The sequence below is a fragment of the Catharus ustulatus genome, chromosome 1, assembly GCF_009819885.2.
Source record: "Catharus ustulatus isolate bCatUst1 chromosome 1, bCatUst1.pri.v2, whole genome shotgun sequence".
In the NCBI taxonomy this organism is placed as follows: Eukaryota; Metazoa; Chordata; class Aves; order Passeriformes; family Turdidae; genus Catharus; species Catharus ustulatus.
In genome coordinates, this window is record NC_046221.1 from 70113897 (window position 1) to 70166191 (window position 52295).

The window sequence follows — 52295 nt, forward strand, 5'->3', positions numbered from 1 at the left end:
TATAGAAGGGACCACAAGAAAGGTTGAAAATAAACCTACATGGCCAACCACCAGCACAGAGGGAGTGCTTTGCAGTGTGGATCCAGTCAGCTTTCCATTTTCCAAACTTGAGGAAATGCCCATTTCCCCTGGCAGCCACAGGTCCGTTCTGCCGCGGTGTTGTGCCAGCGAGCCAGGAATGTATGGCACTCTCTATTTGCACACCCTCCAGCTCCTCCCTGACATTCACTTGCCTTCCAGACTGAAAATCACTGCCCAGGTTAGCAATCACACTGCCAAAAACAAAAAGGAGAGAGGGAGATAGAGGGAGGTGGAAAAACCAAAAAAGCCTGTGGTGGTATAAGACAGACCCTGCAGCAATGGGGCTGGATAGGATCAATGCCTCCACTGCCAGACTGTGGTGCTAGGAGCAGGTGAGATTGCCTGCATTCATCTGTGGCACCTATGGGAATTGAGAAGATATCACTTTCACGGGGCAATATAAAACCCCACATGCTCTGGGCAATCAGGCAAATAGAAAGCAGAGTCTGTGTGTTGTGCATATTCAGACATTACATCGGCTCCAGCAAACATGGGCAGGCAGAAAGGAAAGCCTTGAGGCTTTTGTAGGTGGGAACTGTCGGCAGTGCTAGGGAGAAGAGGGTAAGCTCCAAAGAGGTGAGGGAAAGTCAGCCTGGGAAAACTCTGCTGCTGCATCCTGGCCCCCTGTGTGAGCACTGGCAGGAGACCCAACAGGGAGAAAGTAAAGGAACTGATTCTAGAGGCTCTGAATTTATCCCTGCTCACAGCAGAGGCTGAACACATCCAAACAAAAAGAAACTGGGACAATTTGGCACTTGGGGATCTAATGCTGGCAGCATTGACAAGAAGAGTAGAACATCAGGATAATTCAGGGGTTGTGATCTTTTACTCCACTTTCCATCATCCTTTTAATTCAGAAAAATTAATAATCTGTCATTTTTGTTCCTCCAGGAAAGTGTTCCTCTGTTTAAAAGGAAACTTTTCAGAGATTCCTTAGTGAGTCCCACTTGTTTTCACTAGGTTTTATAGTTACTTAGGCAGCTATTTTAGAAAAGGTTTGCTTGGAAAGCAGGGATATGGATCCAGATGAGAGTTAGGAGCCCAGAAATCTTCAGACAGGCATCTGCCAAAGCCCAGTGGGGTAAAGTGTTGAACTTCCTTTCACTGGGATAAGCTGTTCACCAAAGAAATCTTACTTCTCCCTTCTTTTCTTCATAAAGGAAAGCAGGGGGAGAAATTTACATTATACTGATACAAGCATGTTTAAAAACAGCCAAAAACTTCTGTGAGTTCAACCAACTTCTGCAAGTTCTGTGATTTCACCCAGTCCAAACCAAACTGACTGCTTCTTACTAAGCCCCTTGCAGTACATGAAGTGTGATAAAGAATTAGCATTATCATAGAATGACAGACTCATTTAGGTTGTAAAAGACCTCTTAGATCATGAAGTTCAACCATGAACCTAGCACTGCCAAATCCAGACCTCATTTCCTTTAAAGAAACAGCCACTCTTAGCCAGTTGCCCAGGGATGCTCTTATTATATCACTACTGTACAAAATAATTTCACTCAATCTGAAATGACATAAAGAGTTTATTCCTGCTGTGAGGTTGTGCCTGTATTTAATGCAACATAATTAAAAATCTTTCCACATGTCCTGCATGCCTATTAAAGCACTCTAATTGTACCTGCTAGGAGAGCGCTTTTGCAGAGAACTCATTTGGTACCAGCAAAATTGTGAGAAATCGAAGCTCTTTTCTGGCCATCACTGGGAGTAGCTGCAGTCCCAGTGATTAATGCAGCTATTAAGTTACAAAGAAAACTCTTCATCTGACTGTCCTCTGACTCAGCCAAAAACAAACTTGCTTTATCTCTCCTTCTGCAGTCCAGGCCCCCTCCCTTGCTCCTTTTCCACATCAACAAAGGAAAATGTGGGACGAGATGAAAGAGCGGGACCAGGGCTTTCATTAGCATACCAGGCCAAGGAAAAAAAGGTAAGAAGCTCAGGGAAGGACTCAGTGCTCAATTCGTGCCTTGCAACCAATGCCAAGGAGTTCTAAGTGAAGCAACGTGGCTGGTGTGTAGTGTTTAATGACATTTAATGTTGCTGGCTCCCACCAATACCAAATGTCATCCTGCAACATGGTTCTCAGACAAGCTCTGGTTTTAATCTTGCCTTCCTTCTGACTCAAAAAGCACATGCAATAATCAGAAAGAGAGCTCATAAACCCATCCTGCTGAATACCTCTGTCAAAAGCTTTGTATTTGAAGCCACTTTATCGAGCTGCCTGTCACATGGTTTTAGCTTTATTAATGTCTCTTCCTAAACCTGCTTAAACACATATTTTACTGTGCCATGTAAAAAGGCAGCACTTTATCGAGGTTTCAGTGCATACAGAATAATTTACAGCAGCTGAAGGGTGGGCCAAAATACATTTACAGTTCCACTATTTGTTATTTTTTATTACTGCGTGCTTTTTAATGAATCGCGTATTCAACTTGAAAAGACAATATAATCCAAGCAAACAATACTGATAATGAGCACTGAATAATATTTTTATATCACAGAAGGATCTCAGCCAAGCTAGACACTGTCCCTTGCCTGCAAAGATTACAAGTGACACAACAGATAAAAGAAGGAAGGAGGGAAAATCCACACTGTCACTGCAATGCTCAGTAAGATTTTCCTAGTTAAGCTGGCCAGGTAAGTTTCTGCTACAAAAATATTTTCACTAGAATGTTACATTTTGGGATGGATGAACACATTCTTTTACAACTAGTCCTGACCTCCTGCGCTCTTGGCTGGCCCAAATAAAAGCAGCAGTATCTTCCATTTCAGGAATGGATGGGGAAGAAGTGTCTCCAGGTGATGTCAGGAGAGTCCAGTCCTTTTTGCTACAGTGCCCCAGATGGTGACTCACCCCCATGGCTGTATGTAATACCAATCCTTCAGGATGTTTCTTCTATGAGCCCCATCCTACTCTTACCCCTTACCTCCTTTTTCCCAAGTGGAACAAAAAGGCAAGGGACAGTTTCCAGCATATGCTTATGCCTGCTGGATTTGATTATTTATTTCACCCATTTCCTTATTTGAAAACCTTCTTATCTGGCTGGGGAAGGTGCTGAGCAATCCCTCTCTGTGTGCCCAGCTCCCACCCAGACCCAGATAAACAGCAGTGAGATCTCACATAACAACATGGGATAGTGTTAATATTTCTTTCCCCCACCAAGTTTTGCTTATCACACACCTACTAAGCTTTTGTGTTCCTCTGCAAAGAGGCTCCTACAGCACATTGGGCACCCCAAATTTGCTTAAACCTTTCTACAATGCAGGAACTATATGCAGTACAATGCAGTACTATAGTACTATAAAATTTGTGAATAGAGGAGCAAGCCCTGCAATGTCTTGCCCTTCCTATCTTGTCTTGCTCTTCTCTTGCCATTGATATGGAGCAAAATGTTTTGCTATGGCTACACAGGGCCTCATGAAAGAGCACAGGCAGGAGTGAAGTATGGTGCCTCCCTCTCTCCATAGCCTCACAGGTTTTGGTGGAATCCTCTGGAAGCCATCCATCCATCCATCCATCCATCCATCCATCCATCCATCCATCCATCCATCCATCCATCCATCCATCCATCCATCCATCCGAATTGCCTGCAGATTTTCTCACTCCACTGATGACATGCCTCCATGGCCATGCTTCTGCATTCAGTTTGCCTTCCCCCAGGGATGACATCTTCCCTAGCAATTGGTGAAAGCTGCTTGTTTTTCTGTAACTCTTTAATTACTATGGCAGTACTCTTCCAGTAACTGACTTTGCTTTTCCAGTAATTATACCATACGGGTATTTGTGGGTGTAATGGACACATAGGACAACAGATCCACCAGAGTACCTATAAAAATTAGGATTTATACTCCACCCAAACGCTGATTTCAGTAAGCACATATGTACATCATCTCCCAGATCAGTGAGGCATTCCAAAGACATCCTCATGTTGCTCCTGGAGGCTCCATTTTCCCAGTGGTCTGAGTGCCTGAGACATTTGCTGGTGCTGCATTTGAAGCTGGTGAGCATTGCTTCCCTGTGACTGAAATGAAGTCCAGTCCAATCAATCATCATCATCATCATCATTATTAACTGATTTCCCTGTCCCATCCCTTTCCCAGAGAATGAACAACCAACCAGCCAAGCAGAGGGGTACCAGGCATCCTGCAGCACAGCCTATTCCAGAAGAAAGTTGACTTTCTCTCAGACACAGAACTGCAGATGACATTTGCTTCCACGCTTGCTTGAGGAACACTCATCTTCTCAGCAGCTGCACAATGCCCTTGTGTGGAATACAGGCTCTTCTGATCTCATGAGATTTAGAAAATGTCAGGTACACATTCATACTCAAAAAGTAGGCAGGAGACATGAACTTATTTCATGCACCCCCTCCCTGCTACTCAGAGTTTGCAAACTCTACACATCTCAGCATTAAGTGCAAAGAGTCAGGATCAGATCAGAAATATCATTGTGGGACACTACCCCATGCACTTAGAACGGAAATAACTAAGAAATAAGTCTGTTACTTTCTTTCCAAAATGTTAACACTCTCATGCTAAATGCTACACATTTGCATGTGTTTTTCTCTTTTAGGACACTTCTGTATTTGTGCCAGCACTGCTGGATTTTACAAATATGTTAACACTATTTGTATTTTCTTCACTTCTCAGCCAGAAAAAATATCAAAAGGGATTTTTTTCTTAATGGTCTAACTTCTTAATGATCTAAATAGTCAGAGCTGGATATGTCCTACATAGTAGACTCACGAGGTTTACATTAATGAATTGTGGTTGGAAGAAGGACATTTATGGTACATTTTTGCACAGAACAATTTTCACTGAAAGAGATGAAAAATAGTTGTTGGGGTTTTTTCTTACAGAGACTCAAAAGTTAGAAAAATACCATCTGTTTTCATTAAAATTGAGAAACATTATATTTTTTGACCTTGTTCTGCATTGACATTTTTCTGATGAACCTCTTTGATCATAGTCGTTTTATACTCAATTTCAAATCATCACAGACAAGGTCTGTACCTCTCTGCATAACAAAAATTTGCATTAATCCCTTTATTAATACCCACATTCGTACTTGACAGGCCATACATTTTTTGTGACATTGGTTGTGGACTGTATCTAGTATTGTTATCCAAGCACTAGTTAGGTAACACTTCAGGGAATATTGGTAATATTCATGTCAGATGCTTTCACATGTACCTACTTGACATGCACTGCTGCCAACAAACATGATAACTAAACCTTTCTGAGGGGTAGTCAGTGCATCTCAGAAAACTGTGAGAAAATAAGAGAAAAGGGAGATGGAATTCCTGCTGTTTCTCAGTTTGTCCCCGTGGGGTTTCCCCATTTGCAAGGCCTTGAAGAATTACTGCCTTGAAATCATCAAGATCAAATGCATCCTAATGAGTTTGCCCTGCTAATTCAGGCCTGAGTACTCAATTTTGATTGTTGGGGGGTTTTTTATTCCTATTTTGAAATCACTTGCACAGGCTTGAGAAGAGGCAGCCCTCTGCATTTCTTCCTGCCATCTCCCAATAATTCACTACCAAAAGGAAAGCACCAGAAAAAAAAATGGTGCTTAGATGTTTCAGAGAATCAGAGTTTTACATCTTTCATGAAAAGAATTAGTGGAAAAACACTATCCAGAACAACCATAAAAATAATCCCTTTTTTCTTCATCTGGCTTTAATCTCTCCCTCACTTTTAGCGAGGACGACTCCCAGTGGTGGTCCCAGATCAGATGCTGTAAGTGAAGCTGCTGCATTTCAGAGCACAGTAAATCTCTTGCAGATATCCAAATTGGCCACAGATGCAGAACCAACTCACCCAGCAATGTACAGGACAGTAATGCTCAGGAAGCAACTTTAGTTTCATCAACTAAGGTAGCTTGGGTGACGCCTTTGCCTGAAGCACTGCCCCAGCTTTCTGTTGCAGCCAAAAAAAAGCTGCTGAGTGTGGACAAATCATGGAACAGATTAAAAAGTAGCTGAGCTGACGCATGTTCTTTGTATATCATCTTCTTTCAATCTACCATTCAATCCAAACTCCTCAGGCATCAGATGGTAGACTGGGGATGTGACTTATTTTTTCCTCATTATTGAAGAAAAATCCATAATATGGTTTTTTAAAGGATCAACTTGAAGTGATGCATGCCCACCTCCAAAAGCACAGAAAGCACCTCACTCCAAATTGCATAAACATTCAAGATAACATATATCTTTTTAAAATGTGCTTTTTGATATTGCTTCACAAATTGCAAATGCAGAAAATGGCTCCATGTTCTCTTACAGCAGATAACCACAGTTTTGCCAATACACCTACACAGAGCTAACGGGAAAGGTGCTTAGGTCTCCCTGGTATTATAGTATCCTGTGTGCCTCTTGCATTTCCCTAGACGTGATAAAAGTACACGTGCAGCACCTCAGAAATTAAAAAGTTTCATTAATAATAAAAGTAGGGAATGGAGATATTTCACATCTTTCAGAAGCTCCTGCTCTGGCTGATCACAGTCATGCTACAACCTCCAAACTATTGAGAGGAAACACTAATGGTTTTCAAAGACCCTGGAGTCTGCAACTAGTTTTAAAGTATATAAATCAGAGGGGGGGGAAGAATTGGACAATTGTTTTAACTTGTGGTGTTTTGCAAGCATGGTGAACTATTGCAAATACCACTGTAGTTCAGGGGCACGGGAGCTGCTGGAAAGACAAGCAGTACCTTTTTGAACAGTCTGAGGTATCTATTAGGGCAGAGTACAGAGATTTATGTTAAAAGGGGCTCACTGTGCGATCAGCACAGGGTTTGATCCAATCCCTCCCTCGAGCCTGCTGCAAGCTGCAGGAGGAGCCCCTTGACTCCCATGGCCAGTGGGTCAGTACCCCAGACAAAACAAGTCAAAATAACTTGCAGAGAACAAAGGAAAAGCCAAAGCACATTGTCAGGAGATAAAGAGCTGCAACAGGGGTTGGTGCATCCCCCTTCTGGAGGAGCAGCCACAGCTGGCAGCAAATGACAAGAGCAGTACTGGCTGAGGCATTTGCCATTCAAAGGGGTGATGGTGCCAGAGGCAGAGATGGAATCTCAGCAAAGCCTCTGCTCTCCCGCCCTGAGCAGAGGAAGGAGTTAACACCACGCAGGTTTCGCTTTACTAAAAAGATTTTTGTTTTGTTTTGGTTTTAAATCAGCGTGCCTGCACCTGTCAGGGAGGAACCATCCACTCAGTACAATCACAGAGATCTGGAGGGCAGATCCATAAGGATCATCCATCACGCCCTGCTCTGGAGGAGTTGAAAAAGTTGTAACAAACACAATGCAAGCAAGCAAAGGCTGGAAGGAGAGATCAAAGGGTTTACCCGGCGTGCCTCGCTGTGGGAATGGGGAGTGCAGCTGCGTACATGAAAGGGTTACACCCAAAAAATGAAGATGATTGCCAAGCAGGGTGGAAAGAAAATCTGTTTACAATTGCAAAGCCTCATGCTTCCATCATCAGGTGCTACAGAGCAGGAATAGTTTCCTGCTAAATTTTCCAATTAGCTTCCTTGACTTTTTTAAGCGCGTAGTTTCCTTTCTCATTATTTATTTGGAAAATTCTTTTCTAGAGTTCTGTTCCCATGCAAACCAAGAATTAAAAAAAACATCCAAAAAACTCTGATGTCATTAGGATGAGCCATATGCCAGTTCAGACAAGATCATAATGGAAAAAAACCCTAAAACTCTCAACTCTTTTCTCTGATTCAGGTTCAACTCTTCAGCTTCAGCTGTAACAAAAATAGTGATAGCTTCCTGTGTCCTAATAGAGTGTCCAATTCATGGAATAATTTGAGGTTTTATCACCCTCTGCCTCCAAAAAAAAGTAATTTAAAAAGTAAAGCAAGTTACTGTTGTTTGCTCTCTCCCGGAGCAAGTCCAAGTTCTGAATATTCTTTTATGTTTCCAAAGAAGTGGTCAATTTGAAAATAAAACTTTAAAAAATGGAAAGACAGAACACAGAAATGTTTTGAAAAACGAGAATTGAGACATCTACTGACTTAGTGATGGACAATATTTTGAGGTCTGAGAAGCTTAAGATAGGGTCTTCAAGAAGAATGTGTTCAGTACTGTGAAGATGAGTTAAAAAAAAGAAAAAGAAAGGAGCTGACAGGGAGCCCTTTCAGGCCAGTACGTCACTGAGGATGAGGCAGGGCCTTTGCTGACCCTTCAGGCTGTTTGGGTGGGAACTCAAACTCTTCCTGTTAAGAGATAAGGTTAAGAAAATCATCATCAAACAGCTGCATTGAAATGCTGCTAATAATACAGCATTCTGCTTTCCTGGGATGGTTTAAAAGCTTGCCATATTTTTATTGGACTTTCCAATGATGTCAGTTTGAGGCAGGGCTTAGACAAGTAATTGCTAAAGGGTGAGCCTAAAAAGGGTATAATTACTGAAGGGAGTGTCTGATGTGGGAAAGTGGCATTCCAGCTGGGAAGAAAGATGGGTCTTTCCTGGGTCCCAGAGAACTCCCAGTTGCCACATGAGTATTCCTAGCCCCATGCAGTCAGGTACATCCATGCAAGGCTACTGACCCCAGTTATTCTTTAGCAATTACTTGGGCAGCAGCAATTTCATGTCCAGTGCTGTTCCCTGCCACCGTGCTGGGAATGCAAGCACATCTTGAACCCCGAAGATACGTAACCCTCAAGTTATTGCATCAGGCCAGGGTTGCAAAACAGACAATTGCTGACTTCAGTAAGGCTGCATGGGTGTAACTGAGAATAAAATTTGGCCCGTAGCACTGGGGAGGGTTTCACTGTAACATGCAAGAGGGATGGGGAGGAATCCTCCTTTTGAAATGGAAACACTACATCCCCTGCTGTCCATCTCCTGCCCACAAAAGTTGCTCATCCTCCTCTTACAAATGAGAGGAATTCCAGGTGTCACTCCATACATTCATCCTCCTTTAAACCACTCCTTCACACTCACCTCTCCCACAAATGCTGACAGCTACCAAATTGGCCTGTAAATAGTCTGTACTAAACTCCCTCCTAGCCCTGAACTGTGAAGCTGCTCCTACACCCATGCTCATCGAGCCATTCCCTTCATTCAGCTTGTGGGTCTTGCCACTGACAAAGCCTGGAAGAGCTCTGTGGCTTTTCCTCTCAGACAAGTTATTGCAGACAAACTGCCCCAAAACGTACAACCACAAGACAGCGGGCATCACAGCCTCATCCAAGGCTCAAGCAGTTCAGTCTCCTTGTGTGGTGCAGCCTGATGAATCCTGCCAGATCCAATTGCCTGGGAGCCACTCAGTGATGTGAGGGTACGGCTGCCCTGGAAGAAAAACCACTCCTAACAGGCTACAGTTTTGACATGCCTGCTCTTAGCTGCCTTCCCACATTGTGTCTTCTGCCTGCACCACCCTTCAAACACGAAGCAAATTCCCAGAACTGGAGGCTTTTGTAAGAGCTGCTGTGTTGGTGTAGGAGCTCACATCATTTCATGGCCCTGGCTAACATAACTGTGAGGTAGCAAACAGCACCAGTGAAGAGCTGGTCCTAGTCTGAAGGTGCTGTTATGGTGCACTGGCACACTAAAGGCAGGCATGGCTGACAGCATAGCACACACTGATCAATGACTCTACACACTTTGCACCTTCACATTTAAGGATTTCAATTGTGTTATTTTATTTTTCTCCCTCACATGTTCCCATTTCCTTAATTTCTCTCAGCTCCCATCTCTAACACTTCACCATCCCAGCCAGTACAAAAGAAGAGAACATCACATCACCCAGCCTCACCAATTGTCAAAAAATTGTAATCATTAAACATCTCCCAGAGAAATACAGAGAGCAATGGAAATAGCACCAACATTGTTGAAATAGTCAATTTATTTCCAGGTCACAAAATTCTGAGTTGGAAGGGACCCATAAGGATCATTGAGTTGAACTCTGAATGGTCTGTACAGGGATTGATCCCACAGTCTTGGTGTCATTAGCACCCTGCTCTGACCAGCTGAGATAATCTCAGGTTGTTAATCCCATACAAACTGTAATCCTTTAATTCTGCACAGCACAATGCACAGGCAGCCACAGGGCACTTAATGTAATTGATGGGCTTCCTATAAAAGGGCTTGGCTAGTCACAGAAAGCCAACATCTCATTTCTGTTTATTGAAGTTGAAATCACTTTGCAGTAACATCTGTGGGCATAGCTACTCATTTCCCCACACAAAAACGAGTGTTGCTAGTTAACCTGCAGGAAAGGAAATAGTTCATAAAATAAGTGTGACAGGGATTTGCCAGGATCTTGGGAAAGTTTTATATTGAAATATTTGGAAAGCCAACAGTGAATCAAGTTCAAATTGTTTTTTGATTCCTTTACGCAATAACAAATTTTGTTTGTCTTTTCTTCACTCTCAAATAAATAAATAGCTCCATTACAGGCTGGAGCCTGTTCAACTTTGAGAGAAGACCAGGACTGGCTTTTCTCTCCACCATGTGTATAATGTTGAATGACATCTTAATGCAATCACTTTGGATGGCTGAAAAGAGATCTTCACAAATAGGGTATTTGCTAATTATTCAGGGCTATAAACAGTAATCCTTAGAAGCTCAGGGAAAAGGAAAAAAAAACAAAAAACAACGCACAATGGATTCTTCTGAACTCTTCTTTTAAATGCTTTTAAAACAGCTTTGAAGGAACCATTCACTTTCTTCTACTCCACCAATACCAAAGTGCCAGAAAACCAGAAATGTGACATGGTCAAGAAACCCCTTCTTCAGCTGCAAGCTCTTCAGCCCCATTTTAAGTCAGTCTCAAAGTTCCATTTCCTTCAGCTGCACCAGGAGTTGAGCCTTCAGCAGGACTGAGCCCTTGGTCTGGTCCCTTCCCATCCCCAGTAATGACTCGCACCCTGTGCTGCACTGATGCACCTGATGTCACGGAGTCAAGTCACTGCAAATCTGCCTCCTCAGCCACATACTCCCACAGGGAGTGGCTTCTCAAACTAGTCAAAACCGCCCTGAGAAGAGCCTCCAACTCTCCCTGCTGTTCCTTTGTTCTTCCCCATCTGGAGCTGGTGTAGCCTGTAGCGAAGGTGAGATGAGACAAGGTTGGACCATTAAGGCAGGGGGACTTGAAAGTCAATTGGTCACAGCATTGAGAACAAGCAGTGGCACAAAAGAGGCTGAAGAACCACAAAGTGACAACCTCTTCTCCTCTTCAATTGCTCTTTCCCCTTTACTTTTGTCTCTCCAGACCACTGCTCCATCACTTGAGTTACCACCGAAAGAACAAGCATTCCCCATATTCACCACTGTTAGAGCACAGCAAGTTGTATGAACAGTGTGTTTCACACAGGATGGTACCACCTCCTTACACTTCCTCAAGGGCCCAGGTATCTGTCACACCTGAGGTCGACAGTGCACAGTGGTAGCTCTCAAGTCACATAAAGTCCTCTTCATAGCCCAGAGAGACACAGCGTTCTGCAACACATGTCCACTTTAACACTCCACAAGCTTGTGCCTGACTGAGGACCACAGAATGAGAAACCTGACAAAGAGAGAGAACAAACAATTCCTTAAGTTTCTTTTCTATCAAGAAGGAAAAGCATTAGAAGCACATCTTATGTCATGCACATAAATTTGATGTTTTCTTTCAAACAGCAACAAGCAGCAACCCCTCTGCTCTCCATTCCAGTCAGTATCAGCCTTCATCTCATCCTGCCAACTCACAGCTCTCTGGGCTCTGTGCATCCCCAATGCAAACCCTGGCACACAGACCAAAACTGGTCTTCTTACCACCTCAGGGCAAACCTTACCCCAAACAGCTCTACACACCAAATCTCACCCGAGCTCTCAATCCTTACTAGATCCAGTGAGAAGCCTGCTTGCCCAGCCCTCCCTGTCCAAACCTTGACTCCAATCTCCTTCGACTATTTATAGGTCAACAGCAACCTTATCAATATGGCAACTTTAACCTACATACCATACAAACACCAGTCTGCACAGTGAAGAATCGAAAACATACTACACCTTTTCAGACTTGCTGTCCACATCCCTAACCAAAGCATGGATGGCAAACCTGCAATATTTCCTTGCTCAGAATTCAGCCTCAAACATCCACTCAGACTTTACAAAGCTGCCCATTCTGAGTCTCATCCATCTTTCAGGCAACACACAGCCAGGGCTAAAGACAGAGTGAATTTAATTTCTGGATCCTGGAAGTACCACCAAACTAGGCTGATTCTGGACATTTCCAGTTAGGCAAGCTGCTGGCTCCATCTGATCATGGGTGTAGATTATGGAGTGAAGGGACTGCAGAACCAGCTTTGTTTCTTGCTTGTTTAGGTGCCAGCTGGTGCCAATCATACATCCCAGAATGATGTCTGGGAAACACGGGACTTTCCTGTTTCAGGGCAAGGCTAGAGTTGGAACTGGGGTTAACACTCAGCGCTGGAGGCACTGAAGGGCCAGATCTGCCCCCAGACCCTGATGGGTAGGGGGCTGCAGTCACCTGGCTGAGTCTGAGAGGGAAGTGACAACACAGAGCACAGGGCTCATTTTTGGCTTCAAGGGTTGAGGCTCAGATTAGGCAAAGGGATGAAAACAATGCTCAAGAGCTGAAATGCCAAGTAAATGCTCTGAATCTCCAGAAGATAACTATGAATCAGGCTTTCTGTCCTCATGTTCCCATCACTGGCCTTCATGCCAGCCCTTAACCCAGTCCTAATGCCAGGAGAAGGGTCACTGGCCACCCTTCATCCTGTTCTGCCACAGCCTGCTGCAACCATAGCCTGCTGTATTTGGGAGGGAAAAAAAAGAAAAGAGAAAAATAAGTAACAAGAAAAACCCCCAAGCAGTACCTGCCAAATGCAAGCCCCTGCCTTGTGGCCTTTGCTGCAGACATGGATCTCTGGGCTAGATTAGAGAGACAGCCTTAAACCTACTGCTGCAGGCTAGGTCTAGCATTCACACTGTTGCTTAGGAGAGTTTACAGTTCCAGGCAGGCTGCAGAGGTTGGAGGCAGGCTGCTGCATGTCAGGAAGAAAGGCCAAGTTTGTTCTTATGTCAGTCCTTTGAAAATAAACAACCATAGAGGGGAGGTGGGGAAGGGGAAGAAAACCCCAGCATCTGTCAACAACTCAAACTGTGTTTAGGGCTAGTGATTGTGCCAAAATGATTGCTACCTATTGCATTACATAGAAGATGAGTATTTATGCCTGTGAATTTGGAGAGCTGAAGAATGATATCCTTAATATTCTTTAGATTCTTACCATGAGCCTTCATCAGGGAAAGAATTGTCCTTGGTGTTTGTCATGTGTCATCTAGAATCTCTTCCAAAACCCAGCACTGCAGGCCTGCCCTGGCCCAGAACAAATCATGGCCCCATGTCCTCAAGGTATAAAACTTTGTCCAAGAACTACAAAATCAGGAGGAAAAAGAAATAACATCTAGGTGCATGTACAACTCCATCAAAATTTACAGAAAGTGAGGTAGATGATTGAAACACAGTTAGCACTTTCCACATATTAAAGGAGCCTTGGCACGTTCCAACACTGTTTGAGCATGAACTTACTTCTCCCTCTAGAGGACACGAAGATTATCACAAGGAACATAAGGTTATGTCAAGACCAGAAAAATAACGAGATACTAAGGCAAAGGGTCAGCATTTTTGCTTTGAAAGTCTACTAGCAGTTTAGAAGGACCAAAATTACAACTGTAAAAACAATGAGTCATTAAGTTATGTGTTTATTTTTACAGAGATGTCCTAGAAGGTTCGAAATAAATTCTGAGTTAACTTTCTGAGTTAACCTGGTATTCTGGAATCCAGCTGTCACAGTTCTTCATCATCAGCTCCTCCACTACCTGTGACCATCTGCAGGATGCATTGGTCTTCAGAAAATGTCAGCCTCACTTCTTTAGTGTCTTGAAGCACCACGAAGGTGTGACCCTTGCCTGAGCACACAGGCCAAAAGCAGCCTGCCACAGCTGGTTGTGCATTGTTGCATTGTTTAATCAAAATATTTCAGCATGGAAATCAAATCCTTCTGAGCAGACGTATCCTTACAAAGCTGGTTTTACTGGCTTCGTCATGGGGAAACCAAATCCACAAAACACCACCTTCCAATGCTTCTGCTGCTACATATACTAAAATATATTGTGTGGAAAAAACAACAAATTAATACCATCCTGGCACTGACCTCAGACCTGAGAGGAAAACTAGCATCAATGCTCAGAATGCAAATCAACCACATGGCATTGCAGAACTTCAGGAGGGTGGGGGGCTGAAATTCCCAAAAAATTCCACCACCTCACTAATGAACTTTTTTGGAACTTAACATATATTATCTAGCAGTATCTCCTTCCAGTCCTCTCCCATTGAATCCCAGTGAATGACTGCAAAGATGGGACTACTTGGAAAGGCCCTGGAAGATAAGATTGGTTTTTTTTTACATTTTCATCTCTGATAAGAGAGTTGTAAATATTCCCACTCTACATACTTATAAGCTTTATAATGCCACTAAATCTTCTGGCCACAAAATCCCAGAAATGCATTTTTCCACGCATCTGACCTGTGCCTGAGAATTTTATGTCTTTCACATGCTCAGTCCATTCTAAAAAAAACTATATTTATATATATAAAATTAACAGCATCTCAGATTAGACAGCTAATTTCAAGCCCATTTTTACCCACACCAGTGCAAACACCAGAGGCAACATTCTGCCACAACCCACTCACAGCCTGCCCTCTGCATAAAGCACCTTATCCTGCCATCTTTAAGCCAATCCTCCTCCAGCACTTTAAGACAGAAAGGAGTATCAAAGCAGTTGTAAGTTTTGCTTTTACAGCTGTAAAAATTCCTTCTGATTGCCCGACAGAACTGGACTCTAATCCATTTTCAGTGAAGACAGAAAACAAAACAGTTGTGCTTTGAAAAACACACCAGACAATTATCAAAAGTGCTGCTTGCAGAAACATTCCCAAAGCCTGAGAGACAAAGCAAGAGAGTTTATGGCATGACCTCAGCAAAGATGTTCTCATTCAAAAAGGGGAAAAACAGTAATGTGAGTGCTCCACTTTGACACTGGAACACCCAGTGAGCAGTGGGGTAGAGGAGGAATGTGTTTGTAGTCAACAGAAGGGAATTCTCAGTCTTAGGGGTAGGTATCACACCGGCACAGTTCAGTCTCACTGCTGCTGTGACATCTCAGGGTCATCTGGCTCCACAGCCCACCAGCACCCCACAGCCCACCTCTCCAGGGTCTGTCTGCCTGTGCTGTGACACGAGGTGAGCTCCATGATGGAGATTTTTGCAATGGTCCACAAGAGACCCAAGAGCCCTACCAGCAAATTCAGTCTTGGGGAGTGGAGGAAGAGAGGGTAGGAAGAAAATTATGGAAGATAAAGGGGAAGCATTAGCTTTGAGCTGTTTCCTCATTGTTTTTATACCTAGAACTGGTATATATGGTAATACTACTCTGTCTGCACAGGTGCCATGGAAAAAAGAGCAGGCCTTGTAGGATTCTAATCTCTGGGGGAAAAGTGGGGATAAACTGGGTATCTGTGCTACTTGGAAGCTTTTCCTTTAGCACAGGATACAAAGCCATGCCATCCCATCCTCATCCTCCTCACACCCAATCAGACCGGTGCCTTTTGTAGTTACACATAGCATTCTTCATCCCTTCTCTTGCTTTCAGGGATCACCCCAAAGATGCTTCATCTCATGGCTCTGATCCAAAAAGCTCCCCACCCACCCTATTCCTGTGTTCTGCCTCACTTTAGTATATTTAGTCAGGTTTACAGCGGCCAGGACACATGAATTGCACTCACAGCCTACCTCGACAAGCACATACCCCACTGCAACAGCCATGCCCAGGCCATCTCCACTTGCACATGGGCTTTTCTGGCTGTGCTTCACCTCAGGTCCCCTGCCAACACCCCGACTGTGCACACCTGTCCCAGAGCAAACACCTGAGGCAGGCAGCTCTTGCTTTGAACAGCCTGCACAGACAGTCCTGCTGCAAGGTTCCAATCCAAAATGACAGATTCAGGATCACCTTCCTGCTACAGGACAGTTAGAGCTGGGCAAACTTGATAAGGCTGTGGTGCACAGCCTGGAGGGAAGACAAGGTTATGTGGGCTGAGACATTTCCTCTTCCCTCAAGCACAGATGAGAGCAGCCTCCTTTCTCTGAAGTGTCTCCTCAGGTAAAGGAGGTAAACACTGCCCTGTGGGACATGCTCTGTCTCTGGAGTTTCCAGGCTCTTTGCCAAGAACCAGCACCTATCCCCACCTGCAGAGCAGCCAGATCCAAGGAGAAGGTGACTGTCTCTTGTGTCTGACAACCCCCACCTCACACTGATCAGCCATGGACCAGTTTCCTGGTGGAGTCATCCATTGCTGAGCCACACAAAGTAAAGCACACACAGCTTCACAGTCACTTATGCTTACCCCACTTCACCAAAACCACAGAGGTCTGCCCAGTGCACAACTTGTTCCCGGGGAAAGGCAACAACTTGGACACAATTCCCCACTCCATCCACAACCCTTAGCCCTACACACACTTCCTGGTGCACTGTCTTCATGAATCCCAGCTGTCGTGAATATCTCTGTACACAAGCAGGAAATAAAAGTGTTCATGCTTCTGGCAGCATCTAAGCCCTTGGTGTTATGAGAAAGAGCCATCACCAGTACTCCCTCATCTCTGGATAGAGGTCCTGCAACTCCTCCTTCCTTCACTACCAAGTTAGAGGCTGGCCTCTCTCTTGCCCCTGATGTAATGCCAATTTCAAAATGCACGTATTTCATCTCAGTGTTCCAAAAAAAAACCCCTTTTGCTGAGAAAATACCAGTCTTGCTTGCTCCAGTAATACTGGCTACAGTTACATGAGTACTTATGTGAGAGTGCTATCAATTCCTGTGTGGATTAAGAAGGAGAGCAGAGAGAGAGACATCTGGAAGCCCTGATTGGTTCCTCTGTTACGAGATTTGTAGCCAAAGGCATCAAAGAAGCTGTGAAGGTCAAATGGGGATTGCAGCCACGTGTGCACTTGGACATCAATGGCGATGCAAGCACAGGGAGACAGCAAAGGCAAAATGCCTGCAGGGTTATCCAGGGGGACTGTGAGAACGTGCAGAGCTGAATTTGATTTCATACTGTGAAGAAGGCATGATGAGTAAGACCACAGGAACAAACCAATGTGAGTTTACCAAAAAAGTCAAACCTGCACAGGTAAAGAATTTTAGCAGGCACAAATGTTCGACTCATTCTTTTCCCATTGAGAAACCTCTGTCTTACACTCTGTTCAAACAATTACACCATGTTATTAATGAAACCACCCTCACAGTTCATCCTGTACGTATATAAATAAAGGATATTTAATTTTTTAATAAAGAAAAAAAGATGGTGACTGACTAGTCCATAACACATCATCCCTTTCTCTGAGCCAAAGCTGACTTTATTTGCCTTTCTTCATTTTTGCAGTCTTTTCTTTCCTCTTCTTCACATGCTTTGGGATTTTGGTTTTTCTCTTTTCTCTTTGGGCTTCTTTAACCATCTTTTTCCTTTCCTATAAGGAATCAAACATCATTCATTTAAAGCCAGAAGGGAATTAACAATTTTAAGCAAGTCAATAAATTTTTACATTAACAAGTTAATTAACACATGACATAAAAATAAGGTTATCAAGATAAAGAAATTTTTAAAATCAATAGGAATTGTGAGGGGAAAGGAGAAAGAAAACACAGGGAGTGGAGCCCAGACCTGCACACTGGTAATGACAAGGCAAAATTCAAAGTAGTTAGAACCTGAGTTTCACGCAACCTTTGAAGAAAGTGAAAAAGAGGCTCTCAACTCATGCTGTTTACACCTAAGATTACAACAGGTTGTCTGGTCTACATTTTCTGTCACCCACAGGGCTACTAGAGTATGCGTTTCTATGTGTCATGCAAAAATATTGATCCAGTAAGTGTTGATAACTCAGAGCAAGCTGATCATCAGCAGGACTGGCATGCTACTGCAACACACTGCAAATCTGTGCCAGACAAGGGATGAGACTCAACTAGAAAACCAAAAGTCAGCAATGTGGAAGGGGCAGATAGAAGTAATTGCTGCTAACCAGTTGTTCAACCTACAGCTAAACACACAGGTTACAAAAAACCCCTCATCTCACACAAAAAGAAGTGTAAATGAAAACCTATAAATTAGGATGAGAAGTGGCCAAGACTTCCCTGATTCACCTCTAAAAGGCAGCAGCTCTAGACTGGTAGTGTGTAGTAGAGCACTGTATTTTTATTTGACAGACATGAAATGTATGATCTTACCTTTTCTAGGAAGAAAAACCTAAAATGCAATGTCCCAAATCTTGAACCCCTTAAACTCGTAAGATTAACCCTGATTTTTTTTTTTTTGCACAGCACCTAAAAGGCTGCCAAAACGTTCTCACTCATGAGTGATACTCTGCAGGAAAGCTTCACCAAAACTGAGCATACTGTTACAGTTTAGAAAATAAAACCTCAAAAAACCCAAACCTCAGACCCTAACCATAACCCCTTTGCTGGACTGCACTACATCTCCTGCCCACAGCAAAGCTAGCCAGCCTGCACTAATGGTACTGCAAAAGCCACTGTGGTACAAACACTGTCACCAAATCTCCAGTTCCACAGATCAAGTGATCTCAGTCTGGGCACAAAGAGTTTGATAATGAACACCAAAGCCTGAAGAGTAGCCAGAGGGACTGAAAAGCTGCCCAGGTTTCATTGAACTGTACTTTGTGTAGCCCTGTAATTCCCTGTAGAGATCTCTCTTCTAGCTCTGCCTAAGCTACAGAGAGTTGTGTTCCACACTGCTCTACATAAAACCACCTTTAATAAAGCATCCCCAATGAAATTTCATTGCCTCTGCTCTTGTTCTACACAACAGGAAAAGTTCACAGCTTATTTCAAACAAGAAGTAAGAGCCACTAAATTTGGATTTTTTGTGTGTGTGTCACATAGGCAAAGGTGGGAAAAACAAGCAATTCCCGGCCAGCTGACCTTTTTGTCCATGCTAACTTCAGCAGGTTTATCTTTGGGATGTACAGATTCTTTACAGCCCGAATCAGAGTCCTCTGAGCTGTCACCATCATCATCAGAGTCTGTTTCTGAATTGTCTGCCTCTTCAAGAAGTGCAGGAATCTGCAAGATATATCAAGATTTATATCAAATCAAAATCAAGAAACCTAATGACAGCATACAGACACATATATGCACAATGTGTGTATATATATATATATATATATATATATGTACATATATTCACAAAATAGAAAACAGAACCTGCTGCAAAGAAACCCTTGAGCAATCTGATGCTATCTCCCTTACCACAGCCCTCACAGAGTCTTAAGATAAAGAATGAAAAGTAGGTTAAGCCAAACTAAGAACAAGGAATCTAGAATGTACAACACAGATTCTTTTAGGTCAGGGCTCAAAGCACAGCTGCTATTTGCACTCCCAAACTAATTTCCCTAAGTTAAACAGCAATTTGCTAACATATGTGGAAGCCTATTTTTAATTATCCTTGGATCATGCCCAAATCTACCTTGGGGGCACTGTATGTATTCTATATTGCAAACACAAATATCTGCACTGGAACACTCACTTATTCTTAAACAAGCCTGGAGACTGTGCTACAGCCTGATCTCACCCATATTTATATTTCCATTTAAAATCAAGAGTCTACACCACTGCTAGAGAATATTCACAAAGTAAGGAGGGGGAATCCACACAGGGCTTCTGCCTTGAATGACATGGCTCCAAGTGATCTGTATCCAACTTCTCATCCAATCTACTTTACAGAAGTGTCAATGTCAAGTACTTCAAATATAGTAAGACTATTATATGCCTTGTACTGGAGGACTGTTCTTTACGCAGTATTACAACAGATACCCTGAACATACTAAAACTTGCAGTCATGCAATAGGTTAAATCAATTACATTTTCCATAATCAGGAAACACTTGCCCTCATTTTCACCTTAACTTTAGACATCATGGCCACAGCAAGGATTATAATTTCATTCTCAAGCAACCCAGCACCAGCCACAGTGCAGGGAAGCAAATTCTGTGCTGTGCAGACACACTGCCATGCCAGTGACACAAATAGTCACTCTGCACACAAGGGGTTTCTTTCATGGAGCCAGCTGCAGGACCAGGCATTCTCTGAACTACCTGTAAGCACTTTTCTGAAAATGGCTAAAATGAAGGATTTTAAAAAGACCCTCTCACCTTCTGAACACCGGACAAATCTTTCTTCAGTCCTGTTACCGTCTGGTAGAGAATCTGCTCCAAGGGAGAGAGGAAGAAATTACATTACCAAATTATGTCTTACTTCTTTGTGCCCAGAGAAAGTTACTATTTAAAAATAAATTTCAGGAAATAAAGACCAGGATAAAATCCACTATGTTAGCATTAAGCACTAACCAGACAGTTTTAAAGTATGATATAGATTTAGTACTCCACACCTTGGCAGCAAAGCTTCTGTTTTTGTTTGTTGCTAATAGTTTCCAGTAAGAATTCATATTCCCTCCTTTTGTAGGGCCTCAACAAGTCTACTCACATTATCTTGCTGAACATTCAATGCCATATCCTCTTCTTTCAATTTCATCATTATGTCCACATCCCTCTCATAGTTTTTAACTTCAGTCAAAGTTCGAGGTATGTAGGCCTTCTTAAATACCTAACACAGTGAAAGGAAACACAAGCTTACTAATTTACATATAGTGCAATGATGCTTTTTTCTCCTAATTATGCATCCTTATAAGAATAATCACAATCAGAGAAACAACAAGTGACCACAGCAGTCATCCACTAACAATTGAATGACAGAGTTATTTTTATATGGTTATTTTTTGCAGGGACTGGTTTAATGTGCAACCTAAACATTACTGATAGATCACAATTAATAAGGCTCCTTCCTCAGCATGACTCACATAGCACTTACAAAATTCTCCGACCATCTCTTAGCCCTCTTGAGTCCTAAGGTTTTGTGTCCTAAGAATTTTTCTAATGTTCCTATTGTAATGTTTATAATGCCTTCAGGAGGCAACTCCATTGAAATGCACTGCTAGAACTTAATCTCTTTATGCAACAATACTCACTTCAACCTACAGATCAACTCCAAAAAGGTTCTTGCAGCAGTACAGTACAATATAAACTAACTGCAATGTCAACAACATACATAAAATTTGTCACATTTGGAACAGTCTTTCAGCAAGCTTATGACCCTACCAGATCAGAAAGATGTGTTTCGCTTCTCTGTTTCATGGTCTATCAGTTCACTCCCAGCACAGATTTAGTACTTCATGATCATCACTGCTCATTTGACAGATGTGCACAAAGCACACGTCCCCACTTCCACAGAGCTGCCCTTACTCAGCTCTATGCTTTTGCAAGGAAACCACCTCTCTTACAGAGAGTACCTCATATAAACAAAGGAGTAACCTGCTACCAAACACTAGATCCTGACTCTACAGCTGAGTAGTTTTATGCTGAGGCCACACGAAAAACATTTCCTTGGCAAAGCCTGAAGTGGTTAGTGAAACCTGCTGAGCTCCAAGACAAAAAAAGTCTTGAATAAATTAAGTAGTATTGACCCCAAATATAAGAGGTTTCTGTTGGTTGTTGGTTTTGGTTTGTTTTAAACTCTTCTGGAACAGATAGTTAAGACTAAGAGAAATGGTTCTATCTTTACATCAAGCATTTCCAGAACCTTAACAGCTTTCTGGAACAGACTTGAGATGGCTTCACCTAATGTAAAAGCAGTGAAAGAACTGATTTAGACTGGCAGTGGAACTAGACAGGCAATTTGGCCAATGCACGTGTCCAAATAGCCTGCTTCTGTATCACTGGTCCAAAACCACTGGCATAATCAGATCTCTCTACTCAGGTTTTTTGTGAACTAAAGCTGAACTGGAAGATACATCAAGGAACCTAGATGTGAGCAAAGAAAAAATGGTTTAGGAAATGGAATATTTGCATTCTAACAGCTTATTGCTGTCAGCTTTCACACATGGCATCCCTTAATACTTCACATCTCAACTAGGTGAAGACATTTCAGTATCACAAACAACGTTTTGCTTATCATCAACTGTACATTTTTCCAAAGAAAACAGAACATTTTTCAGCGTTTAGAAGAGGTAAGGTTAATATTAATTTCTTAGCAAGAACAGAAATCCTCACTTCCTCATCCACTTTATCTTGACTGGATCTTTCCTCCTCTGTTCTTTTCGATGCTATTTCCATTGCCTAAAGAAATACAAAACATTACAAAAAAGTTATCATTCTTTAGAATCGCACCACTAAGCCTTTAAAATCACATCCAAGTATTCCCATCTGCGTTTCTCTCTGTGCTCCACCGCGCTCACACGCACGCCAGCTTTCCCTATGGGAATGCCTTCAGCGACACCTAATGGTGACCAGCACTGCTGCAAGGCACAGTGACAGCTGCAGATCAGGGCAGATGAAACAGAGGTAAAAACACACTCACTGCTCCCCCAGACCAAACTGTGGCTACAGGACATACAACACCACTCTACATACAAGCACAATTGTATTTCTGCAGAGTTCCTCCTTGCCAGAAAGGAAGAGTTAACTTAAAGCATCCTGGTTCTTATAGCACCTCAGACAGACATTTGAGCCTTCATAATCAGACTTTCTAAGAAAGCATGCAATGCAAATAGTGTCACCCTACAATGGTATCAATGGAAAAGATCTATATGCATTTTTGAAGCACTAGCATTTGTCATCTGCTGGCTTCCTTATAGTGGAATGTAGAATAAATGAGATGATGGAGCCTGAACTAGATCTGATTTTATTGTCCTCTTCTCAGTAACAAGGCCATGAGGTCTTACCTTAGACAGGTAGTCATCAATGTTCTCACTTGTGATAGAAGGATCAGTAATAAATTCAAACAGCTCCCTCACAGTCATCACTGCAACATTGTGCTTCTGGAAAAAGTCTGCCACGAAACAAGGGAGAGACAAAACCCATAAGTAATTACATCTAACATACGCAGCTCAGATGTTTAAGTGACAATTCCAGCAAGCCAACAACACCGATAACTTGGGAAAATCTCAGCCGCACATTCTACATCCTACTGAGTTTAGTTACCAGATGGTTCTTGACTATCTAAAATAAAACTGTTCATCTCCCAGATGCAACAAATACTGAATGGAGAAAAACTGCAAAAATATAAAAGCCAGATCAATTTCAGCAAGATCCCGACTTAATGGAGTAGAGGCTAAGAAGTAAAGAATTCAAGACAGGTGTATATATGCAATGACTAAGATTTAAAAAAAAGTATTTCAAATAAGGAGTGGAGACCTCAAACAGAGAGAAACAAATAGCAACTGAAACACAGAACAGCCTCATTATGATCCACCCAAAAGGGAAGACACACTGATGTCCTAGAATCTTCCTCACTACTACTACACTCAGAATTGGTTGCTTAAATCAGTTATGAACAAATTCATAGGCTGCATTTCTGTTCTGAAAAACAGCAGTAAGTAACACTGAGGACTGTTTAATAAGTATTTCCCACTAAAATTCCCAGAAGATCTCTCACTGTAAGAAATTAATCATAGAAAGATTAGAAAAGGACTTCTTTCGGAGGCAGCTCTCTGTGCCCATGGAATCACAAGCCTCTGCAAAGATCACATTTAGGACAGAACCAGGTATTCCTTAGAGTCTCTGCAACAGGTTTAGACAGAGAAAGTTGCAGTGAAAAAAACAAACAAAACAACACCAAAATCACTGCAATTCACTGAGACACTAGAATATCTAGGGAAAGTAAGCCAAAAGACACAAATAAAGAGCAAGGATGAGACCAGTTGAGTCAGAAGGGAGTTACTAGAAATGCATGAACTGAAAAGGAATAAGGAAAAAGAAGCATACTGGATATCAACAAACACACAGTTCTTTTCTAATTATGTGTCAGATTTCCAAGAGTCTCTCTAAAATAAGAGAAAAGTCAATCTGAAAAGTAAGGGGGTGAAATGTAGCCTATAATGAGAGATTTTTTTTGTCCTCAGGGACACACCCTACCAGGAGGTGAGTATCTGTTACACAATACGTACATTCACACATGAAGACCAAATTCTCAAAATAAAAACACCATTAAACTTATCAAAACGCTATGACAAGTGATAACATCTCTAATTAATTACTCTGTGCCTTGATCCTCTCAGCTGCCCTGAACAAGTAAGTGCAGGGAACCTTATAACATTTTATAACACTTCTTGCCAGCTGAGGAATTCCAGACAGGGATTCAGCTCACAGAAGGCAACACATCAGTTTGTCTGCACAGTATTTTAAGGGAAGTTAAGAGTAGGGTGAGCACTGCTGCAGACTGGGAGTGATCTTAGATCTATCCTGGGATTCAGCAATGTGACTCATTTCAGACAGATGATTTCTAGCAAAATAGGCTGCACTACTCTGAACTTAGCACAGTACACTGCTCACTGAGGAAGTCATGAGGAAGTATTTTAATGGAATTTTGACAGCTTCTACAGTCAGTTACTCCTGAAAGAACATAAGGTGAACCGAGTCCATTGTGTTGAATACACCATCTGTCAGAACAAGGGTTGAAGTGCAGCCCCCTCACCGTTAACGTTGGCACAGTCCTTGCGCAGGAACTCCAGCGCGTGTGGGTGGTCGTGCTCCACGGACTGAGACACATCAATGATGTACACATCCCCTCCGTGGTACCTGCAAGGAAACCCCACACAGAGCTGCAACAACCCCACCAGATTACTGAGGGGCAGGGAACAAAGCATGCTTCAAACTTCAGAACCAGCAAAAAAAAAATCTAAACTTCAGAATACGCCTTGCATATTAGGGCCAGGGTGGCTTTCATCAGTCAATCCTTTCCCTCCTCTACACAAGCTGTGTAATTAAACTTTTTTTTTAAATAGTCTGCTCATAAGCAAAAAAAGCAGAGGCACATGAAAAAGAAAACCCAAGAAACAAGTATTAAAAATATAGCAGTCAAATGATACCTTACTTACATAAAATACCTTATATAAAAATGATACCTTACTAATTACTGCCTGAGTTGACAGGGTTTCTTTCTGGTTGCAAGGGGGTTTTGTGAGGTGATTTTGTTATGGTTTTAAATGTTTTTTTCTTTTTTTTGATTGTTTGCCTGTTGGGTTTTTTAACTGAGAAAGCCCAGATCTGGGTAAAAGGCTACATAATTAATTAGCTAAGTTACAAAACCCAGTAATGACAAGGACCCCGCCCTTGCTGAAAGGTACATCAGTATTCTCACACAGAGGTTGCCAATGCATACATTTTAGATGTCACAATTCAGAGCACGGATTACAAACATACAGCATATTAAATTCACTGAGATCTGCATGAACAAGTCTGGCATCTTGGTACATTCTTCTCATGTACTGGATGATCTGCAGGTATAGCTCCCGGACTTTGGAGTCAGATAACTGAGCATTCTTCAGCAGAGGTGCAGGCCTTGAAATTACAAAAAAAAAACCAAACAAAAAACAGAAACTAAATACTTTTTTTTTCTTCATACCAGCTGCAAATGCTTTAATTGCTGTGCCTGATCCTTTCACTCCCTGAGTATGACAAGCAAGTCAGGATGAGCAACCCTCGGAGCCAGCAGGAAGGGCAGCAAAACTTTGCTACATGCTTGCCAAAGATTCTGGATCTCCATTTCCAACAGGAGCTATTTTGAACCATGCTACATTTACGTAGGTAACTACAAAATAAACTATAATAATGTATGATTAGAAACCTTTCCAGCATTAATCTCTGGTAAAGCCACTTTAAAAATTAATTTTGCACACAACTGAGGCTTCAGATTGCCTGCAGTAGTAGCTCACAAATGTCTGGGACCATTTCACAGATCACATGCACATGTTAACTTTACAGGCCTAGAGTAACTGTAGGTGAATTCAGAGGGTTGGTTTGTTTGGTTTTAATAAACCTTTGGGAAAAGCTATTACTAAACTAAAAAAAAGCCCAAAGAAAGAAAGAAATAAATTTTCTAAGCATACTTACCTATCACCTTTACCAATAAAGCCCATGACAAGCACATGACTCCTTAGCATGATTGGCTCTGGGCAAGGTATCTGGGCTGTGTTCAACCTGAAACACAGGAACAAAGCCACAAAAAAAACCCCACCAAACTCTATTTGCTTTGCACTAGTGCATAAAGCAGCTCTGCAGTTTTGAACCTAACACACAATGAGAGCTCAGGAAACTCTCTCTTCTGAAGAACAACTAGGAAATGCACACAAAAAGCCACAACCATTCTGACTCTTTTCTAAGCACTCCTGTGTCAAAGAATCTTTAGACAGTTCAGGTTAATCCTAGATTAACCTATATCACACAGCGTGCTGCTGCTCAGCAGCAGTTATTCCTAGCTTTTCCTTGCTGTTCAGTCATGTCAGACAGAGTTCAGACACTGAAGAGCTTAGAGCATTAGCAGGAAAACAAAAGAAGATCTTTATTCTTCCCTCCCCTTTTGTTTCTTTCCCACAACGAAGCTTAAGACACTTTCCTGAACGCTCCAGACACCCGACAGGGTAGTGGTAGCCACAGTCCAGCAGAAACAGAGCACCTCCTATAAACTTAAAAGTTTTGCTAGCCTCTTCATGATGAAATAAAAACTGGAAAAATCACCTTATTAAATTCCGCATTTCTTTTTCGGCCCATGTCTTCACCATTTTTCTTGGGTTGCCTTTGCAGTATCCATGCCGAAATCTTTAAATAAAGAAGTAAAAGACAGCAGGGACTCTTAGTCTATCAACATAGCATGAGCACCAGTGATTTTAACACCTTTCAAAACAATCCCTCTTCCCCAGTAAAACGAGACAGAAGTCAAACTCACCTGAATTCACCACTCACGTACTTATCCCGATCTTTAAACATCAGAATAGAGGTTTTGTAAATCTTTATTGCTCTGTTCTCTCCATTTGCAGTACTGGCATGATATACATTGGCCTATCAGATTAAAAAGGGAAGAAATAACATTAAAGGAAAGCCCTTTAAAGCAACATAATTTTCTCTCTTCTCATTCTGATACCTGGAAAAGAGCGGCTCTAACTCCAGCCCTTACGTGGCACCCAGCTGAAGGAGGCTGCACACAAGGGCAATCCTTTTTCCATGGAAGGCAGCTTACAGGAAGTGCATAAGATAGGACAGGGGTGCAGCAATGCCTTCAGAATAAAATCAACACTGCACAAGAAAACTCTGCCTCATCCACACTTGGGGGACTGAAACAAGCCCTTGTGTGAAGGGTTAACTTGAGCCTGTGCACTGTTCAGGCCCTACAGCACGGTCCAAATGTCTCATGTTCCCACCTCCACACAGGGCAGAAGTATATCTTTAATTGGAATTATCTTGCTTTGTATGTTTTTTCAGGCACTACTTAATACTGTGGGCATACATAACTTTGCCAAAACTTTTTGTTGAAAGATGTAATTAACAACATCCACATATTTAAGATAATATTAAAGCATTCTTAGAAATCTTTCATACTTGGGAAAATTGGTTTCCTTTGACATAAATAATTTTTTTCTCAAGATAACTTCTTATCAACCAAGCAACATAGAAAATGTACAATTAAGCCCAAGTATTTCACTACATTTTCTGAGCATCATAAACTTCCACCCAGATTGCTGAAAAGAAAAAAGCCTACCACATTATTAGCAATAAAACTTACTTCTTTCCCTGTGCTGATGCAGCCATTGATTTCTGATATGATACCTCTAGAGAGCATCTTGAACAGAATGATTCGAGTCCTTGGGTCCAACACCTCAAATTTAATATAGAAAAGTCAGCAGAGGAAAAAAACCAAACAATAGTGTCCAGTCTTACTACCATATTAAAGGACCCTTAGCATCAGACTGTTCTCAAGGATCAAATAATAATCTGAACAGCAACCATTCAGAATTTTGCCATGAATCCTGGATATTTCACTTTTTTTTTTTTTTTCTTTTTTTTTAAACTAAGCATATGACTTCGAGTCAACCCTAGAAGAGACAAAAAAATAATCTCCCATAGCTGCATTAAATGCTTTAAAGTAAGATTTTTCTTTGGATACAGATACCATAACTGAAATAGAACAGCCATGTGGGCTCAGGCTAGTAATAATTCAGTCTTGCTAAAGAAGACAAAAAGAAAAAAGGCAAACTCAGCTTTTTTTCTTGTACTTTGGAATTTAATAAAAGCTTAAGATGGAATTCTGCATTACACATATGAACAAATCACAAGGTTAAACACAAAAATGAGCTCTAAAATGTTTATGGAACCAAAGTTAACCTTCATATAAGAAGAGACAGAAAGAGAGAGAGAGAAAGAGAGAGAGAAAGAGAGAGAGAAAGAGAGAGAGAAAGAGAGAGAGAAAGAGAGAGAGAAAGAGAGAGAGAAAGAGAGAGAGAAAGAGAGAGAGAAAGAGAGAGAGAAAGAGAGAGAGAAAGAGAGAGAGAAAGAGAGAGAGAAAGAGAGAGAGAAAGAGAGAGAGAAAGAGAGAGAGAAAGAGAGAGAGAAAGAGAGAGAGAAAGAGAGAGAAAGAGAGAAAGAGAGAGAGAAAGAGAGAGAGAGAGAAAGAGAGAGAGAAAGAGAGAGAGAAAGAGAGAGAGAAAGAGAGAGAGAAAGAGAGAGAGAAAGAGAGAGAGAAAGAGAGAGAGAAAGAGAGAGAGAAAGAGAGAGAGAAGTCTTTTCAGTGTAACAAGGGAAACAGAATTCCAAAACTCTGTTCCTGCTCTGTTTTGTCATTGCTTCCAAAATTCTACACTATTTGCTCTGGTCAAAAGGGAAATTTGATGAACAAATAACTTACCTGTTCTACTGTTGCTCTGTCTGACTTGTCTTTGACTCGGTACCTAGCAGAAGAGAAAATGTTACTATCCCACATATGGGCTTGGTACTTTCACAGAGCAAACTGTGACATTCTGTGTCAAAGATAAGATGACAGCCTTAAGAAGTAAGGCTTTCAGTTCATACAAAACCAAAGGTTTCTCCTGCAGACAGAGGGAGGGAAAGAAAAAAAAAATCAACAAACCCCTACCATTAACATCAGAGTCCTTCACTTTTTATTGATTATCTTCCTGCTTTTTCTGAATTATGCTCATTCAGAAGAAAACTATCGGTCTTTAAAACTTAGGGCTATAAGCTGCAGGCAAAAATAAAATTATTAAGAAATACTCTTCCCTTACCAAATCATCAGGAGGAACTTTCAAAAGGCCTCCAATACCTTTTTAGCTCAGTGGCTTAAGGATTTCTGTTTAGCAAAGAGTATCAAAGGGTCTTTTCCAGGGGAATGACACCCATCACTTTTGCCTTACTATATTACACCAACACAATCAGATGTGCTACCAGTGACAAAAGAATAAAAACTTCGGGATGATTCAGACAATTGATTCGGAAACCAAAAAATTGAAGACCAAAGGGCAAACTGCATGTAGACTACTTCTAAACTTCATTTTTCTTGACAAACTTATTCAAACAAGGAAATAAGCACTAGACTTCTAGGTTCAAAGCATTTAAGTGAAAATAGAAGCATAAGTAATACTCACATCTCTGCTTCCTTCTGTCTAGACTTTTCTGTGACTCTGTTTATAACAGAGTCATCAAAATTTAGCTTATCTGAAAAACATGCAAAAAAAGATAAAAAAAACCCAAAATCCAAAGAAGTTTCCTACTGTGATGCCAGTAATGCCTTTTGGATAACATCTCACCATTAAGTTTGTCTGTTCTTCTCTTATAACAATCAAATGTCATTTTTCTTAACACAATAAGCAATAACCTCCCAGATTCTCTCAACAATACATTTAAATAGTGTTTGATTAAATGCTAAATGTATAAAAGCTGCTGCATTTGGCTACAAATACCAGCAGCCTTCATCCTGGCACCACTATGTTATAAAGGAAAACCCAGCCTCTGATGTCTACCCTGTCAGAAGGTGCCAACCACAGCTACCCCTAGCCTTGACAGGCTGTGCTGAGCTGCCATCTCCATCTCAGGGTAAAATTCAAACCACACCAGCTGGGATGGCAGCCTCTTTGCTTAGCACAGGAACTGTGTCCCTGGGAGAGAAATGATGAATAATGTACTCCCCACTAATACCTCAGGGGACTGCATTTGTCTAGAAAATGCAGCTGTGGGAATGACCAACATCCCTCCACCCAAAGAGCTTGTTCCTACAGAGAATGGAGGGAAGAAAGACTTCACGTCGCCTGGAGAAGTCGAAGGGAAAGAAAAAAATACCCCAAAAACCAGCCATGTGGTTCTTAAGGTGGAGAAAGGAGGGTATGACAGCCAGTTCATGGAGACTAAAGGCAACTTCAAGTACTCAAAAGGCATTTTTCATCTCTCTGGCAATGGTTAATTCACCCATTCCAGTGAGATCTGGCTTAACATATGCAGAATTAGTCTGAGAATGCCACAGTGTGGTAAGTGTTTAAATAACGGACAACAGTGCAATTATACTCACCTAAATTAATTTTGTGCTCAAATTTTCTTAAAACCTTGCCTGCAGGGGTTGACAGTTTTGCTGAAGAGCAATTAGGGGTCTGTCTATTTGCCTGAAATAAAGGATTTGTTAACATAAGTAATGTTCTGTACACAGCCCTTTGAAATTCAAACCATATCACTGGAAAAGTCATCTCAAGTGCCTATGCCCAAAGCTATGAGAAGAAAACCACAAGGGGTGAGGAAACAGATATGGATTAACACCAGATCTTACTTTAATCAAGAAAAGAAAATACAGGTAACACATCAGTCAGTATTCTAAAAGTGCTCCAAGCCAGAGTTATTTTTAGTCTAGGAAGCTACAAGTCTCTCACACAACACTTTTTCTGTCTGTAAAAGAAAGAGAATAGAAGATAGAAATAAGGAATAAAAAATGCAGAGGGAATGAACTGAGAAAATGTTCCAAGATTCTGTCTTTTCTTACATGTAGTCCTCCCCAAACACAAATAACACCTGAACATGATTTCACCATGACTGAACACCATACACCTCTAAATAAAGGCAAGAAAATACCACCCAGGACAAGCACTGCCAGACATGCTACGCTGTGATCAGCACAACTCTGATTTACCTCAGCTGTTCTGCTAAGCTGGTACCAATAAGAAAAATGAGGTTTTCAGCCTCTAGTGTCCAAGCTGATGTGAGAACTAGCACCCTTCTTACCTTCACGAGTGCTTTTCATTCTGAACAAAGCCAGACTTTCTATGCCAATGCCACACATTCTAAATTAATTAACTTCAAGCATCCCCCTCCATTTCTTATGCTTGTATTTTTCTTTGCCTTCTTCACTATTAAGTCGAAAATAGAACCAGTTTCACCCTGGATAGGCAGGGTGGCCTAAAAATAAACAGGAAGGCTGGGAAGATGCTCAGAAACACAGAGGACAAATACCAAAAAGTAAGGAACATCTGCGGAGATCACGGTGAGCAAAAAAAGAAAAGTTGAGAAAGGTAAGGAACAGAAGGAAACTGCAGCAACAAAGAAAATCCAGCAACAGGGTTTGAGAGAAGAAAATCAAATGGAGCTCTGGCTACAATGTACATACACATACTTGTACGTGGAACAGATGCAAAGGAAGGGGATTCTCTCAAGGCAAAATTTCTGCTTGCATTTGTCCTGAACATAACACTAACAACAAACAAAGCCTCCAGGTTGGCCCCCTTAGCTCTTGGGCATCCTCCAGGCTCACAGAATAGCCTTCAACGTACCTGTGGATTGCATCCACCAGCAGTATTGTGGCGCTTGGTGAGTCTTCCCACCTCATCATCCCAGTCCCAGTCTTCATCTTCCTCCTCATCATCGTTGTCATCATCACCGTCTGGTTCCTCAGCGTTAACTTCTTCACACGTGGACAACTGGCAGTTCTCAGGGACCTCACCCTCTTTACATGCTTCTGTGTCTTCTGCAGATTCACTTAAAAGAAACACAAATGTCTCTATAACTAAAAGTGATTGTTACAGTAACCAAAAATTCAATACACTTATCCCTACAAACCATTTTACATTTCCACTCGTGTTTTAATTTATCGAGTCCAGTTCTGAGGCCCTCTACTCAGGAAGGATACTGAGGTGCTGCATCAGGTCTAGAAAAGATAAATTAGGCTGGTGAAGGGTCAGGAGCACAAGCCCTATGATGGGCAACTGAGGGAGCTGGGATTTTTTATCCTGGAGGAAAGGAGGCTCGGGGGGAGCTTATCGCCCTCTACAACTCCCTGAAAGGAGGGGTAGCCACGTGGGGGTCTCCTTTCCCAGGCAACGAGTGGCAGGAAAAGAAGACATGGCCCAAAGTTGCACGGGGAGAATTTGGAAGAATTTCTTCACAGAAAAGGAGGTTAGACATCGGAATGGATTGCCCAGGGAGGTGGTGGAGTCACCGTTCTTACACGTGTTTAAGGAAAGACAAGACTTGTTACTCAGTGCCGTGGTCCAGTTGGCGCAGTGGTGTTGGGGCACAGCTTGGACTCGGTGATCTCAGAAGTCTTTTCCAACCTAAACGGTGCTATGACTCCGTAATGTCAGTAACGCGTCACGACTTTCTGCCAGGACAAGTACGTCCCAAAGCAGCACACAAAATGGAAAAGGGAAATCGAGAGACACACGCAGCCTGTCCTCTCACCTCCTCCAGCAATGCAGCAGCACCACCCGCTCTCCCTTCCCCGCGGCCGGGCAAATCCCAGGGATGCTCCCGGTCCCGCTCCGCGTGTTCGCCCGGCCGCGCCCGAGGCCCGGCCCCTCCCGCGCCCTCACCTGTCCGAGCAGTCCGCATCGTCGAACTGCCCGGGGACGACCTGGCTCATCACCAGCGCTCGGTAATCCATGGCGGCGGCGGGCAGGAGGCAGGAACCGGGAGCCGGGATGCCTGTGGGACGCAGGCGCCGGCCCGGCCGCTACGGCGGCTCCAGAGGGACCAAAAGCATCGCTGGCGAGCGCGGCTGGGACGGGCCTGCCCCAGCTCCGGTCCCCGCCGCTTCCCGAGCGGGGAGAGCCTGTGCCGGCACAGAGGGGCTTCTACAAGGGCTTCTAGTGGGGATTGGCTTTACGCTGAAAGAGAGCAGGGGTAGATTAGACATTAGTAAGAAATTCTTTACTAACAGGGAGGTGAGGCACTGGAACGAGAGCCCCAGAGAAGCTGTGGATGCCGCATCCCTGGAAGTGTTCAAGGCCAGGCTGGATGGGGCTCGGAGCAACCTGGTCTAGTGGAAGGTGTCCCTGCCCATGGCAGGAGGGATGGAACTGGATGATCTTTAATGTCCCTTCCAACCCAAACCATTCTGTGATTCCATGAATCCCCAGTAGACACGTCAATGCTGAACTGAGGCATATCTGTATATTAAATAATATAGCCTTAAAAACACGGCATTTTCAATCGCTGATCTCTTGGCCATTCCTGCCACAAAATCATGGTTATTTTCCCTAAAACACAAGTGATGATCTGTGTCCTCTGTAGTAGATACTGAGAAATTTTATTTGGTATACTCTGAAATAGTAAATTCCAATCTTTATTAAAACAAAGCTCTAACTGAAGCCAAAGGAATTCCAAATTTGCAAGCCTAGCTAGAAGCATCTTAGCTCCTAAAACCCCTAGCATTGAATAGCATTATAATCTGTTTATATACTGATATAATGCAGGATTAAGAAAATAAAAGTGGGTGCTGGGCTTTTGCTATCTGGTACACAAGGATAAAATTTTAAAACACAGTTTCCTTTTTTTTGTAGATGTTTTCCCATTATCCAAGTGGTATGTATAAAAGCTATGAAAAACTTCTGATTGTGCAGAAAACATGGACACTTGTGCAGAGATACCTTTAAAAAAGATTTAATACAATAGGTGTCATTTACATCTGCAACACTCCCATAAAGTCAGCTCTTTGAGAGTCTCTGTGCTCATTTTCCCTAATGCACAGCCACCTACAACAGAAATCAGATTAAGATCACCTGTTTACTGATCTTTTTCCTAGAACCAGGTGTTGGAGGACTCTTAATCCGTGTGAGTTAATCCATGTGCGTAAAGAAGGCGCTGTTCTACAGGATTATTTCACTCTCTAATAAATTATTCAGTGCTCTTAAGTAAACATACCCATTTATTGTAATTACAAGGGACTCTTTGAAACATAACACTGCCGAGGATTTCCACATTTGTTTTTATTCCTTCTATGCTTCAGGCTTCCACATAACTTTTTCTACAGCCTTGGAGAGGAGCACCCTTTTTTTTGTCCCAGGTTCTGCTTTGGAAGCAGGCGCCAACTGTGCTACAAACAATTATCTGCAACAAGGTTAAGGGAAAACAGTCCAGTAGGCAATGGCGATACTTTCCAAAGGAGAATGGGAAAAAAGGTGTCAGAGATCTACCAGTTATCACCCCAATCCATGGGAGGACAGACATCTATCAGACTGTGTATTTAGCTTGGACCACTGTAGCTCCATGTTCCCTGCCACACAAGACTCCTCAGAAAACTACTCTTACTCTTCCTATGGCTACATTATTATATTTCCTGAAGATTAAGAGTCAAAATGTTTGTTCACACTCAAAGATGCCCTAATTCTGTGCTTAACATGACATATTATGTAGGACAGGTTTATATTCTGGTTCACACTGAAGCTGGGAAACTGGGTACAGAGACTGTACTCAGAATCCCTGGGAGAACTGCAGTGCTGCTCCTTCCTGGAAGAAGTGACTTGACAGGACCACCACCTTTCATATTTGCAGGATGAAGTGTACAACTCAGTACAAGAAAAGACACTGCCTGCCGGCTCTGTGAAGCAACCTGTGCTTCTGAGCCCATCTTGGAAAATCTGACAAGAGTATGTTCTTGTTGGTGAGGCTAAATGTGAGAAGGATTTCAAGTGTCATGGGCTAGGATGAGCATATTAGAATGACATTTATCTATCACACTCCCCTCCCCTGCCAAAGTATGCCAGGCAGTAATTGGTAGTTCACAGTGCTGTCTAACAGATCTTTAGCTGGTGCAGAGCCTGTTTATAGCCACAGATACTGTTAGATTTTGAGGTCAGCTCTTACTGCCATGACATGAGTGAAGTACATGAACAATACGGGCTCTATAGAGCACGGGGAGACAAGAGAGGGGGGAAGAAAGGATATGTTCAAGGGGCTTATTAGATGATTGACATAAAAACCTATCTGAAAATGAAAAATGGCATCTGCATCCTGAGCAGTTATTACAGCAACTCAGCAAGTGACCAGGATCTTCTCTATCTCATGCAGTGTGATTGATATTCTAATATTCTAGGCTGTATTTCCACTTCATACAAGACATTGCTTTAAATGGAATAGACAGACATATACATGAAAGAGAAATTAGCTAATATGATACTTGAATACTGCTGTGAACATTCATGTAGTTCCATCATGTTTTTGATAGAGGAATCCTGATGGAAAAGGGTACACATGGAGGAGGCCAAGTGATACATTCGTTAAGTTCCAAGCAAAATACCTATTTTCCTCAGCTACATTATTCTCCATTAATATTCTCTGAAGATACTCTATAAAACTTAATTCTTCTTTTGAGTCCATATAGATTTTGGGATACCTCTCAGAAAACAACAGAGCCCCTAAGCCATAGAAATGCTTGCTGCAGAACCAACATACCTTTCTGCATAGTCGATTGGAAGGAGTCTTTAGGTGTGGTTACATTTTTCCCAGAGGAGGATTCCCTAGGCAAGGAAGAACAACCACATCAAAGGAGATTGTTGGGCTGGCAAAAAGAAAACAATACTAAAAAAGAATGCAGGAGCCTGGGAGATGTTTCATTGCCAGAATAATTATCAGTTAAACCCATTGTAGGTCTTCATGAAGAGCCATTTGCAGAAGTGTGGAGTCACTGCTGGATTGCTTTATTAAAGTATCCTTCACATAACAGACATGTCTTATTTTCTCACTCAACCCTGTCGCTCTATTCAAGACATGCTCAGGTTTTGACACTGAGAAACAGTTTCCTGGAAAAGATAATTTGAACTCAGCTAGCAAAATTTCCCTTCCCAGAAGGAGCCATGTTAAGAGTCCATGGAGGCTTGAATGATGAAAATACCCTTCTCTGATAAAATTATTAGTAGTGTTGTTTGCACTTATATTGCAGTATTTTATATGTAAGTGCTAGGCCTCACAGATGTATAACACAAAAGAGAAGTGCTAAGAAAATCAAATGCAGGGGCTAGAGTTGTGCCTTGAATTAACTGAGTAATGAATGCAGGGAGTAATGCATTTGCATTGCAGTTCCCATTCTGATTACAAATTATTTTAAATTTTAATTAATATTTAAATTAAATTATGTTTAATTACAGTTATTACAAATTTAAAACATTAAATTAGAATTAAAAATTAAAGAAGTTACAAATTACATGCTTTTGGTAGGCAGCCACTGGACAACAAATAAAGCCTCCAAGCAACTGGAGAGAGAATAACATGAGTATATCATCTGATTCCTTCCATGAGAACACAGTGCACATACCAGGCCTGATACAGTCAAACAGAGAAGTGAAAATAGGTATAAAGAACAGCATCATGCACTACAACAAAAGAGGAAGTACTCTCAGAGGGTTTCCACCAGAGTCCAAGATGTTTTTTTCTTTTTTATACTTTTTTTTTTTTTTTCAGTTACAGGTGGTGCAAGAAAAAAAGTAAACCATATAATTTAAGAATGGTGGATCAAACTATACTCCTGTTCATTACTAAATTTTATTATATACCTAGAAAATTCAGTAAAAAATGTATAGCCTTCTTCCAACAGAGTAACTCAGTAGCATTTCAAACATGGTTTTTGCCTTCTTTCTTTGTCTTCAGTGAGTAAAATCTCTCTTTTATCAGCCTTTTCAAAATTCAGTAAATACAGCAATTCATAGAGCATGGAAGACTTTTTCATTTCTTACTTCTTTAATGTAAACATTTCTTTTTCTTCATTTTCTACAATCAAATGGGTTAACCAATAGTACTAATAGTTGAATTTTGATTTCTTGGTGGTTTTTGCTTCTTCTCCTTTTTATTTATTTAATTAATTAATTATTGATTTAAAATCAGAGTTTATAGTAAGTTAGGCCAAAATCTGACAATTACCCTCTTTAGACTTGTCACTCCACTGGAGCTTGGTGCAGGTGCAAGGACTGTAGGCACTGTAGAAGGGTGAACTTCTTTATTTTCATCATTTTGTAATTTTGCCCACATTGACTTATCTTCACAGATGCAAAATTTCCACTGAAGTTGGTGAAAAAATAGTTTGCATAAACAAGACAGAGGGTGTCACCTCTTGTTTTGCAATAGCAGAATGGCACAACTCCACCAGTACAGTAACAGTATGGGTGAAGTTTACTCAAATTTATCCTCATTTCCCTTTCCACCTTCTCTGAATAGAATGCTGTCAAGCCATGTGACCTCTCCTTCTGATTAGCTGATGATAGGAAGTGTTGTTCCCCCCAGGAAATGCTGGAAGTTGGTAGGTAAGGACTCTACTCCAGCATTTTGGGACATCACTTGGTGCCAAGGAAGAGTAAAAACAGGGAGATTAAATGAAGGGATAAAGAGGATCCCAGTAAAGGGATTCTCTCCACTCACAGAACAGGGAACTCCTTACAGCTCCCTGTACACAGCCCAACCTTATCATCCTTCTTTACATACAGCATGATTTAGGTGGAGAGTTGAGTGAGAGTCATACCCATAGCATCATGTTCTTCATTAAGCTTGTTTGCACATTCAGTGATGCGTGCTCTAATCTTCAAACCACCCTTAATTCGACAAAAGTTACTTTTTGACCATTGTGTCCTTCGAAGTTTCAGTAAGACAGCTTTGTTTCACTCCTCAGTGCTGGAACAAGACCATCCAATCTCCTTGGGCCAGCTCAGCCTTTCTCAGTTCCAACTACACAAATCTCCATCCACAAGGACAACGTGGAATGCACACAGATAGTAAACCTTAGCCCGTGCCTTAACTCCTTGGTCATCAATCCTACAGCACTGAGGGAGGAAAAGGAGGATACACAGAGAAATGGCTCCTGTCCTTGCAAACAAAATTCCAGGGAGAGAGGGATGACAAGTTGGCAGAAAGACAACAGCCACTATCTAAATGTAACAAGCTGGCTCCTTGGCTTAAAATCCTGCAAACAGCACTTGAAAATGAGCAAGCTGAGATGAAGAAAACACAACAACAGATTTGGGAGCTCAGAAGGGAGAAATCTGCAGCAACAGAGGGTGAAAGACCAAGGACAAAACCACATCCTGCTGCTTGACACAGATGGAAAGAGATATGATATAGTCAAAGAACCACAGACACCTACAGCATAATTCTCTCTGATATTGTAAGCACTGAAAGAATCTATAATGCTCAAGCCTAGTTGCCATGTGCAGCAGTTCCCAGTTGCCAGGTGCAACAGTTCCCCAACCCTTCTAGGGACAAACTTCCACAGATTCCAGCTGAGGGTTCTGTCCAAAAAACTACTTTAAGAACTTTAAAGGTAAGATAATGCTCCTGAAGTCCTTTACTGGATTTGAGTCCAAGTGTAGAATTCTATCTTACAGATACTTAGGCAATGATCTAATTTCAAGCACTGATGAAACACTTAGCAATTTATTATTTCAAGTAAATGAGGGAATAAAAAGTTAAGATAATGAACTTTTTTTTTACTTCTTCAAGGGAAAAAGGAATGAAAGGATCAGAATGTAAACATTGCATAGTTTGTTACCTTCTCTCTTTCTTCAGCTTTGCAGAAACTTGCAGACAGTTTTGTCTGTGTCTTGCATGGGTTGGGAAACATTCAAAACTGGATGCAATATTCTAGATGCACTCCAATAATGATTAGAGATGTAAAAGTCACTCATAAAGAAAACAGATTGGCTTTGTTAATTTCCCATAGCATGAAGTAACATCTAGAAATTAATAATAAATTTTCTTGTTTACTTTTCTTTAACATTGACAACTATGCAGCTTTCTCACTTATTGATTACTCCATATGCAATTACATGTACACGTTCTCTTACTGGCTATATTTTATTTCCCTATTGTACTTTAGGCTTCAAATAGAATTTTGCTTTCACCATATGTGACAATACTCACAATGGTAAAACCAAGAGATTGGAGGTTGTTAGGATATACTCAGTGCTGCTAACAAATACTGCTGCACTATATGGAGTTCACTCCCTGGGTAAGAAAGACTGGACTTATGAAATCCATGTGCACAATGACATGAATCCACCAAACAGCCGACCAATCACTGAATTAGTAGCAATAATTAACTTGCATTGTAGAATAAAAATAGCTTTTTATCTTTTCATGTCAACAACTTTGTTCCTACTCTTCATGCAGAGGGAAGAGAAAAAATCTGGTGGCTAAAAATACTCTGTACGCTTTAAGCTGCATATATTGCAAAACCATCACCCCAACCCAAGCGTTGCATAAAGTCTTAAGCTGGGCAACCTTGGAAAAGGCCAAAGGGAGCTCTGAAGTTCCTTTCCTGTTACCACCATATGGAGCACATGGAATCCATAAATCTGATTAAGCAATCATGGTTAGCAATGACAAATTTATCTACATAATTGAAGTTTTCATTTGATTTTTTCCATTTCTCAAAAACCCCCTAATTATTTAGTCAAGTTTGTGGAACACAATTTTCCATATATTTCTGGGAGAGAGATCACCAGGGAGATATCCCTTTCCTTTTTTTTTTTTTTCTTAGATAAAACACAGAATCTGTGTGTGGTTGAGACAATTTTCTGCAACAGGGTAGCTAAAATTCCTTCCAGCAAAAAAACTTGGGAAAGCACCAACCTTCAAAGAACCACCACAATTCAGGCAAAAATTTAGCAGATCTTATTAAGAGCTCCTGTGAACACAGGTTTGTCTCCTGTACTACCACCAGTCAGAAGCAGCTGACACAACTTCCAGGGATGGGGGGCTGCTGTATGACCCCTTTCTGCCTGCATCAATTTCGAATAAGTTGATTCCCCACAGTTATAATGAGTAGTGAGAAAAAATAATGTCAGCTTGACAGGTCTAAGTGGGAGATTCTCACTGGAATTAAAAATAACTACCACATATAGTAATTGTTTGTAATTTTGTAAAGTACTATAGAAAGTAAAAGGAAAAACAAACCCTCAGAAATCAATATCCATAGAATTGTTTCTTTGGACTGCAAAAAATAATGAAGAGATATTGACGAGATAAATCTTGGTACCTTTATTTTTTTAAGTAAATTATTTCTTCTGATTTCAGCAGGCATGATAAAATATGGAAGGGTATAAAATCACCAACTATTAGAAGAAAATTTTAGAGCTTTTGACAGTTTGACAGGCAAAAATATTGACCTTATCTATGAGCCCCAGAAAAGTTTCAGAGAAAAATTGCAAGCAAAAATAACAAGTTGCCTTTTTAGGGTGCACTGGAATAGGGATTACTTATCAAAACTATTGCATTGAGCTGAACCTGAAGAGAACTGAGAAGGATGCAGTTCTTGACACGTGGTAGCAACTGCGAGGTACTAACACCTAGAGCAATGTCCACAGAAAAACAATGTAGAAAAAAAACCCCTCCAAATATTTTGCTAACATTAAATTCCACAAAAACTCAGGGAGCAAGTGAGAAAGCGATCCTCCTGATTGTCCCAACAAAATTTCCTTCTACAACACAAGCAAGCTCTCTATCCTCATCAGATCATATTGCAGCCAGCTTTTTCCCAACACATCTTGGTATGCCATCCAAAAGTGAGAAACAGGAAGCAACAAACAGGTTAGGACTGTATGTGTGACACTGCTCCTAAAAGTGCTTTGCTGAATTCATCTCTCATAGAAGGCACCAAGGAAATAACAAAGAGGCAATCCAGCTGATTCTTGAACCCTTGGCCACGCCAAAAGCAAGTACTGATAGCCAAAATACTAAGTCTCTACATACACAGTTATTTGCCTTTTGCTGGTATCTTGAAAGAGGAAACAACACAGCTGAGAGATTAATTTAAGAAGTTCAAAATGGAAATGTGAGGTTGTAGCAGAGGTGCAGGAGTTTTGCGCCACTTAATTAGTAGCTTGTCTCAATTTGTTCTGCCTTCAGTCAGAGCTAGGATTAACAAATACACGATGGAAATGTTTTTTCTCGTGTTCAGGCTTGGTTATTTATTAAATCTTATCAGAAAGTACAGAGCGTTCGACAGCACTTCTAGCTACCTGCTAGAAGTGAGGAAAATGGAGCAAGATGCAGCTGCTACAAGGTCTCTTAAAGCTAAACAGTCCAATAGAGAATTAACATCCATGTTATTTGTACTTTTAACCCAGTAACTAAATTCCCATGACCCTTAGTGTGACACTGACTGACCAACCAGAAACTACTACCTGAAACCCATGAAGAAGAAGGAAGAAGGAGGAAGATGAACAGCAAAAAAGACAACAACAAAAATCCTCCATATTGTCTCATACCTATTGCTATACTATAAAGACCTCAAATTTAAAATCCATCACCAAGTGAAAGCACCCACTTCTAATTCAATTTAGAAACTCTCTCCAAGGCCTTGGCTCAAAAGCAGTGTTCTCCAGGGGGTCAGTGCCTGACAGCACAGAAAGCTCAAAAACCCCAGGTTTCTGGGGTCCAACATAAGGTAAATATTACTTACAGATTAGGAATGCTCACCCTTTTTGTCATACACCTTATGAAACTGAAGGCATTATTTCCTCGTAACAATTTTACGTGTAATTTCTAACTAAAACCCCTCTTTTAAATACAAGGATACAATGCTTGTACATGACTGCAATCACATTCCCAGGGCAACAAAAACTCCAAGTGAACACCAGTCTTCTCAGAATTACCATCCAACACAACAGATGTCAAAGCTCAATGTCACAATAGTGGCAAATACTCTCAACACTTACTTTGTTATGCCTGTGAACGAACACATGGAGCAGTCCATGTGAAAAGAAAAAAAATCTCTGCAGCTAGTTTCAGGTTTTCATAGAGACTTTTCTTTCAAATTTTAACTTGTTTAATATAGGTAGAATACTTGGCATAAAAGAATGCAGCCTAATAGGCTTTTAGGTACAGCTGTAACATTGGAGTCAGTCTTGGCTTGGTGTGTTGCTGAAACAAGTCAAGATACTGCAATTATTTTCAGATACACTTTTAATGAATACCTTTCTGTCCTCCCACAACACACAAACCCAGTAAGAGCACCATACATGTTAATTAATTACTAACATCAAGAACAGCTAACTCAGATGGAAAAGCAGCACTTAAAATACATAATCACTGTGTAGAAGACACAAAATGTTTCAGATGCTGCAGTGCTATATAGGAAACCTCCTACAGCTTGCTCTGGCACATTCTTTTACTTTCCTGAAGAAAAAGTAATTAGCTGCTTTTCCCCCTTTAAAAAACTACTCCAAAACAACCAAACCACGACTAGGATAAAGTAACATTTTCAGCATGTTAAAATAAGATTTAGCTTAGCTAGAATGGTTACCTCTGATAATTTTTTAGTGTACTTTGCAGGTTCAAAATCAAATGAGTGAAAATGAAAAATGAAAGCCTCAAGACTGCATTTACCATTGCAATAACAGCAAGCTGCATGTGCCCAAATGACAAAGTTACCTCAAAATATAGAACATCTCTTAACACTACTCTTGCTTCATTTTACCCTATGTATGCAAATTGCTGAACAAACTATGGGAGAAATGAAAAAGCGTGGAGGCTGATTTGGACCTTGGTATTTTTATTTTCACTGAATGTTTTGATTGTAAGGCTTGGGCAAGCTCTCCATTTTAACATCCTTTGCATCGTATTTAACAAAAGGTCTACTGAGATAAAGACAATGGATCGGTATCATATTCACTGCCTATCATGCTTTGGGAAACTTTCAATTAAACCATCAAATATATGATTCAAAACCAGCTATTCCAGAGCAACATGGAATTACGAGATTTCAACAGCACCTTTGTTTCAGTAACACACTTTATCCCTGGTCTTTCCGGAGGTATGTTAGTTTACTTTCCACAGAATCACCGAATATTCTGAGTTGGAAGGGATCCCCAGTTATCCAGAAAGAACATTACGTGGTGTGCAATAAGTCAATAATTACACTTGAGAGAGACATTTTTTTCCAGAGTTGCACCAGCCTGGGTGCTCAGTGGTATTCCACAAATCAAGCATGCCAACTATCCAAACTCTTCACTATTTACATATTTTAGCAATGACATTAATGTCCATTATCTGCAAGGTACATATTTCTCTTATTAAGTAGTATTCCATCTTTTATTGATTAACGAGTCTCTCACTTCTCATGCTAATTAATCCTCATGCTCAGTCCTTCTCTGCTTTGGAGTCAGGGGTCCGTGGGTCGGTGGCAGTGATCTCCACCTGCCGGAATTTCCTTTTATCCACCAGAGCTGATTCAGCACAATTGCTGGGTTTATTAAGTTCTATCCTTATCTTGGGAGTTCTGCCAAATGTCCCTTGTGCCCCGTAAATTCCGCATTCTTTGAGTCCACTATTACTGCTACACCTTTCTTCCCCTGCTCTGCCTAGCCTGAGGTCATTGTAGCATATCAAGGCCTAAACCTCATCCAGGCACTTCTACACACATGTAATTTGTCTTTCTAACACCTGGACATCACGCAGAGCTTGCCCGTTAGCTGCTGTTCCGCAGATTACACCTCCGAACTCCACATTTTGCAACGCCACGAGGACCGCCGAGGTCCAACCGCTGGCGGCGCGCAGGGCCCAGGGCTGAGGGCCGCCCGACGCGCCTCGAGCGCTGCCCGAAGGCTCTCCGCACGGGGGGATCAGCACTGCCGGCTCTTCCCGGGAGCGGGGCCCGGCACTTCCCGGGAGCGCAGGAAGCGCCGCCCCGCCGGGTGCTCACGTGGCCGCCGCGCCTCCTGCCCGGCCGAGCCACGTCCGCGGGGGTGGAGCGGGGCGGGCGCGGCCCCGGATGGAGCAGCGGGGGGAGGCGGCTCCAGCTGCCGCTCCAGCCGCAGCGCCCGCCGCCATTTAGACATCCCGCCGCGGCAGGCAGCGCCGGGACAGGGTGCGCGGGAGGGTTCGGGGTCACCGCGGCTGTCGCCACCACCACCACCACCACCATCATCATCGCCATGAGCCGCCTGTCGCAGTTGTTGCTGTTCGCCCTGCTCGTCTTCCCCGCCGCGCTGCTGCTCGGGGGCGCCCGCGGCGGCCCAGGTGAGGGCGGGCGGCCGTCACTGCCCGGGAGCGGGGCTGGTGGGTGTGTGTGTGGGTGTGGGTGTGTGTGATCGGGGGATCTCCGTGGCGCAGCGGGGAGGGGGAGCCGCTCCGGCCGGGCCTGCGGAAGCTCTGCCGAGAGGCGGCGGCGCCGCTCATTCATCGCCCCGGCCGCCCGCGCACGTGGCCACCGCCGCCGGGGCTCCGGCGCCCGGCACAGAGCCTGCGGGGCCCCGGCCCCGTCCGGGGGTGCCTGGCGGCGGTAGGGCCGCGCTCCGACCCTCCCGGCGCTCGGACCCGCGGGGTCGGGCAGGGCCCTGCGGGCACCGGCCGCGGGCCCGGCGGTGACAGCGGCCCGGGAGAGCCGGAGAGCCCCACCTGAGGTGGTGGCAGCGCGTTTGTCCTGCCCGCGGTGCTGGTTCCCACATTCCCTAGCAGATGCGCTGGCTGCCACCCTGCCTTCCCACCTCGTCTGCCGCCACCCCCCGAGTGTCCTTGGCGACACCGAGGAGCGCTAATCTCTGTTTACGCTGTGGCGTTATCTGATTCACGATCTGGAAATTGCCTCCCTTCTTCTAAGTTTGGGCAGGCGGGAGAGGTGGGCAAGGCTTCTCGGGCGGCTCCGCAGTGGGCTGCAGCGAGCGCTGTGTGCGAGTCCCTTCCCAGAGCTCTCCGTTCCCGCTAATGCCACATCATCAGCCCCTCTGACATCCATCGGAAAGACCGTAAGGGGTCTGGGGGTGTGCTGGGCTGCAGATGGCAAAGGGTTCCTACAGCCCATCTGTACGCTGTTAATTTTTAATTTAAGACCGCCCCGCACACCTTTATTTGTAAGAGTTTTTGTAGAAGTTATATTTTTTACACAAAAGTTTAAAACGGCTAATAAAATCACGATTGTTAAGGCTTAGGTTACGTATTGCACACGGTCGAGCAAAAGGCTTTGAGTGTGCCTGCTAAAGACGCTTGAGAGGAGAGGTTGTGTTTGCTCTTTCTAGCACTGACTGGCAATTCTTAAGTCCTTGAATGTACTTGTCCTGCTCAAGAATTCCTATTTCCCGTGAAAAGTTTTAAATACTTATTTTGAATTTTGTATTTATAGCAGCTAGGTCTTTTTTCAGACCTATGTAAATTGGTTATCCATTCATTTCTACTCTTTCATATTCAGGAAATGTTGCCTTTATTAAAAAAACCCCAAACCTGTAGTTTTGTACACGTGTTTTAGATCTCAGCCATGCTTGCATGTGCTCTGAACTGCAAACATGCAGAACCTTGTCCTGTGGCCAATATTTTTATTAATCGTATTTGCCCAGTGTTTGAATGTTTGAGGCTTGGCTCCATGAAAGCAAAGAGGCAATGGACTCTCAGATTGCACTTGTCTTGGAGCCTTGCTCTAGGTCACTTTTTTTTTCCGACTGATGTTGTGGTTCTGTTGGATATATGGCTATGCATGATATTGAGGAGATCATAGTAAAAAAGGCATTCTTCAGGTTTCAAAACCTGAATGGAAGTAAGTACAGAAAAAGTAACTTTTTAGGTACCTTTCAAAGTGTTCTGTTATCAGGGTGCTAATAACTTGTTTGACTTGCTAGTCTTAGAAGAAACAGTACTTACTAAATTATTTTCCTGGAAATAGCAATGCCTTATTTTCACTTTTGTAATTGTAATATTAAATTACTTTTATACGTTACTGTGTTCAAAAATTGAACAATAGCTTTTAAGGTAAATTGGTTGCCTTCTGCAAATCTAAGTGTTGCTGTGTGAATGTTGAACTTTTTGTCGTGCAACAATATATTTTTGGTTTTGTACTTAGTGGCATGTAAATGAGTAAGTGAGAAAGTTTTTAGTGAAGGAATAAGGCTGAAAGATCAACACAGGCATCATTTGAATGGGAGGTTTTTGCAATTGAGGCTTCAAAACACTGTATTGGACAGATTTTTAAGAAGTTCCTCAAACATTAGTTTGAGAATTGTACTTAAACATCATTTTTTGTTGATTAACTAGACATTTAAAAGACTTTCTTGTATTTGCATTTTGTTTTGGTAGGCTCAGGTTTATTAGTTGCAGCTCAAGATGCTACAGAAGATGAGGAAGCTGTGGAAGATACTATAGTTGAAGATGAAGATGATGAAGCTGAAGTTGAAGAAGATGAGCCAACAGACTTGGTAATTGTACATGAGTGTTACTTCAAAAGCATGAATTAGACCAGAAGTGCTTGAAGCTGGATAACTTAAATAATTGAGTTTACTTACATTGCTTTTTTCAGGTAGCTATTTCCATGTATCTGATTAAGCTTGTGTTCATTTTGAAGAGTCAGAAGGATTTATCTTTTCTTTCTGAATTACCAGTTGAAAAACCATGTGGGGGCATCATGATTTCTGACTATGAAACTGTAGGCCACAAAAAAAAAAGCCCCGCCACATGAGAGAACCACATTTTCATAGGAGCCCTCTGTAGTTGTTTTCTATCTGAAGCTGCACCTCAGTAAACTGAAAAGAGCATTGGGGGATAGAACTACTTCATTCTGCCTTTTTTGATATTGATTTCTGAGGGACAGCAGTCTTGGTTCTTAGTTAAGCTCAGAACGAATTCTGAAACCCTTGTTAAAAAAACACAGCTAACTACATTTACAACACAAATTCAAAAAATTTCCCAAAAAAACACAAGCAGAAGAGTGAAATGTTTTACATAGTTTTGTGATCTGCTTATAGCAGTTGAGTGTTAGGCTCGTTAGACACTTAGTGTACTTAGAGTGGTGCAAAATTTTCTCAGATCTCTGATGTGCATTAAGGAAGTTAGGGACATTAGTAGGAGAAGACACATGTAATAAAAATGCAGATTTGTTAAAGTGTTACTTGATTCTATGAGATTTTACTGCTGTTGTTAAATCAGTGAGCTTATGGTTTGCTAAGTTGTAGAGGGTATGCTATGTCAGTACTGACAGAATATTGTTAAATAACCTTTTTGGATGTAGTTCCTTTTAATAAATAGTCTATTACTCAGGTACAAACATGGTGCTTTTTAGGCAATTTCTTTTATTTGTCACTGAAATAAAAGATAGGGTTTTTCACAGTGTCTTGGAATTGAGATGCTACATGCTCAGCTCTGGTTCCCTAGTTCGTGGTACGTGTACGACTGATCCAGTAGAATTTCCACTGCTTCAGGAGGTTGTTTAAACACTGAAATGAAATGATCCAACTGACTTGCCAGCAGTTATCTGAGACTGTTCAATACTGGGTCAGCCTTGTTTTTGTTTGGTGGGGTCAGTGATGATCCCATGATCCTCAAGAGGAAAATAAGCCCTTAATGCTTGCATTTGTCAAATTAAAAAGTGAATCATCGCAAGGTGAACTTGAGCAAGTGAGTCCACAGACTTGTAGCCTAACCATTTCCAGACATACATAACACTTTAATAATTAAAACTGAGTAGAAAGCTGCCATAAATACTCCCTGTAGTGAAAGTAACTCATTTGTTTTATGGCTGTCTTTATTTTGGAAATGCTTGTTTTCTAACTAGAAATAGCTTAGATGTGAATACTTCACATTTAGATTCTATTCTTTCCCTTCCACCCCCAAACAGAAACCTTACTGATGCCTTTTGATTCCAAACCCTTCAATAGAGCTAAATGTAGTTCAGATTAGTCACTGTGTCAGATATAACAAGTGGAAAGATAAATGCTGACAGGGGTGCTCATCAAATCTGGAGGGAGAACAGACTGCGTTCTGCAAGAGCAGAATTTGGTACAAATACTTGCCACTGTTGCATGCTTTGACACATGGGATTCTCATGAACCAAGCATGGTTTTTGCTTCACTGTTCATTATAGGATTTTTCAAAAAAGTCTCTTGTCTTAGACAGAAGAAAAAGAGGAAGAAGACTTGTCAGGAGAACCTAAAGCCTCACCTAGTGCTGATACGACCATCTTATTTGTGAAAGGGGAAGGTAAGAGTCCTCTGCTAATCTACCATTCTCTTTACTGTTGCTTAGACTACATCAGTGTTTGCCTAAGACAGTGAAGCTCTAAAAACACAGAGTCTGTTTTAGATGCTCTCTGTTTAGAGTTGGCTGTGTGTGGTGCATGAGGTTTCTAATGGTTGATTTTTTATTTTTCTTTTTCTGTGTTTCAGACTTTCCAGCGAACAACATTGTAAAATTTCTGGTGGGGTTCACCAATAAGGGTACAGAGGATTTCATTGTTGAGTCTCTCGATGCTTCTTTCCGGTACCCTCAAGACTACCAGTTTTACATCCAGAACTTCACAGCTCTCTCTCTGAACACAGTAGTTCCACCCCAGAGACAAGCCACGTTTGAGTACTCCTTCATCCCTGCTGAGCCGATGGGGGGCCGTCCTTTTGGTCTGGTTATCAATCTCAACTACAGAGATGCAAATGTAAGCCTGATGCTCTAATTCATTTGAATAGTTCATCTGCAGGTGTCAGCAAGGAACTGCTTGGTCAAGTACCTCTCCAGAAGGTGAATGCTTCTGTAGTATTTAAGCAAATCAGTAATTTGTGTTGGCAGTGGAAACTGGAGTGCCTTAGAACTATAGTGGGCAACAAAACATTTCTGCTTTTATGTGTTGAGTGTGGCTAGCACAACTTAAAATTTTTAGAAAGTCTTGTGGAGGAGTTGCTGCTTTCTAGAATTTCTCCAAGAACACAGGGAAAGGTAAATGTTTCTGTATGTGTGGAAGAAATTAATTTAAAATGTTATGTGCAAACTTTGTTCTAGGGCAACATTTTTCAAGATGCTGTCTTCAATCAAACTGTTACAATAATTGAAAAAGAAGATGGGCTGGATGGAGAAACGTAAGGAGACTGGAGATCCAGGTTTAACTGTTGCACTGGTAGAACAGGTTATTGGTGGTGCCAGTGAAAATGGTTCTTGTGTTGTCGTTTTATTGAATGTTAGGTCTGCTGTGTTTTGTTTATGATGTAGCAGCATTTTACTGACTGAAAATAGGAACTTTTCCCAAAATTAAGATCTCTCTTATTAGTGGATGATCTTCAGGACTTGTATTGTGTCAGTGAGAAGCTTACAGAGGGCTTAAGCCTGGAATGGGACCCAATGTTGTACAGCTGCGTAGAATTCAAAGCTGTTAAACTTCTCTTGTGCTACTGTGATTTTCCCTAAGAGCTGAAAGATGCAGAGAATCCATGGTATTAGGCTGTGAGTCCTGCTGTCAGGACTAGAATAGCTTTCTTCTGGAATACTGCACTGTAATCTAAGATTACATAAACTGAAAGATGTATTTGGAGTCCCAAATAGTGCAGCACAGAATGACTGAGTTGGTCTAACCCCTGTCCGCAGTAGATATCTTTCAGGAGTGATTCAGTGAGAGATCTGACAAACTGCATATCTTTCAAGCATGCGGTGTTCTAAAATGCTTTTAAATATTGTAGCACTGGAATTTTGAGTGAAGCTGTGCATTAAAAAGGTTAATCTTCAGAAATACTTGTAGACAATGCTGAGTCTATGAATTGTCCTGCCACAGGTAGAAATTGCCTGTTGAGCAAGCTTCCTTTTAAAAAAGGTCATCCAGAAGAAATAACTGTTGGATTTATTTGTATTTCTCAAATACAATGGTATAGATGAAAGAACAGTTGGTCACATGAAAGTCTGATACTCTGAAAAAGGAGCTCTCAAAACAATTCAAATACTAAAATCGGTTTGTGTGAATGTCTTGTGAACAGATAATTGCCCTATGGTATTTCAATTAAGTATCTTCTTTAGTTTGACTCCATAATTTCCTTTATCAGAAATGAGAGTTCAAATGTACAGCTTGGAATAAATTCTTTACCTATAAATTCTCAATCCCCAAATCAATTTTAGCTGTAACTTAGGTTTACCTCCTCTGTGATCTGAAGTATCAACAGACATTTCAGATAAAATTCTTCAGAACAAGCTAGAACACACAGATTAAGAAAATTGGCTTTGTAGGTAGAATTCTAACTATGGAACACAGAGCAAGATAAGCAAGGTCTTTTGAAGCTCTGTTGCAAATTAAGTGTCCTAGCAGTACTTCTTTTGCAATAGCATGCTAAAAGTATATAAGAGACTTTAAAGGGTTTTACAAGTGATTAAAGCTGTCACAGACCTAAATATTGCCTGTGACCCAATATCCTGAAACTTCATGATAGTGCAAAGAATCCTTGAAGTTATTAAATTTCAATATTTATTAATGATAACATTTTTCTAATTTATACAGCATTTTCAAATGTTCTGTTGTTCAGAACTAAACTTACGATTACAGTTTCTATAATCAAGTCAGAATAATTACATGATAGTTGTTAAAACTTGAGTTTCAGATTGCTTGGGTACTTTCCCCACTTGCCTCCTACAGAAGTTCTTGGGAAAGATTGAGTGGATGTGTGGCCAAAGTTAGGCTTAATTTCTATGCCTCTTCATAAACTGTCTTCAAAACTTGATATTTTCGGTTAATGCATTGTTTCTTAAACTGTTTTCTAAAGGATCTTCATGTACATGTTCCTCGCTGGACTTGGTCTGCTGGTCATTGTTGGCTTACATCAGTTACTAGAGTCTAGGAAGGTGGGTAGTGTGTCTGCGTACTTGTGAATACAAAACCTGTGAAAAGAAAGCAATTCACTGATTGCTTCTGGCATGTGATGGTGAAGGTAAAAGATTTCTTTTTAGAACCTTAGAGATTACTGGAGAAACTACTAGAGCGTTCTTAAAATATGTTCTTAATGGAAGGTACTCTGATTGCAGAGCTCATGCCCTTTTGCTCCCCACTAAAGTGGTTGGATTGGAATACCCTCTAATCACTGGTTGTCTGTGTCTGCTTACTGATTCAGTACTTAGTGGACAGATTTTCCCCATGCTCTCAATTTCTGCCTATTAGTTTAATCCTGGTCAGACTTCAGGGGAAAACAGCTGTCAGTCCTTTATTTAGTTCTTAGCAAAGCTTTGCCACAATGTTGGTTATTTTACTAGGTCAGGTCACATGTGAGAATGTTGTGCTAATCTGAGAAAGTAAAATGAAATTTGTTATCACAAAGTTTGACTAATCATCAGCAAAAGGTGTAATGAATTTGCCCAGGTGTGCATGAAATCTTGATGCCTTTATGTGTGTGGTGTTAGAAGTGATAATACAAAGCTATGGGGAATAAATTGCTAATGGGAAAGACAGCTCTGTACACTGACTAGCCTTAAGTTCTTACCTTAGTGAAATAATTGTAATTCACTAAATGTGGCATTTTTTTGTAATTTCTAATACTTATGCTATCCAAGTCTTACTTAAAAGAAAAATCTTCCTTCTCTCTTGAATTTTCAGAGGAAAAGACCGGTACAGAAAGTAGAGATGGGAACATCAAATCAGAATGATGTCGATATGAGCTGGATTCCCCAAGAAACTTTAAATCAAATAAGTAAGTAATCTGCCTTTTACAAACTAGACCATAACAAACTTAACTTGACCAGTTAATTGTAATTAAGTAGCTGATAGAAATTTCTTAGAACAGCATATATCTTCTAGGGAATGACAAATTGTCTCAAGCACTATGCTTAAGGATTAGATCATTACTTTAGCAGCCTATTCCTTGTAGAACAAACTTTATTGGTTGATGAAATAATGACTGTTGGTGACCTTTACAATTTGTTCTGTAGAATATTTTTCAACAGTGTAAGATCTCTAGCCAAAATGTGGATTGCAAAGATGGTTTAAAAAGGAGAAAGTAGCTGTCATCTCAGAGTTTCTGTAAGTTGTTTGGAAGTTTGCCTATAGACCAAAGTTTTAAATAAGCATTAGAAGTGTGTTTTAACTAAAGCAACATTAATACTTGGTATTGATGTCCTTCACAAATCTGAAAGTTCTACTTGATACCTGAGATGCCAATACTATACCAAGTATCTAATTTCTTTAGACTGTGCATATATCTAACTTCTTACTCTTTCTTCTCTTTTGCTTTCCCATGGCTTCAGTGCAGAGTAGAAGAGGTGAGGCAGACTCTTGTGAGCTGCAGAGTGAAAAGTGCTTAATGTGTCTTCCATGTAATAATTAGGCATGGGTAGAAGTACAGCTTCTTGCATGCTGT

The 52295-nt window shown here is 41.6% G+C and overlaps 2 protein-coding genes across 5 annotated transcripts in view; one reads left to right on the top strand and one right to left on the bottom strand.

Annotated features, from left to right (window-relative positions):
- Positions 1-9926: 9926 nt before the first annotated feature.
- On the bottom strand, positions 9927-35800 carry RIOK1 (RIO kinase 1). 3 transcript variants are annotated; one of them, XM_042779225.1, is made up of 20 exons: positions 35695-35800; positions 32835-33128; positions 31797-32001; positions 30551-30641; positions 29634-29703; positions 28898-28940; positions 27779-27871; positions 26945-27057; positions 26737-26817; positions 26113-26199; positions 25423-25560; positions 24695-24798; positions 22944-23050; positions 22273-22338; positions 20651-20770; positions 20320-20373; positions 19092-19232; positions 17473-17626; positions 13330-13475; positions 9927-11606 (listed from the first exon to the last, which is right to left on the bottom strand). In XM_042779225.1, the coding sequence occupies exons 2-18, from the start codon at positions 32903-32905 to the stop codon at positions 17516-17518; spliced, it is 1695 nt and encodes a 564-aa protein (XP_042635159.1). In that variant the 5' UTR covers positions 32906-33128; positions 35695-35800; the 3' UTR covers positions 9927-11606; positions 13330-13475; positions 17473-17515. The 3 variants fall into 3 exon arrangements, with proteins under 3 accessions (XP_042635159.1, XP_042635160.1, XP_042635158.1); XM_042779226.1 differs by lacking the exon at positions 17473-17626; XM_042779224.1 differs by having other exon boundaries at positions 13330-17626.
- Positions 35801-43985: 8185 nt separating this feature from the next.
- Positions 43986-52295, top strand: part of SSR1 (signal sequence receptor subunit 1) — an 11605-nt gene continuing 3295 nt past the window's right edge. Inside the window, exons 1-8 of one of the 2 annotated variants that reach the window (XM_033051109.2) lie at positions 43986-44244; positions 46288-46406; positions 48096-48183; positions 48369-48631; positions 48973-49049; positions 50712-50790; positions 51536-51629; positions 52183-52197. In XM_033051109.2, coding sequence (XP_032907000.1) covers positions 44160-44244; positions 46288-46406; positions 48096-48183; positions 48369-48631; positions 48973-49049; positions 50712-50790; positions 51536-51629; positions 52183-52197 — 820 coding nt within the window. In that variant the 5' untranslated portion in view covers positions 43986-44159. The remainder of the gene's footprint in view (positions 44245-46287; positions 46407-48095; positions 48184-48368; positions 48632-48972; positions 49050-50711; positions 50791-51535; positions 51630-52182; positions 52198-52295) is intronic. The other variant, XM_033051118.2, reaches the window with a different exon arrangement.

Excerpts from the sequence above, each read along its gene's own strand:
- RIOK1 (XM_042779225.1), bottom strand. The coding sequence starts at position 32,905 with ATGGATTACCGAGCGCTGGTGATGAGCCAGGTCGTCCCCGGGCAGTTC. Across the intron at positions 27,872-28,897 it reads ACAGAGCAACAGTAGAACAG|GTGTTGGACCCAAGGACTCG; the intron begins GTAAGTTATTTG and ends ATTAAATTTGAG. Across the intron at positions 22,339-22,943 it reads TTGATGACTACCTGTCTAAG|GCAATGGAAATAGCATCGAA; the intron begins GTAAGACCTCAT and ends GTATTTCTTTAG.